Source organism: Cajanus cajan, chromosome 7 (genome assembly GCF_000230855.2).
Source record: "Cajanus cajan strain Asha chromosome 7, NIPB_CcT2T_4, whole genome shotgun sequence".
Classification (NCBI taxonomy): Eukaryota; Viridiplantae; Streptophyta; class Magnoliopsida; order Fabales; family Fabaceae; genus Cajanus; species Cajanus cajan.
This window is the reverse complement of record NC_138523.1, coordinates 43,615,256-43,687,344: the sequence shown is the minus strand read 5'-3', so window position 1 is coordinate 43,687,344 and position 72,089 is coordinate 43,615,256. Positions and strand designations below refer to the sequence as shown.

The following is a 72,089-nucleotide window of genomic DNA, read 5'->3' as shown; positions in this document are numbered from 1 at the left end:
ATGTTGAACTTAAAATATATTTTTTACCTAGTTCTCTCAGGATCAATTTCTGTTAGTCTTAAAATATTATTTGGTTAACTGAAATCACAATTCGTAATTAGTCTTTGATTATTGATTTCAGATAATGTGTATGTTCATAGGAAAAAGAAACATGTTTATTACAAATTTATAAGGAAGTTAAAATGTTATTTGTGAACATTTGTAGCCAATGACAATGGCTTGAAGGGGAAACTTGGGAAGCCTGCTTATCTAGAAGACTGGATTACATCAATCGCACCTTTGACAGCGGGAGAAACAGCATTCAGTGTTACATTTGATTGGGAAGAGGATATAGGAACACCAGGAGCCTTTATAATAAGGAACAATCATCACAGTGAGTTCTACCTCAAAAGCCTGACACTTGAAGATGTTCCAGGCCAAGGTGTCATTCGATTTGTCTGCAACTCTTGGGTATACCCTGCTGATAAATACGAAAAGGATCGCATTTTCTTCTCCAACAAGGTATCATGCATTTACTCTAAATAATATGTGACATTTTTATCAGTGTTTGTTGTAGTTCATAGACTTAGTGGAAGCAGCTTTTAAAGTTACATATTTGATATTTTGTACTGATTGCAGACATATCTTCCGAGTGAAACACCAGAGCCATTGCTTAAGTACAGAGAAGAAGAATTGGAGAACTTAAGAGGTCATGGAAAGGGCCAGCTCCAAGAGTGGGACAGGGTCTATGATTATGCTTACTACAATGATTTGGGAAATCCGGATAAGGGTCCACAACATGCTCGTCCTCTTCTAGGAGGATCTAAGGAATACCCCTACCCTCGTAGGGGAAGAACTGGAAGACCACCTGCAAAAGCAGGTAAGGCTTTTATATTTGTTGTTTTGCTATTCATTTAAGTCTGTTTTTGAATATGTTGGAAAATAGTTTTAAATTCTTCACCATATCTTGTTGATCTGGCAAGATCATTATGTAACATACTAGAGTTGAAATAACATTAAGATGTGGTTGAGATGTTAATGGAACTTAAAGTGTGGCTTTTCAGAATCACTAGAACTCAAGGATTGGGTATAGGACTTAAAATGCATGTTAATAAAAATATAGCTTGTATTTCCATTGCCAATGTTATACAGAGTTGTCAATTTATTTTGTTGTTTTCTTGGCAGATCCTAATTCCGAGAGTAGGTTGGATTTGACCAAGAGCTTAGACATCTATGTACCAAGGGATGAAAGATTTGGTCACTTGAAGCTATCAGATTTTCTTGTCTATGCACTGAGATCCATAGTTCAAGTTCTCAAACCGGAGTTGGAATCTCTATATGATAGCACCCCCAATGAGTTTGACAGTTTTGAAGATGTGTTTAAACTCTATGAAGGTGGGATTGAGGTGCCTGAGGGTTTACTTAAGGAAGTTAGGGACAACATCCCTGCAGAGATGCTTAAGGAAATTTTCCGAACTGATGGCCAAAGGTTCCTTAAATTTCCCGTGCCTCAAGTGATTGCAGGTATAGTTGAAATGGAAGAGTAAATTCAACATGTTCTTTTCATGTAAAAAACAAAGCAAATCATGCATTTTGTAAACCATTCCTATATGATAGTGTCATTCTTAATGATTTGGATTTTGGAGCAGAGGATAAATCTGCATGGCAAACTGATGAAGAATTTGCTAGGGAGATGCTGGCTGGTATAAACCCTGTGGTAATTCGTCGTCTCCAGGTAAGCTCAAGTGTTTCTAATTAATTGCTAATGATTTAATTAAATTAAAAGGATAGAATCAATATCCCAATGAAGAATTGTCTATGATTGCTTTCCCCTCACAATCATCCTAAATAATTGCAGGAGTTCCCACCAGCTAGCAAGCTAGATCCTAAACTCTATGGTAATCACTCAAGTACAATAACCAAAGAACACATCGAAAGCAACCTGGAAGGGCTCACCGTAGATGAGGTGATTTTCAAGATTGATAGGATGATGTTTTTTTTTTTTTTTTTCAGTCTTAAAATTTTGTTAAAGCATCGTAGTCAGAGTCATTTTTTTTAACTTTTAACAAATGTTGAGCTACATGCTAATTATTTGTGTTTGGCTGAATAGGCATTAAAAGAAAGGAGGTTGTTCATTTTAGATCTCCACGATGCACTGATTCCATACATGAGGAGGATAAACTCTACTTCTACGAAGACATATGCCAGCAGAACAATTCTGTTCTTGCAAAATAATGGAACTTTAAAGCCACTAGCCATTGAGTTGAGTTTGCCTCATCCGGATGGAGATCAATTCGGTGCCATTAGTAAAGTTTACGTGCCTGCGGAACAAGGCGTTGACCATTCCCTCTGGCAACTGGCCAAAGCTTATGTAGTGGTAGTGGACTCAGGCTATCATCAACTTATCAGCCACTGGTATAACTCTATCATAGAAACCGAACACAATCTTACTTTGTCTAGTACTGAAATTAACTTGATATGTCATACATGTGTCACAGGTTGCATACTCATGCTGTCATTGAGCCATTCATTATAGCTACAAATAGGCAACTTAGTGTGCTTCACCCTATTCATAAGCTATTGCATCCTCACTTTCGTGACACCATGAATATCAATGCACTTGGAAGGCAGATTCTCATCAATGGAGGTGGTGCTCTTGAGACAACAGTTTGTCCGTCTAAGTATTCTATGGAGCTTTCATCTGTGATTTATAAGGACTGGGTTTTCCTTGAGCAGGCTCTACCTGAAGATCTTCTCAAGAGGTAAATCATCAAGAAAAAGACCATTGCTTACTATTGATTGTTTTAATTTAATTTTCTTAGGGTTTGTTTGGATAAACTTCTCCAAAAAATACTTTTAGAAGAAAAAAATATGAAAGAAACATGAAATAATTTTTTTCACAAGTTAAAATTAATTTTTACATTACCAAAATTTTGTTTTTAACATATGTATAAACTAGTTTTAGTTTACAGAGAAACTTATTTTATTTTTATATTTTTCTTTTAAAAGTGCTTCGTGATAAATTTATCCAAACATGACATTAATATGGTTGAATTCAATAGATCATGTAATATTTTAAATTGTCCTATAACCATATTAAGTTGGATGGCATCTTTTCTTCTTTCAGAGGAGTGGCTGTTAAGGACTCAACTTCTCGTCATGGCATTCGACTATTGATTGAGGATTACCCTTTTGCGGTTGATGGACTAGAGATTTGGTTTGCCATCAAGACATGGGTTCAAGACTACTGCTCCTTTTACTACAAGGAGGATGACACAGTCAAGAAAGACACAGAACTTCAATCTTGGTGGAAGGAAATAAGGGAGGTGGGTCATGGTGACAAGAAACATGAACCTGGGTGGCCAAAGATGCAGACATGTGAAGATCTGATTGAGACTTGCACTATCATTATCTGGATTGCGTCAGCTCTCCATGCTGCAATCAACTTTGGACAATACCCTTATGGAGGCTTCCCACCAAGTCGTCCAGCTATAAGCAGGAGATTCATGCCAGAAAAAGGAACTCCAGAATACGATGAACTAGTGACAAATCCTGAGAAGGCCTATCTGAAAACAGTTAGTTCACACTTTCAGGGTGTTCTTGGCATTTCACTTGTGGAAATCTTGTCCAAACATTCCAGTGATGAGGTCTACCTTGGGCAGAGAGACTCTCCAGATTGGACATCTGATGCAGAGGCATTACTAGCCTTTCAGAAGTTTGGCAACAAACTTGCTGATATTGAGGAAAGGATCATGAAAATGAACAGTGATGAGAGGTTCAGAAACCGCTATGGTCCAGTTAAGATGCCATACACCCTGCTTTATCCTTCAAGCCAAGGTGGACTAACTGGCAAGGGGGTTCCTAATAGTATCACCATTTAAAGAGGGCAATAACTGGGATCTAGTTTTTTGTTGATAAATAATACGGCCTCATGGGACCTAAGTGACTTTGAATTGTGATTTTGTAATGGCCAATAGACTTTTGAGTCCTCTTTTTCATTATAATGTGCAAATCTATAAATTATTTTGCCATTTGCTTTGCCTTAATCAACTTTTGACTAACTTTGGACTAAAGCAAACTGCATTCAGAAAAACAATAAAAAAGACAATCCCTTAAAGAAATGATACTGGACAAATTTTATTTTGTTATATTTTTTATCGATTCAAGGGAAAGACTAGACAACAGAAGGTACTTTATCCCCTCTATCAATCCATTCATTCTCATATTCACCAAACAAACAAAAAAAATTCCATTCATTCTCATTGAAATATGAACCTTTTAACTCTTCTTTTCCCTCCCTTTTCTGTAAACAGAATAGTAGTTGGGTAGTAAGTATAACTAGCTTCACTCTAAAATTCCTAAAGAACGCTATTCAGAATATTACCTTCAAAATGTTCACTTGAAAAAGATTTGTTCATACTGAATTTGCTTATTCCTTGGAATTCGAACCTTTAAAATTTTAATTCAAAGCCCAATTATTCATGTGGCCCTTGAAGGCAAATACGAGTTTAAATCAAGGGAAACTTTGTGACATTTATGAGAGTTAATCTTTCATTGTATCATTAAGAGATGAAAACTGGCTTCTATCACGAAAAGTTAAACAGACTTAACTAATGTAAGCTGCTGCAGTGTAATAAATATGATTATGTCAATAGATTAATATGAACAAGGCCAATAGAAGATTGTAGTTTTCCTTTTCAAGATGGAGAAGAAAAAAAAAGTTCTGGAAGTTATTGAGGATTTTGTCCTCAATGAATAAAAGGAAATAAAATATCCTTAATTAATTAAATCATAACTATGCTTAATTAAATAAAATACTTTGAGCTGGTAATGGTAACCCAGTTAAGACAACAAGTTCTAGTTAAGCTACAAGCTTGCAAACAAGTACACGTGTTGTTCAAATAAAGGATTAATTAAGTTTTGGATCGCTCAAATATTCGATTTATAGTCTTATAATTTTTCAGCCAATTTTAGTCATTCGTTTTTTATTCATAAAAATAAAAAAGAGGACTTATATTTTGCCCTTTAGTTGTCCATTTTTAGTTTACTCAAAGACTAACATTGACGAATAAAGCTAAACAAGAGACTTAAAAATTGACAATTTTTTTTTTATAATGATTAAAAATTTAATTTTGAAGTTATTGAGACGAAAAACTTTGTTAATCCTAAAATATATGTGTTTGTATAAGAGTTTTTTTTAACTTATATTATTGATTAAGGAATTAATAAGCAATGTTTTAGATTAAAGGTGTTTTTTATCCGGTTTTTTCTTTTTTTCTTCTCTCAAATTTTGGCTTTTTCTCCAACTTTTAAAATATTGATAGAAGAGATACTTTGTATCTTTATATATTAGATTAGAAAAATAATAATAATAAAAGTAACTTCTGAAATGAGGTAAGTTCTAAATTTTGATATAAGTAGTGGGAGTAGAAATAACTTATAGTTATAGAGTGAGGTAACTTCTAAATTTTGATCTAAATAGTGAGAGTAGAAATAACTTACAAATATAAAGTATTTTCACATAAGAGAGAGAAAATGATAAAAAAAATAATAGAGAAAAAATAGGAATGCTTATTACATCTATATTACTATAATTTAAGGATATAACAGTCTTGGAATAGTAAAGACCAAAATCAGTTAAGAAAAGTGATATCATGTAGGTATAAATATTTTTCTATATATTTTACAAAGGTTTAAATACATTTTTACTATATTTTTTATTTTATTTTTTTCTTTGTAAAATCATTTTTTTGAAATGGTTTTATACAAAAAAACTATTTGTTTTAATCCTTGTTATTTTATCTTAATTATTATAATATATCTGTTTTTTAATTTTAATTTCAATAATATTTTGCTTATTTTAGGTTAATCCCTTTAAACATTAGTAAAGACTAAAGACAAATTATTCACGTATTAAAAAGAGAAAAAAAAAAGAAAAAAAATTAATATATTACAAGAATTAAAATAAATATAAAATTTCAAAATAAAAAAAAATAGAAGGACCATTTTAAAAAAAATGTAAGGACAAAAAAGGTAAATTACAATCCCAAAAGTATATATTAAGTCTTTGTTTAGATACCCAAGCCTTTTTAAAAATACCTAAATTTTGATAATGTATAAAAATAAAGAGTTGTTTTAAGAACTAAAATTTGGGTATTTTAAAATATATAAAACAAAAACTATTATTTTTAAAAGTTGAAGAAAAGTCAAAATTCAGAAAATCTTCAAGTATTGTGATCCCTTAATTCAAAAAAAATTATCTTAAGAATGATAATATGAAACAGAAAATTTCCCATATTATTGTTATAAATGATAACGGATGATAAGATGAGATAATGCATATATATAAATATATAAATATAATAATATAAAGGTTTAAATATATTTTTAGTCTCTCAAATTTAGGATAAATCTGTTTTAGGTCCTCAAATTTAAATTATTATTTTAATTATTGTAATTTAAAAAAAATTTATTTTAGTTCTTATATTCAAATTTTATTAAAAAATTTATAAAAAATTATTGAATAAAATCTACCTATTTGTGTCCCTATTAGTAAAAACATCACATTAAATTCAGTTGATATTACATAACTGTCTTAATTAGTCACTTTCAAATGTGTTATTAGTGACCTAAATGACTAAAACAAGATTTTTAAAAATTACAGAAATTAAAAATAATAATTTTAAATTTAGGAAACCAAAAATAAATTTACCTTAAACTAAAAACATATTTGAGCTTAATATAAATATTTATTTTTATTTTTCACTAACGAATTCCATTCAAATTTACGGAAGCATGTGCAAGATTCTCTTCCGAAATTTCAAACATAATCATCTAGAGCGAAAAATTTAGGTCCCCAATGAGGCGCATAAGGTGGAGCGTTGATAAGAAGTAGGCACTGACGTGTACGGTGATGGATAGGATAATACAAATCCGTGTTCTCCCTCGTGTACCGTGTTCGTGGTTGATGCGCAGTGCGAAAAATCTCATTGGCTAGTGCCCCTACTTATATTCAAGTTTCGCGGCAATGCGTTTTTCTTTACCTCTCTCTTTCTAAACCCTGCCACTTCTTTTCTTCCTCTTCCTTCACCGGGAATCGGCTAAACCCTACCATCGGTGAGTGCCGCCGAACCACTTCCGCTTCCTGATCTGTAATCTAGGGTTTCAATTCCAAAAGGAAATTGTTCTTTTCTGCTTCACTCTTTTTCATTCTTAATATCGTTGTTTAAACGAGCTGTTTGGTGCCTGTTGTCTGATTCTGGAGTTTGTTGCTGTGGTGCGTTTGAATCGGCGTTCCCTTTCATTGTTTTATTTAATATTTTTGAGGTGGTGAGGGTGAGGGGTTTGCGTTTTATCTGGATGATTTGAATGTTGTGAAGCGCTTAGTCGATTGTTAAATTCGATGTAATGTGAGAAGTTCTGCTTGGAAGATGTGGATCTTCGTTGCTGATTGGTTGTGTTTAGCTTGCAATGGTTTCAATTTGCTGTTTGATTTGAAATGTTTCAGGTGCATTGTGTGAATTTGCCGTTTATCCTATTAGTGGTCGACGATAACTGTAATTTCCTTATTCGTTTTGGATTTATTCACCTCTTCCATCTTAAACAAAAAGAGTAGCACTATGAGAAGCTATCTAAGTATCTACGTATTATGGCATTTGGATTTTTTTGAAAATCCGAATGCCGAATTAAGCTGTTGAACTTCTGGCTTCTAATTGTTTTCATTCCTGAGAAAGGCAGTAAGGGTGATGTTAATTGTTGGACTTTAGAACTTGTTAGGGGAAAGTGGAATAAAGAAGGCCAAAAGAACTTGCACTGACCTTAGCCTCCATATTGATTAAATAATCCATAAGAGAATTTTGTGTTCTGTTTCTATGATTCATTATTGATTGGTTCATAAGCTGTGTTTTAGCTGGGCTAACTTGGTTGATTGTGGCTTTGTTTTTGGGTTCAAAGACACAAGGGTTCAATGGCACCAACAAGGAAATCTAGAAGTGTGAATAAGCGGATTTCAAGTTCAGATGACATTTCTCCTGAGAAAGATGGAGTTAATTCAAATAAAAACAAGCAACGGGTATGTCTTGACCTGATAGCATTTCTATTTTGAAACTGTAAGCTGGAGGGCACATCAAATAAAATAAAATACTGCATACTGCTTGGTTTCATATTTTTGTAATAGTTTTATAAAGAGGTTAAAGTGGCAGTTCTTGGGTTTTACACGAGGTATAATATTTGTGCTAGTATTCGTGCATTTGACTTATGTCTTGTAAACTATGTTGTACATGTACCACCATACCAAAACAAGTATTTGGTAAGACATGATACACAAATATGACGATGTTTTTGAAAAGTTATGATATGAGCACTGCAATATAAAACACATTTATTTATAATAGCCTATCTTGTGTAATAATTTTGAAGAAACACAAGGCTACAAAATTCAGATTATGCTTTGAGGGAGGGAATCAGAGAGAATGGGACTTCAATTTCTATCTTAGATTTTTTGAATAACATGTTTTCAAGGATTGCATGGGTATCGGCAAAACAATCTCACTAAAATAATGTCAATAATACAAATTCAAATGTATCATGTAAGTTTAAGTATAAGTATTTGATATCAGATATAACCAGATTTCAAGCAGCCATGCATTATACATAATAGTTCTTGTCCATCACACTATGTGCACTGAACATCAACAATATTTCATCTATTATTTATGCTTCACATTTTTTAATCCTGGTTAACGGGTGCCCTCTACACAGAAGAAAAAGTTGACTGATAAATTAGGATCTCAATGGAGCAAGGAGGAACTAGAGCGATTTTATGAAGCATATAGGAAGTATGGGAAAGATTGGAAGAAGGTGTGTGTTTGTCATGGTGTTATTCTCTCCCCGTCCTGTTGTTCATTTGGAAAATTGAGGACAATTGGGCTTGTTCTTTCCTTTTCCTATCATTATCATCATTACATTGTAGCTATAATTGTTGTTACTGTTCTCCCTTCTTATTTATATGGATTTCCAGGTGGCTGCTGTTGTACGTAATAGATCTGCTGAAATGGTAGAAGCTCTTTACAATATGAATCGGGTAAATCAATATTGCTGTAGCCTAATTTGTAGTCACATTTCTTATTATGTACATGTACCTTTTGTATAAGTAATTAGGTGTTGTTTAGATGATATTTATCATGAAATATGAACTGAAAAATTAATGTTCAATTTCTGCCTATGGAAACTAAGACTTCTGTTCTTGCTCTTCCTATTCCCCATCTCCCTCTACCTTATTCTTATTTTTATTATTTTCTAATTGAGGCATAATTGGATATCAATCCATGAGTGTCAGTTGGCCAAGTTGTAATTGTTATGCCCCCAGAAATCCACATATTTCTCCATAAGGCTAGTTTGCACATTTAGATCCTCGTGTACAATTTCTTACTTCTAGCTATCACAAATTGCCTTATTAATGTTGTGTAGATTTTTTGTTTCAAGTGTTATTGAAACTACAAATTGTAATTTACAGGCATACCTCTCTCTGCCAGAGGGTACAGCTTCTGTTGTTGGCCTTGTGGCAATGATGACGGATCATTACAATGTGCTGGTAAGGTCAAAGCTAATTCCTATTGGTAGAAACTTTCTTTCCTGGACAAAAGTTGTAAACAGCTTTTTCATGTAATAACCTCTTTTGGAATTTTTTTTTCCCAAAAAGAAGGGTGAAACTGTTCTATCGAAAACTAAATTAAAAATCTGTTCTTGTTTCCCATAACAACTTTTTTTTTATATTATAATATTTCCATATCTTTTTCCACAACTATCATGGCATTACAATTGATGTAATTCATTACATTTGGATTTGCATTTCTCTTTAGGACAAAACTTACACTCTTTATTATAAGTGTTGTTAGTATTGTTCGCCCACTTAAATTGGAGTTTCATTTTAGTAATGTGTGTGATAAATGATTCTATTAAATGTCAACATGGATTACCAAGATAAAACACCACTTCTGATTGGAGAGCAATACCAACAATATTTATGGTACTGTATGTAAGTTTTATCCTTCTCTTTATATTTATTGAGACAAATTGACATTTGTGTTAGTTGTGTTTTTCGTAGTGTTGTACTGTGGTTTTACCTTTTTTTTGCCCCCTTGTGATATTTTATATTTTGATTATGTATTTTTGAGTTTTCATTTTTCGGACTTGAATTTGACAGGAAGGGAGTGACAGTGAAAGGGAAAGCAATGATGCACCAGGATCTCGGAAACCTGTTAAACGAAAGCGTGAAAAAGTTCAGCTTAGTGTCTCTAAAGATCCAGTCCAGTCTCACTCATTTGCTTCCAGTGATGACTGCCTCTCTCTTTTGAAAAAGAGGTGCTTTGATGGTAAAATACCCAATACCTATTCTGGTACCACTCCCTCTTTTTTTCCCTCATCCAGAGAACCATGTTTTAGTTTGCCTTCTAACTTGCTTTTATTCTCCTTGAATGACATAAAATTTTGTGGTTTAAACCCTTTCAACTGAAATGTAGTAGACTACTAGACTAGTAGTTATGTAACATATGGAATCTGGCAAAGTTCACCCATATTACAGAAGAACTATAATAAAGATTCTTATGAAAGATATATTAGGTGTTTGGGCTTTATTTTTTCTGTTGGTAGAAGGCCAACTGTTAGATATAAAATCCATTCATGAGCTTTCACCTAATTGTTTAACTTTTAGGAGAGCTGATCTATTACATGGTATCATAGCCTTTTACAACCAAGTGGTCAAGTGTTCAATCCTTGCAGCTACCATTCATCTAAATAATTGAATTCTAACACAAGGTAAAATGGGTCTGTATTTGTTCACACTTCAAACCTATAGGGCTTTCATGTGAGGAGGATGTTAGATATAAAATAATGCTTGAGCTTTCACAATGAATTAATTAATTATGATAATTCGCTTGAGCTTTTGTAATGGTTGATTCTGAACACCAAACTTATCTAAATTGGAGTAGAGAAATAAATTTATGAATATTTATTATGCAGTATGGTAATTCATGTGTCTGTTATCTTTAAGTCCCCCCTCCCCCTATTAGAATAAATAAAATTATCACCTTCATAAGGTTGTGGTTCAGCTGATGTTAAGTGTTATCATCAAGAGAATTTGGTACAGTGCATTACTTTCTCAATGTACGCTGGTATTTGAGAAACTTCATATATCATCTGCCTTTGTCAGGATCTACTTTCCTATCTGTGAAAATTTCTTGTGGGTTAAATTTTGAAATTAAACAGTAGCTGTGATGAAATTAAACCCTTTTTTAACTGCCCCTCCTTTCCAGTGCACTCCAATTATTATAAATGTGCAGGTAGAATATTATCCTATTTCAACTTCATTAAACTAAAATATTAAAATGAGTAACATTATTGATTATTCTGAATTGTCAGTCTTGCTCATATTCCTTGAAATATATTTTTCATAATATGTAAAATATTAAGCAGTGGATTTTGCAACGTTAATGATTATTCAATTAAACAGGTAAGCTGCCTGTTGGTAAAAGGACTCCTCGTGTCCTAGTTAAGAAAGATGAGACAGAAAATTATGTTTCGCCCTATAGAAGAAGCCTGAAGTCTACTGTAGATGCTAATGATGATGAGGTTGCACATGTTGTAGCGTTGACATTAACTGAGGCTTCACAAAGAGGAGGCTCCCCCCAAGTTTCTCAATCACCATATAGAAGAGTAGAGCAAAATTCCTCTCCTGTCCAGAGCTGGGGAAGAAAGGTATTAACTGTTCACCGGCTCTTTTCTGCCATTATTTTGTATTTGTTTGCTATATTGTTACTTCAAGATGAGTTTATGTTCAGAATGTGAGTAAGCATCAATGCCTAAATAGTTTCTAATGGAAATCTCTGTTAATAATAGGCTTGTGTTTGATACATTGTATTTTTAAAAAAGTGTAATTATTTTACAATTTGTCAACTAGCACAAAATGTCAGGGACAGCTCGTGCCAAGTTTCATGATGTTTCTGCAGATGAAGAGTTCTTAGAATGTAGTGTCAGTGTTGAAAGCAGGGGAGCTGAAAATGGAGAATATGCAAGAGATAATAGTTCATTGATGGATATGGAGGGCATAGGCGCTGTTGAAGTTCATCATAAGGGGGAGAAATTTTACAGAAAGAGAGAGAGAGTGAAAATTGTTGGAAGCCATCAGCTTGATGATGGTGGGGAAGCATGTAGCGGCACTGAAGAAGGACTTAGTTTTAGTTCACAAAAGGAAAAGGTTGATATTGAGGTTACTAATGACAAACTTGAAAAATTCTCTCCAAATGGTCAAAGGAAAAGAAACAAGAAACTCTTCTTTGGAGGTAATTCCATCACTACACATATGTATGCAACTTTTTGTTCCTTTCCTCCTGTTAAATTGACTTTTCCTTTTCTTCTAAATCTCTGAAGTCACAATATTTAACTACTTTATCCAACAGATGAAACCCCTTCCTTGAATGCTTTGCAAACATTGGCAGATCTTTCTCTAATGATGCCAACATCTAAATTAGAATCTGGTAAGTATAAAGCGATGTTTTTGATGGTTTAATTGTAAGAGACTTTTGCATGTGTATGTGTGTAAATGTGATAAATTGCACTTTTAATTTCTAACTTTTAATTCCTTATTTCATATTATTTGAGCTCATTTTCACTTATTCAACTCAAATGCTCAGACTGAAATCTACTTTTTGTTGCCGCTGTTCATGTTTGTTGCTGTAGTCATTAGAGATTTTGCAAAATTTTCTTCTCTTTATCAGACAAGGCTATAGCCTTGTAATTGATTTCTCAATGTTTTCCCCTTGCCCATCTAGAATCATCTATCCAGTTGAAGGGAGAAAGAATGGCTGCTGATAAAGACGAAAAGTCTGCTTTACGTGAAGCAACATCAATCAGCCATAAGAAACATAAACTTAAACACTGTGTGGTCCCTGAAATTGAGGTTTCAACCTCGAAAAAGTCTAAGCTTGGAAAGGAATTGACAAAGACTACAAATGCTCTCTCCGAATCAAAAGAGCAGCTTCCCTTTGCTGATACAATATTGAAAAGAAAGCGGAAGTCTATGGGTTCAAAGGTAAATACATTCTTGTATGCTTTATTGAGTAGATTATAAGTTGAGTCTGTTTTTGTTTTGCTTAATTTTTTCTCCAAAACAGCTCTCTACTCAAGAACACATTTTCTCTTGCAATGAATTGGATTAGTTAATAGAAAAAACTGTTGCACAATTTTTTTATAAACTAAAACAGTTTTTTTTAATAATATCAATTTTAAGCCTTAATTATTATTAGTGTGATAGTTCACGGCAAAAAAAAAAAGAATAGCTAGAATTTTTTTACTGAATTCCTGTTGGTTGTCGGATGGAATCATGGAATAGGGATCTGATGTGGACCACTATTTTTAGCATTACCATATCTCTTTATTTTAACCTTGATTTATTTCAGTTTATTTTGTTTCATCTTTTGCTATCAAAATCCATGATTTCAGATCCTTACAATTATTATTTTCTATTAGGATAATTGTTAGATATGATTATAATATTTGTGGATATATTTTTTTTATTAGGATAATTGCTAGATATGATCCCACTAATTACGGATATCTTGATTTAACAAGCAACACTCAATGCCTTTCTCCATTTTAACCATTCAATTTGTATCCTGTGTATGGCATTCTCATTAGTTTTTCCATCATTTTATAATGTTATCTAAGATATTAAACTCAATAGCTTGTGGTATGACATCTCTCATTTTCACTCGAGTCATTTTTCTTTAGTTTCTAGCTAAAATTGCAAAATCCTTCGATTCCAAAGTCTGACTCCAAAGCTTGAGTTTATAGTTAATCACCCCTTGATTCCTCAATCAAAACTATCATGCAAAAAAAATGCAATATGTTTTTAGAATAAGGGGAAACTAAGCAATAATCTTAGGAAATAATTCTACAATATTCTTAACTTTTTTAAGATTTAATATTGCTATTATGAGATATTTCAGCATTTCCAGTTAAGCTAAAGTTAACTAAGCTTTAAGCTTGGCATAATTATGTAGACATTTTCAAATTGTCATATGAGCTCTCCATCAAACGTATGTGATGATTGATAGTCATGCTGTGATGTGATATATGTTCATAGCTAAGAGGATAATTCTAGATAATTGTGAATCATGTGTTTTTAACAACAATCAGGGCATTCAAGAATTTTGGTTGTGTTAAATTTGTCCTTTTCATTCTATTCTTTATAATGTTTTTTATTTAATAATGGTAGTGTTACCTTATAAGTTATAAGTTTCTGATACTTATTAGAAAAGTCATTTGATTTTGAAGCTTGTTGTATTATATTGAACAATGTCGTATTTTTGTCATCATAATAATTTTCTCAGGACTTCCTCAATTTTCATTCTGATCCAATAAATCCTGTTCTATTCATCTCTGTTGTCCTGTCTTGAATTTGTCAAATCAATGATATTTGCAATGACTCAATTAGTGAATGGAAGCTTTGTTTGGTTGTAGGTTGCGAGTGCAAAGCTTGATTCTTATCCAAGTGGTCCCTTGAAAGATGGGGTATGCGAATCTTTATATTTTTATTTTCCCTGGAATGTGTTTGTGTGGGTGTAAATCTCCTTAGAACTGAAACAAGTTTTATTGTTATTAGAATTTTATTTTTCCCTTTAGAATATATGAAATGCTCTGGTCAAGTGATAGAAGAGTATTGTAAGTAGTATAGATAACCTCATCAATTTTATAAAACAGTTACATGAATTATGCATTCTACCTGTTTTCTACCTGTTGCTGTTCAATTTAGTGTATGTCACAAGATATGATTGTTCCCACAATCTATACGGTATCACCAGATTTTCTCGCCATGTTTATATTGGTAGATATTAGATAAGCACAATTAGGTATTGGAAGAAATTCATTGATAAGTAACAGAACATATGCATGAAATCACATTAATGTGAAGCTAGAAACCAACCATTTTTTTTTACATTATATAGTAAAGTCCAATTATTGTAGAGATTGTTTAATCTTCTCCGCTCCTTAAAGATGCTTGGAATGTATTCATATATTGTACTTATCAAGTTTTTTGTTCATGCCGTGTAGGCTTTAGATGATGAGAATAAACTAGTCGTTAAAGGAAAACACACTGATCAGGTTCTTCCCCTACCAAAGCAATTAAAGATAGTTAAGTCATCAGAGAGTTCTGTGTGTTCTGAACAGAAAGATTTGACAGTATCAGCCGCAGAAGTTCCACTTTTGAATGAAGTTAGTATACCAACTAAACGAAGTAGACGGAAGATTATTTTACAGAGAACATCCTTGCCAAAGGAAAAGTCTTCTGACTACATATTGAAAAGTCAACCTAATAAGTACTATACCCTAAGGGTACAAGCTTTTGTCTTAATTTAAATTAAGATTTGAGGGGATTTAAGCTTTATATTTAAAATATAATAACGTCCTTTATAACTTGCAGGAAAAGCTTTCTAGTTGCTTGTCATCCAATATGGTTCGCAGATGGTTTATTTTTGAATGGTTTTATAGTGCAATTGATTATCCATGGTTTGCCAAAAGGGAATTCATGGAGTACTTAAATCATGTTGGACTAGGGAATATCCCAAGGTTAACTCGTGTTGAGTGGAGTGTCATAAAAAGGTATAAATTCAGTGGTGGTTACTATGAGCTTCTGCTAAACCTAGTGAACGGTAAAGTATGTAATCATGAAGTATGTATTTAAAACACCGTATTGCATTTGCTTTTGCAGTTCCCTTGGCAAACCCCGCAGGTTTTCTGAACACTTTCTACGTGAAGAAAGACAAAAACTTGAACAATATCGGGAATCAGTTAGGAAACATTACACTGAACTGCGGACTGGTGCTAGGGATGGACTTCCAACAGATTTAGCTAGACCATTATATGTTGGACAGCGAGTAATTGCTCTTCATCCAAAAACAAGAGAGATTCATGATGGTAGTGTGCTTACTGTTGACTATGACAAGTGCAGGATTCAGTTTGACCGTCCTGAATTGGGTGTTGAATTTGTAATGGTAATATGATTTCTTATTATCATGCCAACTTTTAAATGTTATAGTGTTTCTTCTAAAGATACTATCAATCAGTACGTTTGGCACATTTGTTTCAGTTAAATTTAGGAGAAAAATTGGCCTTTTCCTTTTCTCAAAAGTTTCTCAGGAAGATGCCTAAAAAAGTGATTATTTCCTCGCAATAAGTTAAACCAAGTATGCATGCTACACGATGTAATGTTTTAATAAACTAAAGAGCTGCTTTGTGCTATAAAGCTCATGCTATGCAGAGTGTCTAGGGAAAGGTTGGACCTATAGAAAGCAACCTTGCATAAGGTTGATTTCAAGAATTGAATCTGTGGCGTCCAGGTCACTTTGTGATAACTCTAATTGAATAAAATTGGTTTGTTATTTGTAAAATATATAAATGATCTTCGTGAATCATGTTCTGTAAATAAAAAATCAAAGGTTTAATATTTCTTTCTCCCAGTTGAATTAATTATCTTGATATATTTTATGTCTGATAATGGTTTTCACATTTTCTTGTTTTTAATTGGTGGTTTTTTTTGGTTCAGGACATTGATTGCATGCCTTTGAATCCATTAGATAATATGCCAGAAGCTCTGAGGAGGCAGGTTGGTGCCAGAAAAGCCTCTTTTATGACTAAAGAGCCACAGATTAATGGAAATTCAAATTTTGGGGGGTGTGAAACACATTCTTCACCTGTGAAGGTACATATCTCAAGTGCTTTTGTAATTTGAAATGTTAGATTGCTAAATTTTAAATTTTAATGTGTTAACATGTGATTTGACTAGTGTTAAAATCATTTAAATCAACAGTACGTCAAAATTAAATTCTTAATTTTTTCATTGCAAGTCAAATATTTTTGTGTTCTTTTATGCTTGCATAAAATAATCTTGAACAGTTAATAGTAGAACTTCATAGTTATTACTTCTAATGGTTGACTAGTGGACAAACCTTCACCATCTCATATCTTACAGATGTAGTAGTGATTCTGTTGTATCTTGCATCATTTTTGCTTGGATTTGCAATCCAAATTTCCACTACCAGTGGAGAAATGTTGATGCTAGAAACACTAAAACATTATGTGCTCTAAAAGTTATTACCTCATAATTCCATTGAAATAATACATGGCAGTGTTAACTTTGTTGTTGCCCAGGAAAAGGTTGCTACAGTCGACAACCTCTGTGCACAAGCAGGTTGTGCTCAATCGTGTAAAATGACACACCATCAAGCTAAGGAAGCTGATATACAGGCACTCTCTGAACTAAAGCGTGCGTTAGATAAAAAGGTTTATACTTTTCATGCACACAAATTAATTATTTTGTGCGGTTCTTTTTGAAACTGATTAACTTATTTTTCATGTTTTCTAAATATTGCATTCATCTATCTCTATATGTAAATTTTCCTTGTTGTTGGTGATCTTGCTCCAACTTTTGGGCCTGCTCTTACAGGAGACATTGTTGATGGAGCTTCAAAGTGCGAACAGTGACATAATTGAAAACCAAAGTGGCATGGAATGCTTAAAAGATTCTGAGGTTTTCAAGAAGCATTACGCCACGGTACTGGTAGAGCTTAAGGAAGCCAGTGGACAGGCATGTGGCTTCCAATGGATTATTTCTTTAATTACAAAATTCTTCATTAATCTTGAACCAACATCTGAGTATTTGTATTTTTCAGGTTTCTGATGCTATGTTACAACTGAGGCAACGAAATACTTACAAAGGAAACTCCTTGCCACCATGGATGAAGCCCCAAGCAAGTTCCAATGTTTATGACGACCTTACCAATATGTTGGATAGTTCTCTGACACAAGAGTTAGGGTCAACTGTTTTTCAAATTATTAAAGGATCCAGGCTAAGGGCACATGCAATGGTAGATGCCGCATTTCAGGTATAAATGGTCTATGGATCTTCTTTGCCCCCCTGCATTATTAATTTATTATGAATTGTATATAAAATGTTTTTTTACTTGATTTTCTCTCCCCACTGTTCTCGATCCAACATTGCATCCCCTCTCTGTATATAAATTAGGATAACTATATTGAAGAACATTTTTATCAGCCATTCTTCATCTAGCATTTTTAGGAATTTATTTGTTGTTGGTTTAGCCACAAATCTTAAAATGGTCATGGTGGATTTAGGTCACATGTAATGGTAGCTCTAGATTGTCGTGAAACATGTTATTTATCAGAGCATCATTTAAGTACTATATCAAGCTCTGACTTTCGTGAAAAACTTTTGACATTTTGATGCTACAATTCAGGCATTGTCTTTGACAAAGGAAGGTGAAGATGTATTCATGAAGATTGGGCAGGCATTGGATTCTATTAATCACCAACAATTGGCCTCTGTGTCTAGATTACCTGTGATCAGATCTCAAGAACAAGTGAATGTGAATGGCAGTTTTTATCATAATAATCATTCAACTTGCTTTGTATCAGAGTCTTTACTTAATGATCCATCTGGTCAAAAACTACATAATTATTCTGACAAATTTGATACTGAAATTCCATCAGAGCTTATCACTTCATGTGTTGCTACATTAATCATGATTCAGGTAACTTCCCCCGGGTTGTAAACGCAGTGAGTTCCTTGTTATATACTCTTTAGTACTAGCCTCATTCTAAATTGCTCATGTCGGTTGTGTTTGCATCATGCCTTTCAACTAATTGATGTTTATAATCGCGTTTTCGTTCCCCTCCACCATCCATACATTGGTTTTCTTTAGCTGGAAACTACATAAAAAAAAAAAACCCGTTCTTGTAAATTGAATTTTGTATGTGTTTATTTATTTGGCCGAGTGTGTTTTTTCAGTAAAAATATTGTCAGATATATCCTCCCATTTTCCACCTCCTAAGATTTTAAGTTTGTTGAATAAATCTTGCTAACCAAAAATTAATGTTGTTTGTAACTTGCAGACATGTACTGAACGGCAATACCCTCCAGCTGATGTGGCTCAGATTTTAGATTCTGCCGTTACGAGTCTGCATCCATGCTGTCCTCGAAACCTTCCTATTTATAGAGAAATTCAAATGTGCATGGGAAGAATCAAGACCCAGATTTTAGCTCTCATCCCTACTTGACTTTACATGTGTAATTCCCTCATGTAGCTCTTCTGTTGTATATGAACTGAACTGAACTAATAGTTCAGATCACATAGGGGCTCCTCGCCCACCTTGTAATGTCTTTTTGTTGAGGGGTACAATCATTTTTTATAGGGTCAAAATGTGGTATTACAAATCATGTAACTCAATACTCAATACCGTGTCTTTTTAATCATTCGTGTCAAATGGTGGCACTTAATAAAAGTTAAATAAAAAATTATTTCATTATATAATTGATAAAAAGCTCCAAATGTTTATTTCGTTAGGCACGTCTTAATCTAGAGAGGGAGAGCGACATTAAAGCTTGGGTTACAGCATGTTCTCAAGTTTTATTTTTTAGGCCAAATTGTACATTGCACTTTTCATTCCTATATTTTTGAAATACAGATATTTAATTATCTTATTTTTTTGTATATATTTCAACTAGTGTCACCAAAAAAAAAAATATCCACGAGGGGTTAATATTTATTTTATGAATAAATTTTATTTGCATGATTTTCTTTTATTTTTTGAATTTCTAGATATTATATCATTAAATATCATATCATTTAAGTATGAAAAAATGTTAAATTTAATGATAAATAAATGTCAATTTAATAGATAATAAAAATTTTGTATTTTTAAAATTAAATAGATGAAATCTTTATTTTAAAAGAGATCAAAATTACGAAAAAAAATGAAAATAAAAGAACTAAAAATGTGATTTAACCTTTTTTTTTATAATATATATAACTTTTGTATAATATGAATGTAACTTTTGTGAGTGAGATGAGATTCAAAATCTGTTAACATCAAGTCTAAAATTTTATGCTTTCAATAATTTTTTTATAATGTAAATTTAAGTGATCAAACCTTTGAATTATGTAATTATATTTATAATCATGTATATCAAATTTTATGATTTGAAATTTTTTTAGATATGTTATTCAATAATGAATATTTACAATATCATATTATACTTTAAAATAAAGTAATGTGATGAAACTATTAAATAATTTTATAATCATATGAAAATTGATTTACATGATATTAAGTATAGTATTACATAATTCAAAGTTAAATTTACATCATTCTAAAAGTTATCAAATGTATAAAATTTTGTGAATTTTTAAATATACAGTTGATATCAACTTACATGTATTCGGTTTTAGTTACCTTGAATTTAATTCACTTCTCATCCAACCTATGCATCGATAAATTTAATCGAATTACCAATCTCCCAAAAGATTGTTGACAGCAAGAATTTACGGACAATCTTCTAGCTGTGATTTGCCCTTTGTATTATTCAAATCAATGATGAAATTAGACTCAATCTAGGTTGAGATTCGCAACCACCGGGAACAACCAAAAATTGATTTCTTTAGTTTTTCAATCATCTTTAATTCAATTCACTTCTCATCCAACCCATGCAACAATAAATTTAATTGAATTTATCTACTTCAAGTTTGAATTATTGTATTTTGAAGATAATAAAAATAAAAATAATAACAACAACAACAAAAACATATGCAATTTTTTCAACTGATTTTTGAAAGCAAAGCTGATTATTATTTTTTAAATAAGCTAATTAAAGAGCCATGAAACAAATCTGTATTCGTTGGACCAAAATGATTTAACCCGTTTAACGCGTGCGTATAAAGTTGATATGACTACGGTCTTAAGATCTAGCTTTAATAATAAACTGATCATATATAAAGAAAAACAAAAAGGCGTACGATGTAATGGCAAGTGTGTGCTAAATATTACAGACAAAGATCAATTCAACTTGGAATCCAAATCTACCGATGTTTAGAATGAGCTTTTTTGAGGGAATATTTTTTATGAAAATGAACTTAGTGAGAAAAGCATGAATTTGAGGAACACAATAAAATTTAAAATAGAACTGTTTTAAATGAACGAGTGACATATCTATCCATTTGAAAATTTATAACAAAAATTGAATATTTACCTAATAATAGTATCGAGTGCAATAACTTAAGAAGTATTAATTGATCATAAATATTATGCTTACGGTCCTACCCATTTGCCAATTGCTAGATTAGGAAAAGACGAATTCATTAAAATGCAAGCAAACCGGTTATGAGAAAAATCTGGAATGATAATTGAACATTTGAACCTGAAGGAAGTACCTTTTACTTGCAAGTTGCAACCAGCCAACGGTGTGCCGCATACGGCTAAATATTTTACTCTTTCCTCCTTGATTTCTGTTAGCACAGGACACAAACATTGCATTTGTGCCGGCCAGCACAAAGGAGAAAATCATCAAACTGTTTAAAGGATGAAACTAATCCCTCAATTTACAGACTTTTCTCTCTACAATTTCTATCCTATAAAAGCAAGCCATGATGGCAATGGCATAACTCAGATAATTAGTTTTCATAGAACAAGTCCTTTCTAGGGCTACCACAGCAAAATGATAGCCAACTAGCTTAACAACAATCTGAACACGTCACCAATGGAAATGATACCTTCCACACGCCTGCTTCCCGCTTCCACAACCACAAGTCGTCCAACATCTGCAAAGTGAAGAAAATTGGAGACCGAACGAAGAAATTATTTATTTCTTTTTCTTTTTCTGCTCCATTACTATTTAAGAAAGGGGAAGGAGATTGATAGTTAAGAAGAAATACCAGGATTTGCCAACCGCTCCATCACTTTGTGCAATGCGTCAGACCTCATACAGATGTGACATCTCTGGCCATTGCGAAGACCGTAAGGGAAGTTTGCATATCGTCCCAAAAGCAATGCCTATAAAGTGCAAAAAATATGTAGATTTAACTTTTGTTGACAAATGAAATCAAACAAAATTGCTGAGAGAGGAATTACCTGATGGATACTAAACCCATCCAGACTTATCCTTGCATACGCATTATGTTTAACCAATGAAATAATATCTCTGAAAAGAAAATACCAATACATATTATATAAGCAGGAGGAACACCTTCTACCCCTTTTAAGTATAAAAATGAGAATCACGCACAGGTGGACACAGGAGAAAGGGAGTTTCTACCTTCTTGAATATATATCAAGTAACGAATCATTATCATCCACAATCAGTATTGAGCTAACTTCAGCTGCAGAAGGACAGCAAACATACGACAGTAAGATAAGACAGAACAGAAGACTTGACCACTTCTTTGAAAGAGAAGAATGATCGCACCTTGAATCATAAGAGACAAAGCATCACCAAGAGAAGCATTTGGCCTTAGCATAGCAAGTGGCTTTTTTTTGGATTCCCCCCTTTTTGACACCCATGTACCTACAGGTACCGAACCAATTGGTAGCTGAAGAATGGGCAAGGAATCAGAAGAGTGCTTAAAATGCCTGCATATACCTGAAAATCAAGTCCATACGTTAGTTTCAAACCATTTATGCTTGACCAATAAATCTAGAAGCTTACATTTTAGTATTCCTGGGAGGGAAGCAAGCTGTAGTAGCTGAGGAAAATAACCATCCTCTGAAGAAGAATGAATAATAGGAACTGTTGCCACCTTATTTTGCAAAATTTTTAAAGCAACATCTTTTAGACACTCCTGGGGCCCAGCCTACAGAATACATATAAACATAGCATGAAATACTGTACAATCATAAAAGATAAACATAACATGAAATCACAATCAGCAGGACCCATAAAGACTCGATATGAAAAAGTTTAAGCTGCCAAAATTGTACATAAACTACTAAGAACCAGATTAGGTAAAAGTATTTTTTCTGCAAGAAAAAAGTTATTTAGATAAACTAAAATCATCGGTAAATATCTGTATGACTACACCTATCTATCTATGAATTTAATAATCATCAATCATGTTGTGGAATCCCTGATTAATTCCGAATTCCCAAATAAATGATCAGAGCATACAACCTTTTAACTTATCTAATAAGTTAACGATATAGCAATATGAAATAGGAAAATTAATTTGTTATGTGAAACTTTTGTCACAACTGCCCAGAAGCACTTACTTGAATAAAACGTCGAGGGTATTTTTTTCCCTGATTAATTCCGAATTCCCAAATAAATGATCAGAGCATACAACCTTTTAACTTATCTAATAATTTAACGATATAGCAATATGAAATAGGAAAATTAATTTGTTATGTGAAACTTTTGTCACAACTGCCCAGAAGCACTTACTTGAATAAAACGTCGAGGGTATTTTTTCCCATTGCTTTCAGTTCCGCATTCTTGTATCTTTGCCTCCCTCCATGCTGCTATAGTGTGTGTCTCAAGTTGTTCTTCAGTCAACTTTGATCCAAGATTCCCCATCTGAAATGAAGCAGGTTAGACGAGCCACAGAATTTACAGAAACAAGTGTCATGTATTTCTCTACAAGAATACCCTACAAATTATAGATGTTAAAACCGATGGTATTCTGGAGAAAATTGCATGAATGGGCCATTCACTTGATCTCTTATTTACAGCTTGATCACAACCAATCAATCAAGAAATTAAGAAGCTAGTTACTAACCTTGTAATTTTTTCAACTTCACAATAATCTAGGCCTCGATGTAAATATACATTTTGGAAATTTCATTTAGTCATTATTTACCAGTTGGTAAGTTCTCATTTTTCATTACTTCTACTGAAAGCTGACACATGATATTTTATTAAATATTTTATTCCCCACAAACCTCTTTTAGTATTAGAATGAAGTCCATTGCACTAAGCATTCCAACAAACTGACACTTGCTAGAATCCCATACAGGAGCGATAGATATTCCCTGAAAGCAGATTAAGTTACAATGTAAATATATATAAAATAAAAATTAGTCATGCAATTGCAGATAAACATACACCACACGAGCATGATGTGAACAGAAAGATAAACACTTGATCATTAATAGTGTAATGAGGGAAAGAAAAAGATAACCTCCTGATGAAGAGCATGGAATGCTTGCTTAACTGGTAAAGTTACATCCAAGGCAATAACCTGAAATTATAATAAATCAAATCAAAAGCATATGAGCTTCACATATGAACAGATAAGCTATTATTGAATGGACAGTTGGACACATTAAGAGAGAGAGAGAGAGAAGTATTCAGACCTTGCCTGATTCAGGAACCAACTCATAAGCAGTATGTGTAGACAAGAATAAAGATATATGGTGTTGAGAGACCTGCAGATCAGACTCTGACATCCTTGGATTTGCTTCCTGAAAAAGTTCAAAGTCAAGGTAGCTTCTTTTGTGTAGCATAAATTCAAGAGAAAAACAATTATGGAATCAAAACTGATTCTGTCACCATTTGAGAAAAGGATACAGAATACAAAGGAAGGTTTTTTAATTTTTTTTCAAAGAAAATGTTTAAAAGATTCAAGAATTTATAGCAAAAAAAAAATTTATTTGTAAATAAAAGAAGAATCATTACTGGAGGATAGAAAGAAAGTATACATGCACACATTAGAGAAGCGGGGGGGGGGGGGGGGGGAGAGATGACATCCTTATAGAAGATAGAAACAAGCAAAAGACAAACAAAATTATCAATAGAATAAGGTGCTGCAATCCTTTGGTACATATGAAGATTCCGTTAGATTATAAACCTTCCACAAAAGAGAGGTTAGAAAACTGACTTTGTCCTATATTTGATCTAGAAGCTGAGAAGAGTTCTTGAACACACAACATATCTCTCAAGTCAAATACACCATAAAGCAGCATAGACAATGGCCTCATTAGTTCTACCAAAGCCTTTGAAGCTAAACAAAAGAAATTGTCCAGCAAAATGGGAAAGGGAATGTCCACAAAAATGCTCCCTCACTAAGAAAATAAAGTCATTAAGGGAATCAGGAAAACACATTTGGCCTTGCAAGTTAGTCAAATAATTCAGTGAGAATCAATTTCTTCTACTGATATCATTTTGCTATGTTGCTTTGGTAAGAGGAACAAGGCAATCAACTATGAATTGTTCAAAAAACTTTATTAGGTGAATGCTCAAGATTGGGTACATAGATTGCAGAATGAAAATCATTACCTAGATTTCCTTAGTCTTAATTTAAACAGTTTCTTACACACACTCCCTTACACAAGAGCCCTTTGGGCTTGAAGTGTTGACAGTGCATCAACCTACTCTACTGTTTGCTGAATTTTCAACTCTTTATTTTGACAATGGGGGAGGCAGGGATTGAAATCCTAACCACTTGTTCATAAGAGGCTTTGATACCATGTCAAATAACAATTATCTTAGAAGCTAATGATAGATGAAGAAGATTGGTTTTATATCTTCATAAAAGGTAAAGAAGTCTCCTTAAAATAAATAGATCTTCATTATTTATTCTAACTAGTTGATGTTTCTCACCTTAAATTCTAACTTCAGTAATTTAATTAAATGGGATTCACTATCACATATATGTTACAGAAAACAAGATTAATATATATGGTTATGCTATGTTATGAGTACATTTAAAATTCCTATCAACTTACAGGTAGGCAGGCAGAATAGGATCTTGCATTGGATTCACAAAAGGTGTCACCAATTTATAATTTTAAATGTTACATTGCGTAAGCACTTCCATGCCTTCCATCAAAGTGAGAAACATCTACTATAGGCAGTTTCGTAGATGACAAAAGTATCCAAGTAGGACTAAAATGCATGCATGCAACTATATTCTCATAGAAGCAAATAAATCCGTACTTTCAGCATAATGATAACTATAACTGTCGTTGATAACAGTTTAGAATACTATCCAAGCAAAACTATATATGCAACAGTACAAGGGGATGAAGATGGGAAGGGAGAAAAAACTTACCACATGCCCAAAGACGTCATTGTCAACCTCCATGTGGGATCGACCAGGGGTTTCAAGACTTAAGATAGGAGGTAAAATATTTAGTTCTCTCACTAAATAAATAGTATTCACTATCCCATAGTCCACCCTTACAAATGGCTGATGCTCATCATGCCGCCACTCACCATCCACATTAAATTTGTACTGTACATGTGAAGAAAAATAGCAACATTAGTAATTATAACAGGTCAGAATGTAAAAAAACATCAACGATAAAATAAATAACAAAATAACAAGAAGTTATCGATTTAATGACGAATCTTGTCATCACATGGAATGGACATCTCGTCAAAAGTTAACATAACAAAATGTATTCATACCAAATATATGGTGATATAAATTTTTAATCCTATTCAATGCCCATTAAAACCAAATCTACTAACTGTCCTTGATAAAATTATAAGGTTTAAGTTATTGAGGGAGAAAATTGGGAGAATAGAGACTTTGAATAAAATTTTCAAATATTGTGATGTGTTCAATAAATACAAAGCAAACAAGCACCAACCCTTATTTATACTAATACTAGATTATAATCATTATCCTAAATAAATAAAGAAACAAATCATGAGCTAATTAGGAAATATGAAAATTAATCCAGAGATTTTATCTAAGATATTCTTAATTCTTCCAAGATAAATCAAGATACTATTGATATTTTTCATATATTGTAGCACTGTCCCTCAAGTTAATGCTTACTAAGCTTAATAATTATTGGATATTTTTCATATACTCAAACATTCTTCCTCAATTTTAAGTTTGTATGCTTTAAGCTTTTCAGTTTTCACAAATAAACCGTTTAAAAATAATATGGCCTCTACCAAACATAGCTGAAATGATCATCATCCTTGAGAGCTAGTTGGAATGTAGCATGACCAGGTGCATGACTCATCACTCAGATAGGAGAAATCACCATCAGAATGATTCACTAGGAGGCTGGTAAGAATCACAGTCAGTTTCATCTCTACATGACTTCTTGGTAAAACTAAGTCATCAAATGATCATCAGTGGAAAGAAAACATCAGACTGTTTGGGGTAGAGACAAGGTGAGACTGTTTGGGACTAAAGACCAGTAGGACAAGAGCTTCCGGGGCTGGAGACTAGCAGGGGCAAACCATGTCCAGAACAAAAACTGAGACCAGATATCATCTGGTACAAAAACTGACGATGGCCAACCATATCTAGGACAAAGATTGAGGCTAGGCTGCATCTGAGACAAGAAAATGGTAAGGAAAAATTGCTAGCCACAGCAGCAAAGGGGGGATTGTCATATGTAAAAACATGGAAATAAAGTAGTCGGATTTTACGGAACTCCATAGTGGAATAGTAACATGATAGGTCAAGGAGGATGTTACCACTCTGATATCATGTTGAAATTATAAGGTTTTAGATGTTGTGGGAGGAAATTGAGAAAATAGATTGTTTGAATAAAATTCTGGTGTTTTGTACTAAATCATAATCTTAACTATATACGGAAACATGAAACTAATCTTAAAAGATAATCAAAGATACTCTAAATTACGCTAGATATAATCAAGATACTATCAGATATTCTTCTTATATTCTACCAGTCCTTAAATCTAAATACAAAAATGTTTACACCAACAATACGGAAATCGGTCCTGATAAAAGAAGGAATATAAATAAAAAGATCATAATATATATTACTGAAAATTTACATAACTAACCAAGAATATGTTGTATATTTGCCCATGTTTAATTCATTGTAGAAAATTTATACCCAACAGGGTTTTCTTTTCTTTAGAAGGGACTGAGTTGAACCTATAAATTCTACCCAAATCACAGTTCGTCCTTGCCACTTGAGTTGGGCCATAGCATCAGTTCCCACCCTAAAATTAATAATCTTGTTTTCTTACATCATTTCATTCACTTGAGATGGACAAGCCAAATTTTTTTTTCAAAAAATCAATATAATTAGAAATTGCTCCTTCAAATATAATAACAAAAAAGGCTTAATTCCCAATGAACTTGTAGCTCAACTGGTCCAATCTATAAGATGGGAATGTAATGAAGATGCAAGTAGTTTGATCCTCCAGTAGACCTCCCAAGTAGTTGTACCTTCATTGAACCATAAAAAAAGAAAGAAAAAAAAAAGGCTTGATTGTATTTGTTGGTTCTTCTTTTTATTGGATGATACACAGTAACAGTAAGAACAAAAATTAAAACGGGCTTTCAATTTTTAGATTTGGGAAAAGATGCAAATCAAAATGAAATGACAAAATAATTTTGTAAATTGGTGGCTAGAGCAATATGTCATTCTCCAGTGTCATATATTAAATATGTAAATAGAAGGTAGTCAATCTGCTATCTCGATTATGCGCAAGACTCAGAGCATTAGATGGTAACATCAATAACACCTTTTAGTCTAACCTACAATATAGATGCCAATGTTGTTTGTAAGAAAACACTCTTGCCTACATTACTTTCTTCGATCTGAATGGTGCAAAATTACCAAAAGTTTTCTTTTTTAAAATTCAACCGTTAACAATTAATTGTGCAATCATATTTACAGCACAAAAAGGGGACTAGACACTCTTGTCCCTCATATGAGTCCATGCCAGATTTTTACCCATAAATACAGTTATAAAGTGATAGAAACACCTAACGAAAGATATAAATCATCATGAAGTTATTTGTTTGTTTCTGCGACTACTCTATCATATCAAAATCTTAATCACACAATGAGGTTTAAATTAATTCATTTTACAAGCAAGCTCCTTCTTTATCCTTTCTATTTTTCCCAGCAAAATGGGCAACCAAACTCGGTGTCAGCAATCTCCTCATCCCCCATTCTGATCATGAAGAAAGAGAGAGAGAGAGAGACGCATTCTGACCTATAGGTCATTCACCATATATAGATTCAAGACATTTTTTTTTTTATATCATAAGTAGTTTATTTACTCAGATTTAGCCAAATTCATAGAGCCTAAACAACCTGATGATATCCTGGCGTTAAGCTGCAAATAACTTGAAATACAGTCGGGCATCCTTCAATCGGTGACATAGGTATAAATGCCGACCACCTGTATATACAAAATATATATATATATATATATATATATATAAATTAATTCCACGTGCAGTTAAAAAAACTACAAAAAGTTAGTAGAAAACAGCCAAAAACGCAATCATGATTCATAGTGACAGCCACTCACGCATATCATGTTCCAAAACGCACGCACGCATTACTAAGATCGAAACGGCTACAACAGAACCAGCGTCGCAATAAACAATTCAATAATCCAAACTGTTACCTCGTGAAAGAGCCACTCAGAAACACCCTTCTCCCTCCATGAGGCCAAACGAAACGCTTCGGAACCACCACCGGTGCCGCAACTCCACCGCTCCCGTGCCCTCTCCCGAACATTTTGCCACACCGAAATTTCACTTCCAACAACTTCACCAAATTCAGAACACTCCCCAACAATCGGAACAATTCACCACAAGAATCCTCCTCCGAAGCAGAACACAGAACCACTCAACACTCACGCATGCAACACCTCCTCCGCGATCAAAAACTCCAAAACTCCACACTCTCAAGTGCTCACCGAACTTCGCGATAGATAATTCAGCACCTGAAATCATCAAAACGCAGTGCCGTCAAACAAGCAACACAAACACAGAGCTCCACCAATGAGCGAATGATCACAAACACAAACACACACACACTACACAGTTCTCACAAAAATAATCAAAGAAAAAATCAATTACCAGTAGCAGGAACTAAAAAGAATTTAAATAATGCAGCAATCAAGAAAACATGCTGAAATGAATTGAGTTTAGGTCAGAACTGAGAAGCAGTTCCTAGAGAGAGAGAACGGGGAAAAGTCGAAGAGCATGGTTGTTGCATTGTGGATTCTGTTGGTTACAGAATCAAATAAGCAAGGAAGGAAGAGAGAAAATAAAAACGTGACGGGGCAAAAATAATATTTAAATAATAAAAACGGGAAAGAAAAAAAAAATTACCGGAGCAGCCACCACAAAACGGGGAGAGAAAAAAGGCATAGAGCGAGAAACAAAGACACAGTGTGCAGTTAAATTGAGCCAACCCAGAGTTCTCAAACGTGAAAACAAAAACGCCTAACCGTCACTCTCTCATTGTTACGTTTCTAATCATTGCAGTTTGTTTCTTCAATCATGATTTCACCATAATTCACACTAATCTCTATTAGTATTATTTTTTTTTAATTTAATTTTGTATACGTTAAGACATGTATATGAAGACGTTGTGTTGGGGTAAGTGCGTTTCTGATGTGACCAACACATTACAGCTTGGCATTCATGCACGAGTCCCCCACACCCACGGAGCTCTGGTGCCAGTTCTTTTCTCGTGACCTCATTGGTGTTTCCTTCACCAGAACTCTAATTTGGTTTTTTATTTGACTAAAACAGCACAATTTTGGTTTTTGTCTTCTCAATTGAATGCTGCTTAATTCTCATAAAAGTTCCCGAAAATTAAAGGATATCTAATTCAGTATCAATTCAAAGACATGTCTTTACTCCTCAAAATTCTTCATAAATTAATGACTTGTCAAATATTGCTGTAATTAGTAAGAATCCAACTTGCAATCTTTTAGGCCACACACTATTTATCGTAATGTTGAGTCATCATTATTGCTAAAAATATTTTTGAGAAAGAAAAAGGAAATTCAAAAGGATGTAACATGATTGAAAAAATCTAAAAACAGATATCAAAATCACATGTAATTGAAAAAATAACTGTAAACTCGTGTAGTTAATCCAATCAATGAAAATAAGATTATATAAATATAAATATTATGTTTAAATACATAAATTATATTTAAAATTTGTATAAATAAATATTTTAAACATATAAATTATAATTTTTAATTTATGTTCAATAATTTATTTTTAAAATATTAAATTTTAATTCATAAATAATTATAATAAATAAAAATCAAATTAAATAAAAAATTGAAAATATTCTTAAAAATTCTCTCGTTGAACAAAAGTACAAACACTCTCGTACAAAGATAAAAATTTGTATTTAATATATAAGAGTTAATGTTATTATTTTATGAAGGTTTTTTTTTTTTTTCAAAATATAGAATTGGTAGAGTTGTTTTTACTTTTTACACCTCCATAAATTATTAATGTGTAAAACACTAAAACTGTATAGATTAGTACATAAAATAGAAGAATATTAGCAATATACTTTCTCACACAATATATTGAAAAAAATGTCACAAAGTGTATTATTAATATTTCTCACTTAAAATATCATAAGTGAATAACTCAAAATATAAAGTGAATGTGAAATTCATATTATTTTTTAACATGTTATTTACTCTTTTTTATATATTGTAATGTTTAATTTGATAATTTAATATTGAATGATTGTTAAATAATATTTATTTGAAACAAAATTAATTAGTTAGTGCAAATGTTTTAAAGTTATATTTGATAAAATAAAATATATTGCAAGATAAATTAATATAAATATACTTTTAAATTTTTTTAATAGCAAAGGTGGTAAACTAGAAAGGCAATCCCAATTAGAGATGTTCAAAAAACTATATTAAATTAAACTATTGTAAAAACTAAACTAAACTAAATTATTAAAAAACTAAACTAATTTTATAAAAACTAAACTAAACTATATTTTAATTTAGTTTTAAGAACTAAACTATTATAAAAAGTAGTTTAATGCACTTTAGTTATAAAAAAAATTTATAATTAGAAAATGTTCTAAATAATTAATTAGAACTAAACTAATAAATAACTAAATTAGATTAAACTAGAAAAAACTAAATTATTTTTATAAAAAATTGAACTATAATAAATTTTATGTTCAGTTTTATAAATCTAAACTATTTTTTAAAGAGTAGTTTGTTAGACCAAACTTTTAATAAAACTGAATTCTCATTATTAATGTCTTTTTCATAACTTTTCAATTTCGCCTATTGTCCACTGTTGAGTCAGTATACTAGTGACTTAGTTATTGTGCACAACTACACATTTTTGTTTTGGTTACAATTTTTTTTTATGGTGGTTTAATTTACAGGATTAAAAGAACAAATTAATTTTCATTAATTGAATAAAAATTTATATATCTTTGGTAATTATTACTCTTTCTATATTTTTAATATAATTATTATAAAAATTAAAAAATGTATTATATATGTATGTACGAACTTATCTCTTTATTATCCAAATAATTTTATTTTTTATGCTAAAAAATATTATTTTAATAAAAAATTATAATATTAATTAGTTGAGTTTAACGATTAAGTTTGTAACATTATAAAAGTAACAATATACATTTTTATAATATTCTTTAAAAGTCATACTATTTTGTAAAAACACATTAACTAAAAAAAATAGTTACATGTAATATTTAGATATTATTGTTAAACTTTTTTATTTAATAATTAATAAGATCAGTAAACTCTTTGAAAATTAGAACCTTTGTTAAGATACTTTGTTTTCGTTCATAGTCTTAATTTGTTCTGTAACATGGAACTAGTTTATGAACTCATCAAAAAATTAAAATACTAAAAAATAGCATAATAATCCATGATTATTATGATAAATTTATTTATTTTTAGCATAAGTTTGACTGTAAATAAATTATAAATTTAAAATTGAAAAGACATTTTTTTAGAATGTATCTGAATTCAATTTATAATAATAATAATAATATGATAATAATAATAATAATAATAATAAGTTAGTTTAGTATAAATTATAGTATAATTCAAACTTAAGAACTATAGTTCACTAAAATATAAAATAGTTTAATTCAATTTTTTTGGAACTATTTTTTAGTTCAATTCAATTTAATCAAACTACAATTTTAATTTAGTTTAGTTCACATATAATTTAATTTAGTTCAACTATTTCAACAGCCTTACTCTCAATAACACAAGCAAGATCCTAATGGCATGCTTGGGCTATCAACAAAAACCCACCTAGAAGGTTATTGTGAGGGGCATATGGAGGTTGGATTGGAGTTGAATTAGAATGAATTCGTTATTTAATTTAGTTAAAATTTAATAAGTTAGGTTTGTGTATTTTTTATTTTTTTTAATAAAATTCAACTAAACTTAAATAGGTTGGATTGTGTTAGATAAATTGAGTCAAATATAATTAAATTTATTTATTTTAAAAAATTAAATTTCATAATAGATGTAAATTATTTAATATCTTGTTTTAAATATAATGATATTAACTCATAAAATAAATAATAATACAAATTAAATTCAAAAATAAATTTATTGATTTGTTACATTGTTATTAGCTCAAATAGTTAACAAGAGACTCACACAAAGAATATAGTAAAGAGGATGATTGGCCATCAGTCTAAAATTAAAAGTTACAGATGAGTTCATTCCCAAGCATAATGAAGACTATATATGATAGTCCAAAATTTCTCTCCCAAGTTAGAGAACCCTTGAGTTTAAAGAATAAAATTTAATCATAATTATTAATTAAAATTAACAGTTGATATTATAATTAATTTTAAATTTTATTATAAAAAAATTATAATATTTTTTTATTGTTCATTTTTTCATCAATAATTTATCTTTTAAAGTGTATCTCCACATTTTTACATCTATTTCTTTTGGATGTATATTTTTTTATACTAATTTCTTAGAATATAATATAATATCTTTTATTTGTTTAATATCATTATACTTAGAAATTATAATTGTAAGACATGGGATGAAAGTAAAATACAACTAAAAAATATATGAAATTAACAACAACACCATTTTCTATTTTTTAACTATGTTATTGATATAAATTATCTACTAACTTCATTGATAACTAATCTTTATCGAAGAACCTTAATAATAAAATTATTGTAATAAAATAATTATATATAAAGAGAGAGGAAAAATCCATTTATTCTATGAGTAAATTTTGATAGATTTATTTCACTTAACAATATAACTATTAAATTAAAAAGTTTTTAATGCATAAATAAAATTTACAAAATTTTAAGAAATTTGAAAACATATAATCCTTCATTATACAAATTTGAATTCGCATATAAAATGTTTTTAAGATTAACCATTCATTTGAATTAATAAAATAAAATATTAAATAATTTGAAATTTCTTAATAATTTGTGAACTTGATATTTACATTAAATTTTTTGATTTAATAATTTAATTATTAAAATTTAAATATAAAATATGAATTATTGAGTAAAATAAATCTACTAAAACTTATTTTTAAAATAAATAATCCTCTTTCTCTATATATAAATGTATTCAACTTAATTAATTGAATTATTATAAATTTTAGTGTTGTTTTCATTTGAATAGATAAAAAAATTATGATATTTAACATAATTGTATTAAGACCGAGACCTTTTTTTATAAAGTAATTAAATTTAATATTATTCCGACGATTGATTTTACTAATTTATTTTAAACTAAACTATTTTTTTATAAAACTTTCATCGGTGTAATGTAATTATTTACAGTAATGATTTGCAAATTAATAAGATTTAATGTATTTTTTATTTATTTTGATATAACGTAAATATATATCAATTAATTTAAATAGTAATACAATTTCTACTGTAAAATTTTCATTTTGTGAAAAATAAATAGGCAAAACACCTAATTTAGTCCCTTATAATAATTAATAGTTTCAATTTCGTTCTTCTATAATTTTTTGTTTTAATTTAGTCCCCAATAATTTAAAAAATGTCAATGTGAGACTTTCCATCCAAATTTTACAAATGATGTTAAATGTGATGACGTGGATGCCACGTAGATGCATAGCTGGCATGTCTCATCACCCCCTTCTTTAATGATCTGGAACGACCCGTTCTGAAACCAGAATGGGCCGTTTCAGATCCAAGGATTGTTCTTGATTTCTTAATTCTCTCCATATTGAAATTTTGATCGGGGCAAATTGTGAATCATGATTGATTTTTTTTAGACTTTTTAATATAGAGTATCATCTCAATTTGGAGGAATTCAATGGTATCTTTGAATTTCAAACCATAGGGAAAAAAAACCAAGATCATTTAATCCATACATATTTTGGGAATTGTAACAGGTCATATACAATGGGAGGCTGGTAAATGCAATTCATCTACATTTTATCACTCTGCCATTAGAATTATGCATAAGTTTATTGCATCTACTGTTTTAGGTCGTGACAGCTCAAACAGTAAAGTATGCTTAACTAATTTATTATTTATATGGGTAATGATGAAAAATAGGGATAAAAAGATCAATTCTTATGTATATTTTAATATTTAAATTTATATTATGTTATGAATTTTTGTTTTCAATTTTTGAACCACATTGTTACATTTTGTTGAAATGTAACACTTAAATTTAAACATCAGTCAATGCTCATTTAATGTAACACTTAAATTTAAATTTAAATATAAATCCTGGTTGGCGTTCTAGAACGTCCCGTCCAATATACAAAATTAACACACAACAAGTAGAATCAGAAAGGGTCGTTTTGACGGTTCGTTCTAGGTGCATTAAAAAAGGAGTATGGGACTTTACTACCTGTGTATCTACGTGACATTTACGTCATCTACATTTAACACCGTTTGTGAAATTTGGACAGAAAGTCTCACGTTGATATTTTTTAAATTATTAAAAATCAAATTAAAAAAAAATTATAAAGAGACGAAATTGAAACTACTAATTATTAGAGATCAAATTAGGTGTTTTGACAAACAAATATTAACACGTAAAATTAAATAAAAATAAACTTTAATGTAAAGGGTTTATCTTGATTTGGTGTATATTGGAAAGAAAGAACCAGGAACTAATTACTCCAAACCATCTAGCAGATGATTAAGACATCACACTCCTCAATCTTACACTCTCCCACTGGTCTTGCACAATCTCCCCAATTCTTCGCTTCCAGGTACATCACCTTCCTCCAAATTTTATTTTTAAATTTTTCTAATTCGAATCTCTCAGTTCATCTTGCGTTTTTCACGATTCTGTTGCTGTATTCACCTCGATTTTCAACTGTCTTTTGCATTTCGATTTTGTCATTTCGTTTCCTCTTTTCCCAGCGCTGAAAAATGTTAGGGCGAAATCCCTATTTGAATTCCAAGAGCTTCGTGTACCCGAAGTGCTGAAAAACGTGACGAGCCGTGAGTCTGTTGTTTTTCACATTTGGCATCTTGGTTAATAAATTGTTATCTCATAATCGTAAGAAAAAATGATTTATATTTCCCCAGGAGATGGGTGGAGAGGGAGAGGCATCTTGTCGTTTGAGAAGAGATTAGATTCTTAGAGAGGGTTGAGAGTCTTTATCTCTTGAATATTCAGGGAAATCATTAATTCTTTTTGTATCATCTACCCTAGGCTAAGTCTGCTACCACATTGTTACAACAATTGGGGTTTAGGGTTCACTGATAAAAATTCATTCTTTACTTTACAATATGAACCAGTTCTATCACGGATTCTTGATATTACAGCCTTACATGTCATGAAACTTGCCTAGAGCCGATTGCTCCAGTTGCATAGTTTCCAGCCATTCCATTGATATAAAGTACGAGATTTGGACACTGCGTGAACTTCCCTTTTGCTTTTGTGTGGTTTGCTGTGGTGCAAGCCTCTGTTTTTCATTCAGACAGAGGAAATGGGAGAGCCTGTGTAGGTGTGCCGGAGAGAGCAACGGTGACAAAGAGGGGGTCCAGTAGTCTTTGTCACCTTATCTTCTTGCTTTTACATTGTTTTGACTTACCCCTAATGCAATTATAAATCTCATAATTGTTGGAAAAATATTTAATAGAGCACAAAAAAAATAAATACTTAGATTTATCAATAAGACCAATATCAACAATACAATGAATACTATAAAATTAAAAATAGAACAATCAGTAACAACTAATTAAATACAAAGAGTAAATTAATATATTAAATAATAAGATTAGAGTAGTCTGGGCTGAAACACGCAGAGCGCTATCCTTAGAGAGAAAATGCCCCCACTGCACTAGTAATTTTGAGTATTATAGTATGCTTCTCTCCTAAGATACGGCAATCTGTTAGACCGTTCGAGTGCAGCGAAAGATCTCCGAATTAAAGAATACCGTTTCAAAAAATATATTTAGTAGTAGAAATAATTTTGAGGGAGAGATAAGTGAACTTGTTGTATCACTTGTATGTATATTTTCTTTTACTTGGGCTCCTATATATAAATGCAGTCAGTCGTAGTTGTTTAGAAAAAGATTTTTTATTTATTTATTTAATCTTGGAGGCCAAGTGAGTGGTGCTCAACTTGCAACACTTTCTTTGGAAAAATTGCAATGTTACTGTGCATGCCATTGGAAGGAATAGAGAATAAAAAGATAAGGATACTTTTTCGGAGGGTGAACGTACATGAGAGAGAATGTGATTTATAAGCCCTATTATATATATATATATATATATATTTAAATATTAAATTAAAAAATACTAATTTCTAGCAATAATCAGTTGAAAACTTTATTTTTTTCTTTGATAGCTTTGGAGTCTTTCATTTTATGTTGTAATGTGTCATTCTTCCACATGGTAGTTTTTATTTATTTATAAATTTTGCCTATGGTTTTTGGTATTCAACAATATGTACTAATTAAAATCCTTATGATTCATAGTTTAATTTCTTTTCAGCACGAGCACTGCTACCTGACTTGCTCTCAGCTTGGAGAACCTTGAGCTTCCAATAAATCAGTGCTTCAACATTTTAATTTGTGGGTCAAATAACAAAAGCATCTCAGTTGAAAAAATTTATTGGCCATGGCTGATTTTCTGACCTCTACCCACCGAGCCAAGTGGATTTTCTCTCCTCAACAGCTGGTACTTGTTTGTTTTTGTCTCTGATATTCATTTAAAATCAAGATTCACAGTCACATTTGTTCTTCCAAAAGAGGCTGATGTAATTTTTTTGTACAAGAGAAAATAGGAAATTCTATTTTCTGTTTTACTACATTACAATTTACTGTTTTTTTGTTTTTCTTGTTCTATTTTTGTTTTAGGATGAGAAATATAGAGCTGCTAATCAGAGAGCCAAACAAGTTCTAGAGAAGGTATGTAGATTGCAGACTTTCCCCCTGCCTTATAAATATCTTCATAAACTACTGACTACTGAGAGATGTAACCAGCAAGCATTAGGACCATAAGCCTTTACATATTTGTTGTTGCATATTTTTTTTGAACGATGTGGTCCTGGGTGTGCCTGCTTTTCCCTTATTGCTTATAATCAATGGGACTGTTTGGGTAAACAACTTAAGTAAATGCTTATTCAGTAAGCACGAGAGCTTATGCTATAAATTTGACAATAGAACTTGTTGGAATAAGGTAGAGTTAAAAAGAGTTTTTTTTTTTTAATAAGATACACCAAAAAATTTATTGAAATAAGCTAAAGAGCCTATGGGGACCGTCAGTGTTGTTAAATAGCTGCTATAATGGCGCTATGGTGCTATTGCGTTGCAGAATTCCTCTGATCAGCAATTGCAACTGTCTGCTATTGCGAACACTATGGGTGTCATGGCTGCAGCCTGTGTCATGCATCCTCGAGTCATCTCTGGTGGTTCTCCGGCCAATTGAATTGAGTTGACATTTCGCAAATTTGTATGCCTTGTAATTTTCTTTGCATACAACTTAATTTTTTATACATATATAATTGAGATATATCATATATTTCAACTGCTATTACTATTTCTGCTATCTGCTGTGATGCTATCCCGCTGATATAGTATAGGCTTTTTGCCTTTATTGATAACTGTAAAGTTATAAGCTATTTTCAGGGTGTCATTTGAAAGTTTATTATCTGGCTGCTGATGACTATTAATTTTTTAAAATAAGTGTGGAGCAACTCTAATGGAAGTCGATGTTGATGGGTCGTTGTCATATCTTGAACCTCAGATGACTGCAAAGGACGGTGGTAATGTTATTACTGTAAATTTGACTCATTGTATTTCTCAATATGTAGATACTACTTACTAGGTAGCATTATGTCTTTTAATTATTTTCAAATTATTTTATTAGGATTTTGTTCCCCCTGATTATCTGTGAATTTCTATTTTCTACTGTTCACAATGGTAGTATTTTATGTCAGCTGAAAAGCATTCTCGGACAAAACCTCTTAGTATTGAAGAAGAACAATGTATAAGGGTATTTTATGAAAACAAGTTACAAGAAGTATGTAACAATTTCCGCTTCCCTCATAAGATCCAGGTATGCAAGCTCTCCTCCATATATTTTAATGTAACTGTGAAGCAGTCTGTGCTAATGAGATGATATGGGCAACACTTTTTTTATATTGTCAATCTTTTGAAATAGTTTATGATATACAGGCAACAGCCCTTATCTATTTTAAAAGATTCTATCTGCAATGGTCGGTGATGGAACATCAACCAAAACATATTATGTAAGATTTGCTTTCTCTAGACTTAGGATGTATCAATCATACTTGCATTTTTGGAAATATTTGGTTGATATTGAAACTTATTGATCATTGTAGTGAAGTCATTACATAATTTATTTGAAGATGTTGAAATTGGTTAGGATTATTGTACATGGTGCACTGCTTGTGAGATGTGGATTAGTCATCAGTTTTCTCTTCTGATTAATCTTTTTTTTCTTTTGAAATAATTACTTGTTTTTTATGATTTAGTTTGATTGAATACCTGTTTAGGGTTGGATTTGAATGATTTATTTATTAACTTGTTATCTTCTCAGTATGTGAGATCAAACTTTTTCACAGGTTGACCTGCATATATGCTGCTTGTAAGATAGAAGAGAATCACGTGTCAGCTGAAGAGCTTGGTAAAGGGATTTCACAGGATCATCAAATGATTCTCAACAATGAGATGATAGTTTATCAGGCATGGATAGGCCTCAAATAACAAAGTGATTTATTTCATTTTTTTTGTTGTTTTTGTTCATCAATGACATGAAACTTGTTTTGCAGAGTTTGGAATTTGATCTTATTGTTTATGCACCATATCGCTCAGTTGAAGGTTTTATAAATGACATGGAGGTTGGTCTGATAGGCCTATGAGTGGAATATTTTTTAAAATGTTAAATTTTAAAAAAATATTTTTTACATCTCAAAATAAAATTTCCTGCTTTCTCTTTCTTTTTTTGGCTTATTAATTATATGTCTGGCTGATATCAACAGTGTTATTTTAATGATTTTATTTTCTGCCAAAAATTGTGCATTGACAGGAATTCTGCAATGCTGGTGATGATCAGCTTCAAATGCTCAAGGTACTAATAATTATATTATCAAACATAATTGTTGTTTGACTGAGCACATTGTTGTGGTTGTGAGCCGATGAAATTCTTTTGGCTTTTTATATTATATCTAGACTGTATATCTGGTAACATCCCCCTTCCCCAAAAAATTGTGACAATTATTGGTTATTGGGCCTGTATGTCACAACTTTTTTTCCACAAAAAGATAACTTAAAAAAAAAACACTTTAAAAGTTTTTATGTGTTTGAGGCCATCTCTCTATACATACACTCGTGGGGTCATATCAAACGAGAGTTGTGAAGAGTTAATCTTGATCATTTAATCTTTTATATGTTTGGTCTACTTTGGCTATTCTCACATCTGACACTTTCCTGATGCACTTCCGGTGTGTAGTGATTGTTTCCTTTATTCCCTTCTCTCGTGGAACAATATTGTTTTATCTGTTCAAGCATCCTCTTTACCTGGACATGTTCACTTACTTGATGTTCAGATAACTTCATCTTATGATAAATTTTCTTCTGATGTATAGACTTTGCAAAACACAGCAAGATCAGAAGTTGATAAAATGATGCTTACAGATGCACCACTTTTATTTCCTCCTGGGCAGGTATTCTCAGAATAATCCGTAAATATCGATAGTCCATTGTAGCACAGGGTTTTTTGTTACAAGCAGCAGCCAAAAAAGTTCCTTTTCCTGCTTTGCCTTTACCAATGATTTAAAATAGAATAATGGACCTTTTCTGATAATTATGTCTGTTAATCAGTTGAAAACAAGAAATCCATGTCACAAGTCACAACCTAGGCTAGTGAAAATAAATAAACCGAATTTCAAAAAGAGTGGTCAACCACTAATCACTTTATGTAAATTAACCCTTTTAATTTTAGTTGATTGTTTCAAAATTGGAAATATGCTTGCCAGGGTTTCTCAAATCATCAGAAAAACAGAAAACCTAGGCTATACTTCTCAATTACTGATTTCCAACTCAACATTCTCTGATCAATCTAGATTCAGTATTCTATTTCAGCTTTGTTTTAAACCATTTTGCTTCAAAATCTCACTCTGTTTGTGTCTTTCGATGCAGTTGGCCTTGGCTGCTTTGCACAAGTCAAATGCACTCCATAAAGTCATTGACTTTGATAGGTACTTATTGCTTCATGTGTTTCTTTGTGATAATTTATTCTGTCCCTCCCCCATTGTTCTTTTCCAATTTGTGATTCGTTATAAAGTTATGCAACAAAATGGCCTGCCTGGGGTTTGATATTGTAGTATATTCTGACCCAAATTTATGTATATCTGCTCAGACATTCACTCTTTACAACTGGCTGTTAATTGCAGTTATCTTGAGAGCATGTTTTCTCGCCAGAATTCCATGCACACAATATCCGAGCTTTCTGAATCACTGCATGGAATTGATTCTTTGGTAATTGATTCTCATTCTAATATTTGTAATTCCAAATCAACATTTTTATTAGACGGGAACTGTGGTTTTCTTCTGTTTTACACGGACCATTGTGTTCTTGGTTTTCTTCTTCAGGTTAGAAAATACAAAGTTCCTTCTGACAAGGAATTGAAGCATATCAACCGAAAACTAAAGTCTTGTTGGGGTCATAGCTCTCATGACGAGTACTTCCTTTTCCTTTACCCTTATGTAGAATTATGTGCTGGTTCTACACATTCACAAAAAAAATGTTTTATTCAGAAAATTTGTGGTATATGATAATAACTTTGGTTTGGTTTGGTTTACAGGGGCAAGAAGAGGGAGAAGAAATCAAAGCACAAGTCCAAAAAGAGTTCAAATGAAGCACAAAATATGTCATCTCTTTTATAGCTAGCTATATATTCATTTTATATGGATGCCAACTTTTTGGTTTCTATTTGGATACGAAGGATGACGTTATTGTCTTTAACCGATAGATAACGTTTTCCTCATCCTAGATGATATAGCGTCAGTGGCCAAGGAACCTTTTGAAAACTCCTTCCGCTGGCTACTTGTTAGTTTCCTTTTGCCCTCAGTTTCCGTTTGTATAACGTGTGTGCCCAAAGGAACTTATTGCCTCAAATTATCCATCTGGTGCTTCAAAATGCTTCAATTCAAATTCCATGCTCGCAGTGTTTTAAATTTTATTTGAACTTTAATGGCTTCTAAATAAGGAGGGTCTCAAGTAAAAAAAAAAAAAAAAAAGGCCAAACAGATAAAATGCTTTGAAATTTGAGTACTGTGTTGGACAATTCTAATTGCACCTTTTTTTTTTTTTTTTTCACTACAACCCGCATTTTTATCTGGATTTTTGAAATTCTTAAAATACTTTTCTCTTCTCTCCCATCTTCATAAGATTCTTCTCACCTTTTTCTTTCTTTCGCATCCCTTGCTTCTCATTGTTGTCACAAGTCTCGTCGTCCTTATCTCTGTCCGTCTCCGTGGTGAGTGTTTTTAAAACTTAATATATCTACTTATTTTATAATAAGTTGATATTTAAATACATTCTAAAAATTAAAACTTGATATATCTTTTCTTTGATAATTTAAAATTTAAATTAGGATGATACATAACTCCATGATATATCTTCTTATTTTTAATATAACACTTCGAAAGTTAGTTTCTCGAAACGGATATTTTTTATTATTAAAATAATAATACAGAAGAGGTTTGAAGAGATAAAATCATTGGTAATGATAATTCTATACGGGTATCCGTAAAAAAATATTTGTAAGATGTAGGATAAATGCCCTTAATAAATATGGAGTTTATATATATTCACTTGTTTTAAGAGTAAGTGTATATTATATTAAATAATTTATATTTTATATTAAATTTTAATAATTTAATTATTTAATTAAAAGTTTTTAATGTATAGATTATGTCTATAATTTTTTTATAAATTTAAAAATTATTTTATACTTTGTTTTATTAATTCAAATCAACATATAAAAAGTTTTTATGAATATTTTTTTAATTTGAATTAATGAAATAGAGTATTAAATAATTTTTAAAATTTTTAAAATTTTGCAAACTTGTTCTATACATTAAAATTTTTTAACTTAATGATTAGATCATTAAAATTTGATATAAAATATAAGTTATCGAATAAACTTATTCTTGAAGCAAGTGAATCTCTCTCTAATCATAATAATTTTTTAAATTATATTTTATTAGTTTATTAATTTTACACTTAAGTGTTGGGGTGGATACAATGAGTTTTAGGTATCTGAGAATATAAAAAAAATTGAATATATTTTCAGTTCTTGATTTTTGGTCAATTTTTATTTTTAGTTCTTGAATAACTTTTTTTACTAATTTTAGTTTTTAAAATTTTCACTTTTAATCTTTGAAGTTTTTCTTCTAATATTTTGGTTCTTAGTGCCCAAATTTATTGTTTATGGTGGCAAATATTAGAAACTAAAATCAAATAAAATTGTTCAGAGACTTAAAAACAAAAATTAACAAAATAAAAAAAGGAATAAAAACATTTTATAAAAAATATTAAAGTTGCTACTCTCGGTAATCATAGATATAAGGGTACGGAGACATATAAAACATTGTTCTTAATAAAAGTTATGTACCCTGTGGTGTTTCAGTTCAAGGCATGAATCGGAGGGCCCAGAGCTATATTGGGCCAACCTAATATGACTGAAAATTGGGCCAGGAAGCCTAATGAGAATGGGTCCTTAGTCCCTTAGCCAATGCTAGTGTTCCCTCAGGGTCCGAATCCGAAGATTGAAGCCTTCAAAATGGCGTGCTTAGTCTCCTCGAGCTTCACCGTTCCTCAGCGCGCTTCACAACTCAACAAGGTACTTTCTTCACTTTCTCTTTCACTCTTTCTATACTTTCTTCAATTCTCTTTCAACAATATCTTTTGCTGCACATCTTGCTTTGTTTACGTGATGCTGCTTTTCTAGTTAGATACAGGAAAAATGTTTCTCTTTGTATATTTATGTTGAATGAATAATTACTACTTTTTATGACTTACCAGCAGGAAGTGTATCAACCTCAATTACATTTTCCTTTGGATACACTTTTAAGCAAAGCAACAATTCGAACAGGTTTTTCTTTCAACCTTTCAATTATCGCGTGCTTCTCCGTTTGAAAACTTTATTTATAGAACTGTTCACTCTTTTTGCATTATAAATGTTTGATAACTTTTATTTGATTAGTTGGTTTTATATACCTGCCACGGTTTCGGATAAGGTCTTAATGTTTTAGTTGTTTAACTCGATAATAATGATCACGGTTGCTTATTAGTTACATTAAGACAATCTCACGGCCAGGATCTTGGATATTTGCCCTAGGAATTGAAGGACTGTGACATTTTAAGATTGGATTATTGATATGTCAAATTTAAACTTGCAACCTATGTAATCTTTTTGCTGGGTCATTTCATGCTGGCTTACTGGAAGTGAAAAATTCGTTGTTAGGGTGGAATTGCTACAGCCATTTAATGGTTAGGTTGGATTAGAGTTTTGAATCTGCATCTTAGTTTTGGCACATGCTTTTAGATGTGAACTGAAAAGAAATGTCTGTGGAAGGTATTGTAAATTTCCAGTTTATGGAGGGAGATCATCTGTGAGGAAGGAGATGAAATGACATAAGAGGGTAAAAAGAAAAGCCAAATCTTGTGAATATAAAGATGAAGTTTACCCTTTTGATTCTCAAAACACAATACGGGAGGGAAGGACATCTTCAATTTTGAAACCTGCGTATTATACATCATTACAATGTTATAAGCTGTATGCTGGGTACAGACTTTTGTTTGTTTAGGGCTATTTTCTGTAGATTTTTTAATTGTGCACTATAGTAATATTGCTCATGCCTTAGACAGGAATTTCTTTTGGATTTCAGAATTATCTTGGGTTTATTTTCGGTGGGGTTAATTTCCCCTTCTAGTTCTAGATATCTGTTGTCAATCTGTGACTCCCAACCACTGGGATTTTATATATATCAGAAAACATGCATATGAGATGCTGTGATGAATATGAGAAATTATGAAGCAAAAATAAAATTGAAATAATTGTATCATGTTGGGTATTGTTGGATACACTACATCCAAATAACCATGTATGTCTATCATATATATCTGTGCTAGCTTCAGCTTCAACTTAGGATTCAAACATAGGCAACTTGTGGAAGTTATGTGGAAATATTTGTTTTGAATAATTGCACCATTTTGTACTTATCCTTTTTAATCAGACAGTATATATTATATATGCAGCTCAAAAGACTCTTGGATCTTGCACTTCAAATAATCACATACTATCTTTGAAAGGAAGCTTGCATCGTTGCTTGATGTCATGCTCAAGATTTCTACATGAAACTTACTCATATAATTTAGATGTAGATTGTTGCCCTGAAATAGTTATATCTGGATATTGGGTGGGACCTGATGCTGATGATGGGTGGGGATTTGTGGAAGCTGTAATTAATCAAATGAATTGATCTCTCTTCTATTTTTAGATAAGGGTTGATGTTGCTTCACTTTTGTCAAAGATTTAAAGTGGCTGTGTGGCTCTCGGTTAGCTGACTACAGTTTCTATTCTCGAAAGTCTCCCAAAACTAACCAATCTTTTGGAAAATTGAGAGTATCATTTATGAAAGAATACTGGAGAAATGGAGAGATGTATATCCATTATTGATGCAGTTATGAAGGCTTGATGGATGGGTTCGGTCCACGTTTTGATCTGTGAATTATTTTAGGTATCTTGTCCGAAACTATATTGACTAAAATTGAACTTTGTGAAAAACAATGACTTGTCTTTCGGATAGGCTGCTGAACTTAAATCTAGGGAAAATTTTATTTATTCTTTGCTATCGGTATCTATGGCCTATGCTTCTTTATCACTGAATTTGCATTAGTCTGAGTTTTCTCATTGAGGTCTCAACCCGAAGATTGTATCGAAATGGAACATTCATTGAGTGTGATTAGTGTAACATGGCCAATGTCAACCGGGGTGATTGATTTGGTTTTGTCAACCGAGTGTGATTACCCTACAAGCAAGAGTTATACCTTGTTACACGTTAAATTTACAATCCCGTACATTTTTAACTGTTGGAAATCATTTTTTTAATATTTTAGCATAGAGATCGTTGAAATGAGTTTTGTTTCTTCTCTTAACAAAATCATCTTTTTATGCACAACTAGAAATTTCAGATAATCATACTTTTGTTAACATGTTTAAAAAATTTAATTGTCTATGGACTATGTTGGACCCTGGTTACAATTTCATACATGACAATGTTAAAGTCCGACCTACTTAAAGTTGTGTGCAATGCACAAAATGTAATGTGTTGAGCACTGGGTATCGTTAATAGTTTGATGATGATTTAATCCGTAATATTATATATTTTAAAGAGTATATCAACTTAATATTTTTTTTTTTGGTAACCCAAAGCTAAGAAAACAAAACAATAAAAGGAAGATTATAATCTATGGAACACCGTTCTAGCTGCATCTGCTATCACAAATAAATGTAAATCTTTAGGCATTGTCCAAAACTACTATGTCAACATCACAATTTGGCCTTAATTTTGACATAAAATATGCACTCTAGTTTCCTTCTAAAAAAGAATGACAAATATAAACACTCCAAAATTGTTGCAATAACTCCTTGAGGTGAGTAAAGATAGGAACATACTTAGAGCACCTCCAGCAGCGGGTGCTTAGTGTGTTGCTTATTGTTAAGCAACGGTGCTTGTTAGAAATTCCCATTGGAGTGATCCTACATGGCACATGAGTTCCTTTAAAAAAATTTTGTGTTGCTTGTACAAGGCACGGTGCTTAGTACTGAGACTCCAAATTTGATTGGCTAAAATGCATCTACGTGGAATATGAATCAGATTTATGAAAATAAAAAAAAAACCAAAAAAAACATGTTCACCTCATCTTCGTCTCCTCTGCGCGACACCCTCTGCACGACGGACCACCGTATGACCAGAACGGCCGGCTGGCGCGCGGACCCCTCCGCCACCCGCGCGGCTCCATATAGCCAGACCCGCCGCCCGCGCGGGAACCACCTTTGGCCCGCGAGCACCAGAACCACCAAGTCGTACCCCTCCGCCGCGTGCGACCACCTCCGCCAGAACCCCCGCGACCCCTCCGCCCTTGACTCCTCCGCGCGCGACCCCTCTGCATGCGACCACCTCCGCCAACAAACCCCCCCAACCCCTCCGCCCTTGACCCCTCCGCATGCGACCACCGCCGCCAGAACCCCCCGCATGAATAGAGTGAAGGGAGAGTGAAGGGAGTGAACCGAGAGTGAAAAGAGAGTGTAGAGAGAGTGAGACGTGAATTTTTGGTATTTTTTTTTATTATGTAATTTTTTTTATTATGTAATTTTTTTTATTATGAAATTTTTTTTATTATTGTAATTTTTGGTTTTTCTTTTTATTAATAAATTTATTTTTGTTATTGTAATTTTTGGTATTTTTTTATTATGTAATTTTTTATTATTAAAGTTTTTTATATTTTTTTTATTATTGAAATTTTTTAATTATGTAATTTGTTTTAATTATTAGTTATTCATATTTATATATTATTCATAATAATTAATTTTATAAAAATTTATCATAAAATATAATGTTAGGTGTCAAAAAGTGTAGTATGAGTTGTAAAAAAGTTGAGGTGCTTATAAGAAATTTCTATTGGAGCAAAAGTTGTAAAAATATAGTATGAGTTGCTTATGAGTGATGTGGCACAGTGGGACCTATTTAAAGTGGTTGAGAGTTGCTTATAAGCAACTCCTATTGTAGATGCTCTTATGAAACACATCCAATGTCCCAACAACAATTTGACCGCTAGTAATGAATCGGAAACACAGTATATTGCAAAAGTTAGCTTTCCACACCAACTTCATATCATGTAGGATAGCTAATAACTCTGCTTTGAGATTGTCTTCAACTCCAGGATCCCCATAAAAACCCATAAGCCAACGACCAAAACTGTCTCTACACAAATTTTCATAACCCATGGGACCTGGGCTATTCAACTTAATATAAAGTTATAAGAAATGAAATTTGTAAAATAATTTCTGATGTGTTTTGCAAGATAATTTAATAGCGAGACTAAATACTAGCAATGAAAGAGAACTTTTGCATCTTATTTAACTTCGAAGTAAGCTGAGTGATGAAAAATTATCGCAATCTCTCTTCTATCTGGCTTCCACCTAAAATGGGGATTAGGTCTTTGTTACCATCTTTATAAAACTTCTCTTCTATCTTCTATCTCACTTTCCCCTAAAATGGGGTGGATGAATATGGGTTCTCGTTAACAAAGGATGTCAATTTGCGTTTGCAATGGAAATATTTTTTCTTACTAAAGGGTTCCTTTAGGGTGATCATATTGGAACAAGGAAGTTGTGTGCGTAGGCTTGGTCTGCTTGTTTGCCCTAAAAAATGTGCGTGGCCTAGGAATCAGAACAATGAGGGATTAAATGTCGTTTTTCAGCCAATTTATCAAATCAAATTTCATTTTGATTATATTGAACGTAAAAATAACTATTTTGATTATATTGAATGTAAACGTAATTGATTATTCATATAATTAATTATTAAAACAATATAGTTTTAAGAGTTCTTTTAAACACACCGTAAATGGAAAATTAGTGATGGGAGCAAGATACACTTAGAGACGGATGATTGGTGGATGACGTGGGGAAGCTGCAGAGTTTGCTTAGAAAGAATAGTTGTAGTTTTTGGTCGGCCATTTGGGCCCGTCTATTAAAAAAAGTGAACAAGTGTTGGAACAAGGTGTCATGGAGGGGGTGTTACTGCCAATGCCAAATGTAAGATGTACCCAGAATTAAAACATACTATTCATGGGATTCTACAAACTACAAAGCAGATAATTCAGTACCATCTTTTGCACCTCTAGCTACGTACTGAATATTCTTTTTAAGGAGAAAAAAGTCACGTGGGTATTAATTTCTTGGTGTTGGATCATAGTGCTGATAAATAAATGATATTCTTTTTTTATATGGAGAAAGGTAAAGTTAATGAGTTGCCATTGAGGACAAGAAATTCGTCAATGCCAAAAATTATGATACTGTGTAACTTGAAAATGTGTTGGGGTTTTAGGAGTCACTCTAAGCATTGATTTTGTATGTATTTTGGAAAAGATGTATGTGGACGTACGGAAACATTTCTATGGGGTTATATAAAGGGTTTAGCATATGGTGTGTAGAGTAAAATTTGGTATTTTTAGAGTGTGTACTAAATATTTTATAATAAGCTTTCTTTATTTGGTAAATTTGTTTATTTTTAGTTTTAAAAAAATAGAAAAAAGATATAAAGAAGGAGATTATATCTATTTTAAGGAAAGTAATATGAAATTCCAGGGGATTGATGAAATTTCAGTTTGAACCATTAGTGCAATGTACTGCTGCTACTAGCTGATTTGTCTATTTCCTCGAGTATTTTTTTTTTTTGAGTCCCTAAAATTTGAATTTGTACTAATTAAATTTTTACAATGTACCATATCTTATGTCCGCATACAATTTTCAATTCAAGTGATTGAATACACAATAGGATGGATAAAATTGAATATGTATTTTTTAATTCCAGAAAAATGACGCTTTTCCAAAATATATAATTCTAAAAAAAAATTGAAAAAAATCTTATACATAAAACTATAAAAGTGTCCATGGACCCTTGTATATATGGCAAGCATTGCTACGAGAATAGAAGCAAGTGATTGGTGCACTCGTTACAATCGTTTATGACATTCATACCATAATTACGATGCAAATCTAAAATTGTCACCCTATAAACTTACAGCATCCAAAATCAAACCCCATCATCAAAACATTTGTTAACTATCTGTATAAATATACAAAGTCAGAACATCTGTTAATTTAAAAATAAATTCATCAGTGAAAATTGTAAATCTTTAAAGGAAAAAAGTTTTGTGATAAATTAAAATCAGTCATTGCAATTAATCTTAAGGGGATGGTATTATTTGCTCTATTGTCAGTGACAGGTGAATATGAGGGTTTGGAACTCATCATGAATAAACAATGTACTCATCTGAAATCTTTGTTTTTTTTTTTTTTTGGTTTGCAATTTTATCTATTTCGATTTCACAGTTTCGTCATTGCTCAATACCCTTTGCGGCTTTGCGTAATTTCTTTAACAAATCTAACTGAGATGATTTGAGAGAGTGGAAGTGAATCTAAGATTTTATATAATTTGAATTCTATTATTTCTTGACAGAGATATTCTATTATGGGTGGCCTTTGATTTTATTTGTACTTTACTTGGTATGTCTTTTTAGAATTAATACAAATACGAACACAAAATAGTTACTTCGGCATATTCCAGGGTCAGAGTAGAACTTTGGAGTTAAGTTTAATGATTTGCGTGATAAAATTTTCTTCATCTACCTTTCTGCATTTATATTCATATATGAACTTCTTTTGGAAATTATTTTCTTTCTTTTTTTCTTTCAATCTGATTGAACCAGCAGATTTTGTGAGTAACATAGCTATTAATTATTACTGTTAACTTTGATTGCTTTCAAGATTTAGTTTGCTTTCTTCGAAAAGGTCACGCAAGTTTACTTATGTCATACACACAATGGGCAGATATAGTGTCAAGATTGTGGGTTGAGATCCTGTGGAGCGACATTTTCACTGCACATAATCTTAGCCATTAAAATAAATTAAATTATTTTATAAAAACATTATAAATTTTGTATTAATTTAAATAGTACGAATGGATAAGATGAAAACACTTTACTCTTTCATGTTACATTTCAACTGAAAGAATCCATTCCCCAAGATTATGCATGCCTACCGAAAGATAATGATTTTTTCTTTTGTAGTCATATGATTCAAAACAAACACAAACAACAATATATTGGGGTAACTTAATTATCTATCCCTTCGCCAGATTCTCTTTATATATAACTATAATCCAAAAAATCAAAGCTCATGATATAAAAGTTAAGTTTTGTATCATCTCATCAGTTTGACCAAAACTTGCTATTTAAAGTTATGACCAACTTATTAACTGAATTAAATACTGCGCCAAAACATATAATCATAAAATTAAACATACACTCGGTGACAATGACCACATTTCTATCTCCAAAAAGGATGACGGGAAAAACTACTATATATATGCAAGACACGAATAATGAATTTCATCGCGGCTTCATATATATAGCTAGCCTGTTCTACGAACAAAGAATAAATTACTTCATAAAAAAAAAAAAAAAAAAATCAGCAAAGATGAACAATATATCATATAACGTGAATTATAGACTCGTCAAATTCGTTTTTTCATAGATGGGAGTCGCAAATGGAAGGGAAGGAACATTCAGAACCATGCTTGAAATACCATGCATATTGGGGACAACAATATTGACAGCTCATTGACCTCTTCTTAACTATAGAAAAACATATATAACTCAGACTTTAGAGAAACTTTCAGCTTGAAATGTTGGTTTAGAGCTAGTTAATAGGTGTTGAAGCAACCATAATTAAGAGTTCATTATAACTCATTGATATATTTATTGTAAAGTTTTAACAATCTAATTTTCAGAGTTCCTGCAAGGAACAGTGCTACCCTAGCCACAATGTGTTCTAACCCAGCTCTTTGCCTCCTCAATTCTAATACTTAATTTTGAGGGGCCTTGCAAATGCCATGTCATGGATAGGAACTACTTTGTGTTAATGGTTATGATGGCTGGTTTTTTTACACAGGGCTGGTGGGTTAGGATTTCCTAGAGAGATGATTTATATCTATTACTTTACTCCTTTGTAATTGTTCCTCTCTTGTAAACAGTATCCCTTGTACTTCTGTTCTTCTTTCTTAATATATACCTTCTTTGCTGTTAAAAAAACCCTAGCCACATACATTTACTAAATTCCATGAAATATTAATATTTTGATATATATGGAGAATAATTATTGCTATGTATAATAAGTAGTGTAGTACATTAAAGACGTTTATCCCACAAAAGTCTCTCAATGATTAAGTCTCTTATTTATATTAATTAGAATTTAAGATTGAACTTGATTTCTTTTATATTTTATATATTATTTCATACGGATTTGTATTGAAAATGAGGTAGACATTCTTAATTAATTCCACTAATTTTTTTTTTAAAAAGATTAATGATTAACTCTAATATGTATGAGTGGTGTTTTGTCTTAATTTAAATTTTAAATGTCCAAAAAAATCATCAAGAACGACTAATTCAATTGGCTAAGTAGGTGGGTTAGTTAAGTTTTTTGTTGTGTTGAGGTTCTGCAACTTATATGGACTAGAACCCCCATGATCCTGAAAAAAAGGCACATCTGACGCTGTTTGCCATATTGGTTGATAATTGTCAGTCCCCACTCCCTCAAAAGGAATGCTGTGCAGCAACAGCAAGGTTATGAATCTCGATGCCGCAATTTCGTTGTCGGAGTCAATGGGAACACTGTTCATTTCAAATGTGCTAATCATCCCGTGATTTATAATCGCTTACAAATTTTAAATGTACGCGCTTATTCAATCAAGAAATCAAACCATATCTTAGTGCTGCAATACTGGTGGTATTGGCATATATACCTAGTCTTGTCACGGTTTACTGTTTTCAAAGTAACATGGTCAACTGCATCATTGCATTCGTATGGATAGTCCAAAAAGTTTTGCGATTTCTGGACCTTCATAATATTAATTCTAAATTGATGTAATAATCTCTTTGATTTTGAGGGTTTTATTTTTACCCCTTGATGTAAAAGTTAACATCACGATCTCCCTCTATTATAGTTCTGCTTCTGCCTCTCACAGATGGGAAACATGTATATATCTCTCAGTTAGTGGTGAAGCTTATTATGTGTCTGTGTGTGTGTTTCAGAGAGGAGATAGATAGAGAGAGTATATATAACCCATTAAGGTAATAGTTGAGAAGTGGTCCCAAGGGCTTGTGTGAAATTTTTAGGTCATCGCTGAAACCCTAATTCTGACACAGGTTCAAATTGAGAAGGAATTTCCTGTCAACTTTAATGGGACAATGTCCTAATAGCTCATTTGAAATATAGTAGAATTCAGGCATGCCTGAGATATATTCGATTTTCACGGTTAATTATGCAAATGTAAAGCAACGAGATAGTGGTCCCCGGTTCTAGGGTTAGAAAATCAAAACCTAGTACATTATGTGCCAGTTTATTTTATAGTTTTTTTTACTATTACCGGCTAAAAATTTACTCGCATTTGGGTTACAAACTTATGGTTCTCCTGTGGTTGAACTCTCATTGTGGCAAGACTATCAACTTCATGATGTTTGATATCGATCAGTAGTTAAGGAGAAGTTGGGGTATCAGCATAGCAGATCTAATTGAATTGATCAACTTTTTTTCATTCCCTTCATAATAGACGTGAAATGGAGGAAATTAAATGCTTGACCATGGGGATTTTGGGTAGGGAAAATTTTAAGAACTGCTCAATACTAAACTACTAAATATATTCTGCATTTACAGTTTAGCGAATGTTAAGTGATTAACTTAATTATGATATATACATGTAAGTAGCAATTGATATGGATTGATCAGGCATCATAAATTAATTAATAAAGCAGATAGGGCAGTTTTTCAGTTGCAAAATACAATAAATCATAAAAAAAAATATAAACTAAAAAAAGATGAGAAGAATTTCATTTATGAATTGACTTGTCCTTTCAATCCATAGTTCAAAACTCTGTAAGCTGGTATAGAATGCATATGTTAGCTGTTGGTTACTACTTAATTGCTTGTTAGTTATCTGATACTAGTTTCCATTATTGGTTTGTTAGATTTAGTTAGTCTAAGTGTCTAACTAATTCTTGTGTATATATATATATATATATATCTCTTGTAAGAAAATCCATTTTCAAATGAATGAAAGTTTTAACTGGTAAGTAACAGCTAACAATATATATAAGCTGGATCTAGCTAGAAACTAAAGTCATCAACCCAATATATATAAGTTTGAACATGACAATCTTGTTTTGATAAGGATCTTAGAAATCTGCAGTTCCATAATCTTCACAATAACCTCATGCGGACTAATAATCAGCCCAAGAGGCAAGATTTCATTTCGAAGCAAACACCTTCCATAAACTGACCATGCCCAGATGAATCAGATCATTTTTATTAATGATTATCGTTGAAAATTCAGAGACACTATTCTCAATACTCATATAATATACAACATTACAGAAGCTGAATACAGTGGTGATATGGATAGTGATACACTATTTAAAAGAAGATAGAAGGGGAAGTTCCCTTTTTTGACCAGATGTATAGTTGCAAAATTACCTCACAATCATATCCAAGAAAATTAGAAGTGTAGTTCTTCTTGTCATCACCTTGTTCAATCTTCAGAAAGACACAAGAGCTATGTATTCATCCAGATTGATTTGTAGTAAGAGGGTTTTCAACCTTGTCAGTAACCCTAGATTGGTTATCAGTTTTTGAGGCTGATTCATCATAGTTTTGTAATTTGGTGGTATTTGGTTGAAGCTTGTGCTGATTGATTTTCTCCCTTTCAGCTTGCCTGTATTTATGCAAGTACCTTCCTATGGCCTCAGCATAGTTGTCAAACCCTAATGAACTTAGAGCCCAACAGATGTCATCCCCATTTACGGTCTTGCGATTCTCCTTGTGACACTTGTCAGATGCCTCACTTGTCACAAAACTTATGAACTCTGTCACACACTCTTGCATTAGTTGTTTCCCTTCTTTGGAGATCTTTGCACTAGGAGGAAGAATTTGCTTCATGATTCGACCCACATTTGCAATAGGCAAAGCTCTATCTTGCTCCTCCTGATCCATTACACGAAACTATTTTCTTACACACCCCTTTGATTTGTTGTATCAACAAACTTAAATGTTTTAAATAGATTATCTGATTACACTTGTGTGTGTATGTGAAGGCAATATTTTGTGAAACACGATACGAATGTCACATGTGAAAATGCTGGTATGTTTATGGTAACGCAACATGTTAATGTATGGGTTTGATTAGGTCTTTTCATAAAAGTATGAAAAATAGATTGTGTTAAGAGAGAAAAAAAAAATAACCTTAATCGATTCAAGATGAATAAATTTCACATAAGTAATGATGAGTTTTTTGATTTGACAATAAAGTTTGTCTGTTCTGTTAGGTTATGTTCGACAAAAGTAGTATGAGAAGGTAGGTTAGAAGTTATAAAATTATAAATGTTTAATAAAATTTTCGGTTGAAGTAACTTATAATATAAAATAACATAAATAAATATATTTATATGATATTTTTACATGAATTTTAATTTTATTTTATAGATAAAATATTTTTTTGGTAATTACAATTTTAGTGTTTTTAATTAATTTTGAATGCTTAATTGTAACTTTTTTTTATTTAAACAGCAACTAATTTAAATACAATTTTTAACTTTAATTTTTCATGTTGTTCATTCTATTATTAATGTTATAATATTATATCTTAAACTATTATCCACCAAATTTAAAATAAAATAAAATAAATAATAAAATTTTATCTTATGTACAAATAAATAATAAAATCCTTTTTTATATAAGTACAAAAAGTAAAAAAGTCAAATTAATAATTTTTTTATAGATAAGAAATTAATGAATAAAATATATGAAGCTAATTAAAAACTACAAGTTAAAACATTACTTAAAGTAGCATTTTGGAAAACGCTCCAAGCTAGCTAATTACATAGTTTTGTTTATTAAACATTAGAAATAACTTTTCGTACTGATAAAAAAAACTAGAAATTTGTTGCCAACATACACTCAGAACATGAGACCTTTATTTATGTTAAATAAAACGTTAAATTATAGTTTTAAGTCCTTTTATCTTATTTTTTATATTTATTTTAATTTTTTTATCTATTAAAATATTTATTTTAATTTTTTATATTTAGATTAATTGATTCTTTTAAAATAATAATTATTTTTAATTTTATAATATAATTTTGAATCAATTTTTAACTAATTTAAGACATAAAACTTATGACATTATATTCTAACTATATAAAAACTATAAATTTAATTCACGTACAAATCCAAAAGATCTATATACATTAAAAAATCGTGTGAAAGATATGTTTTATAAATAACTAGAAAATAGTATGAAATTATATTTTAAAAAATTTTCAATTGTCTTTTATGAACTCATTTTTATATAATTTTTACTATGTTTGTAACTCTTTTTTATTTGAATTTCAGTTATGTTCAATTATTTGCATATAAGTATATCTAAAAAGATAAGTTTGAAGTTTTGAATTAATAAAAAATATCTAAAATTATGTTTCAAAATTGAAAATAATCATTATTTTAAAAGGATTAAATTAGTTTAAATTTAATAAATAAAGAACTAAAATGAATAATTTAAATAAAAAAAATTAAAATAAATTTTATAAATAAGATAAAAGATTAAAAGTATAATTTAATATAAATAAACTGAGTTTATCTATTTATAATATTAATTATAGTTGAAGGATAACATTAACCTAATTTCTACATTATTTTAAGGAAAAAATGTCTCTCTTTCTTTAAATATACAAGTACAAAACGTATTTTAAAAAAAATAGATATATCATATACAATGCGTTATATATTAGGTATTTGTATTATGCTATTTTCTGTCTATGAAATAATAAATATTGATCATTAAATGTTATTCAAATGATAAAATTACAAAATAAAGATAATTTTTTTAAAACTCAGAATATAGTATTATAAAGTCAAAAGATGTGAAAAATGATTTAAAATAATTTCGTTCAAAGATGTTAGAAGATATAAGGGGAAAAAAATAATGAGTTAAAACAGTAGTTAAACATCATGTGGTTGTGAGACCGATCTATTTAATATATAATATATCAAGTTTAGATTTATCGTGTACGACAAAAAAGAATTAACTAACGATAATTACAGTACTTTGAATGAAATTAATTAGTCTTTTATTCAAAAAAATAAATGAGAAAAAACAATTTGTTAACAAAATCCATGATAATTCATGAATTAATTAGCTTATATATATATATATAGCTTATATATATATATATATATATATATATATATATATATATATATATATATATATATATATATATATATGTCTGTGACTGTGAGTGCAGTTTTGTTTGGAAGGGGAAATGTGCTTAAAAATATGGAAATGGGGCATTTGCTTTCTATTTTGGGTGGGAATAATTTAGCTGAGTGGCAGTCTGAACGTGACAAGTGTTATACTAATCAAAAATTTCAGTTTTAGAATCAAAGGTTTATTTGTTTTGGTACAATTGGTCCCCACTGCCATATTTTATATCCTTACAATACTCTAATGCCCTTAATTTAATTATTAGAGAATAACATAATCTTATTATTCGTACTGCTCTCATAAGTGGAGCACATTTGTGCATTTTCATGTTCTGGGACAGATCCGACCTAAACATACCTAAAAAGAATCCTTTATACATACCATAATGTTTTATCATAGCTCTCACTTTAGGTTAAATTATGTTTTTGTGGCAATAGCATTTCTTCTTTATAAATTCGAATTCCTTAGGTTTTCATTCTTTATCAAATTCTAGAACTCTCCTATCCTATTGGATATTATCAAAACCTTATTTATGCTTAGATTCTCAACATTATGATACATATATGAAAAGCTTCTATTACATTTCATCATTTTAATAGTAAATTAAGAGTAAAATGTTATATACTTTTGACTGTATTATTATTATTATTATTTTTGAATAATAAGATATTTGTATTCGTAAATATTTGTAATTTAAAAATATTAAAAATATTTTTAATTATATATAAAGTAATTTAGTTTAATTTTTTACACTACAACAAAATAGATTTTTAGTGGCATTTAATATGATTTTCAATGGTAATAAAAATTGCTACAAAATTTTTTAGCGACATTTCCACAATAGTCATTGAATGCAATGTCGCTAAAATATTTAGCAGCAATTATTTTGAATGCTGGTAAAAATCCTTTTAATGATCGGAAAAAGTGTATAACTTTTTGTGACATATTTTACTTTTTACTTGATATGGGACTTGTAAGATGAGGATTGTCTTTTAATATTTTACTTTCTACTTGATATGGGACTTGTAAGATGAGGATTGTCTTTTATTTATTATTTTATCAATAGTCAATGTGAGATTTTGATTTTTTCTAATACACCTCCTCAAGTTTAGGAACTATTGAGTTTGATAATGATGAGTAATCTGATACCAATTTAGAATAATAAGTTATAGGTCTAATGTAACCTTATAAAACAAACTTGTAAGGTGAGAGTTATCATCTATTTATATACTCTTTAGTTATTTTATTTCTAGTCGATGTGGGACTTAAGTTTTTCCAAATAAATAATTATCGCTTATAGTAAATTTTGGTGTAATATAAATATATTTTTAGTGACCATTATATATTAGTCATCAATATTTTTATTAAATAATAAAATAAATACAATTAATATATTGCCACTAAATAATTGTCGGTAATAATTAATTTTATTGTAGTGTTACTATATATATCACAATTATTTATTTTTAGTTCAAATATATGTCATAAAATTATTTATTAATATAAACGTATGTTTTAAGTTATTTATTTTTTTGTTTTGTTTTATTTTATTTATGCATTTTTATTTGAAAATTTATATGTTAACAAATATTGATGGATATCTATAAATACTCTCTTTCCCCTCCCACCCACATATATATAAAGTTGATAAATACTTCTTAAATGGATGTCAACACTAAATGTGACAGGTAAAGAAGCTACGCTACCCGTTTCATCCTATTGTTATTATATGTTAATTTGAATTTATGTAATAAAAAATGAAATTACTTTCAAGTTTTATAAAAATTTGTAAATTTAATTTATTAAATATTAATTTTTAATCAAACAGTTGGGTCATTGAAAAAATTCAATATATATCATGAGTTATTGATTCTCTCACCCATATATATAAGGAGCATATTTAATAAAAACATGTCTTATTATGAGTATGAGACATAAAATGGTTAAATAATAAACTTTAAATTATAGATAATAGTAATTGATAGTTGAAATTAAAACTTAATGATAAATACTTTTTCATAAGAATCATTAGAAGTCATTTTTATGACTATTATCATCATTGTTGTTATTGTCATCGCTACCACCATTGTCATAAAAAAAATTTATTTTGCGCTCTCATTTCTCATTAATTATATGGATACACACAAAATAATCACGAAGATTGTTAGCATAATTTGCAAAGTAAAAGAAAAAGTTTTATCAACTTAATTATCTCTCAAGCAATATAATTAAGCTTAAGCAGCTTACAAATTGTTTCGATATACTTAGAAGTCTCACATTGCTTAAAAATCAAAATTTAATACTACAAGAAATGTTACATATACTGACATACAAAAAATATCACTATAGGTACAATATATGTTTGACATATAGTTACATATAATTTTAGTGTTGATTTTGAATGAGATTTAACAACATATTTTATGTGTCACTATAGCCTATACCTACATTTTTTAACAATATACCAACATATATTATATTTATTATATAGATAAAAGTAATTTTTAATGACACATATTGTGTTACTATAAACTATAAAGTATGTGTCACTATATGACAATTTTCTTATAGTCATTAAGAATAATTTATAAACACCCCTCTTTTAACTTATTGCTTTTCAAGAACAAAATCATAACAATTCAACAAATACTAAAGCAAACAATACCTTAAATACAATAAATCTAACGATATCAATAAACTTATAATCCAAACATTAACATTGATTTTTCTTGTAACTTAAACATCAAATTGTTAGGTGTCTTATCACCATACACTATCAAGATTTCGGTAATTATCAATTGAAATTGAGTAAAAGAAGTACTCACTCAACCCAACATAAGGATATACAGGAACATGACACACTAGTGCATGACAATGTATCCATCCCCGTGAGAACAATTGATTTTTTATAATAGAACCAAAGAATTGGCAAAAGAAAAAGAATCCGAAAACAAAAAATGAGCGTGATTTGTTTGTTTCTTTTGGCACCCATCCTGCTGTTCTTTAACTTAGACAATCATGCAGTCATGCACATTACCCAAAATTTCATGTTACAACGCACTATAAATAGTAAATACGTTTTGCCATTTTGTGCACGAGAAATTTCGATTTGGATTATAGCATGTACTTCATATTCGATCGGTCCTGATTCTCCTGAATATGAATTATAGTATATGTACTTCATATTGGATTTGGATTATAGTATATTATAAGTCCCTTGATTCTTTTCCGTTTCATACGTGTGTTCCAAGCCAGGTTTCATAAATCGGTCTCTATTTTTTGTCGGCTAGCTAGGCTTAGTTTCTTCTGTTGTAGTTACTACTTACTAGTTAATTAGTACTGTAATTCATTCTCACTAATTTCTCATGTATTTATTATGATGAATAAAGCGCTATCTTTCAGCTTTCATATATGATTCAGATTCTTCATTTGGTTGAGCTTCAGTTGTGTTTAGAATCACCCACACTTGATTTTCCAGTAGGATATAAGACATCTACCGTGCAAGGTTTTTCACTTCGAAGTTTTCAACACTAATTATTATGTACCACATTAGTATTAAGTAATGGTAATGACAATAATAGTAATGATATAATGGTGGTGATAATGATAATGATTATAATAATAATCATAATCATAATTGTTAAAATTGAATTGATTGATTTGACCGGTTGAATCGAGAATCGATCTAATAACTGATATAATAACTAATAAGAATTAATGTATTTTAAAACTTTGACCTACTAATTAAGAATCGGCATAAAAAAATTAATTTGAACCAGTCTTAATTTAAATATATCTAATTTCTTAAAAAAATTATAATTTATATATTTTTAATAAAAATTATAAATTAAAATAAATTATTTTATAATTATTTTTAATATTTTTCTTTAAAAAATATAATTTAATATTCATTTATATTAATTTTTTTATTTTATTTTTTTTATAATTTATATTATATTAATTTGACAAAAAAATTTCGACATAAACTTATCATTATTAATAGAAATTGTTATACTTTATTAAATACTGAACTTAAATATTTATTATATTTAGTTTAAAGTTTTACATATTAATTGAATATTAAGAACTCATAAATAATATTTTATTTTGATTTTTAGTATTATAAATTTATAATATTATATTTATTTAATATTAATTTTATATTATTAATTATTATTATTTTATTAATTATGATTTGATCATAATTCAACTATGACTAAACCATCAAATCTTTAATTAGTGTCTAAATTGATTTAGTGACCGATATAATTTTAAAAATATTAGTGACAACAATTACATGACAATAGTGATAACATTAATAACAATAGAAACAACTACAATATGTCTTCTATACAATTTGGATTTAGTTTAACTAATAAGTATCAATCCAAGTCATGAACGCTCCTAATTAACTATTGTCTCCAATTATAAAACCGATTTAATTACATACTTTAAGAAAGTTAGTTAACTTATTTAAAAATATTAAATTTCTCAATAATTTAAATTACTTTTCTAGAATTAATCTTTTATTTTTTTACTTAATAATTTCTCCTTTAATTAATTAATGTTTGAAGGAGAGAGATATTTATGTGTTTATTTATTCTTCAATCCTAATAAGAGAGAGAATTTTTATCCAATTAATTTTAAATATTTATTAATTTTTGTCTAAAAAAATTATTTATTAAATAAGAGTTCTTTAGAAAAGAATAATATATGCGACTGATAATTAAATAAGGTCCTAAAAAGTGACAAATTAAAAGGTGAAATAAAAAAAGGTCTTATGTATATAAAAAGAGAGGTAGTAATTAAAATCACACATCACGATTATTTAAATTTAAATAATCATCGATAAAAGCACGTAAAATAAATTTAAAACTTTTAAATTTTGTTTAGTTAATCTAAATTTAATATACTTCAGTAACGAACCTTTGAAATGTCAATATCTATGACAAATTTGATTTATAATTAGTAATTGACACTCATCTTACCTAAAAATCCAAATAATATAAAAATTTAAATATTATAATTCTCTTCAATACCTAAATGCATATTTTAAATCATTACGATACTCTTGCCGGAATACATTTTTAAAAGAAACCATACATAATTTAATTTAAAATAATAATAATAATAATAATAATAATACGTACGCAACTATGTTAAATTCAATAGTCCAGAACACAATTCACATTATTCCAGCCAATTAAAGCGATGTTGAAATAAGCCATATAGTATCTTTAACTTGCAACAGTACAATTTATGTATATATTCCTATAGCTACTTGATATATATTTATCTCGTCAATTTTGTTTTTTCTATTTCCCTCTTAGCTTAAATATATAATTAAGAAAAATACCTATCATCCATACGTTAATTTTAATAATTTTTTTCTAATTTATTTGTCTGAAGTTTGAAACTCTCTAAACACCGATAATTCTAAGCAGTAACTTTCGATCATGCAACCATTTTGAACTTATGTAAGCGATTAAATTCAAATTAGAAGATATGACTTGGTACATGAAAAAAAAATTATAATGATAAAAAAAAAATATAGAGAAACAAAAAGTAAAATTTAACTACATTTCAATAGGGGGAAAAAACCAATTTTATTTTACCTTAACATAGTTGATAATTGACATGGTGATATTGGATTCGACAAGATCTGTTGGGTTAAAAGATGACAAATCACAAAAACAATACCAACAGACAGAATTTAACATTTTTTAAAACCAAATTTAGTTCATCAATTTCGACATAACACTTTATCTATACTATAACTTCTTATGTTTATCCTATAATTATAATACAAGAGTTTTCTGTGACTATTCGTTTTTTTTTTTTAAATATTAATTAGCTTATAAATAAGCCCAATACTTAGAGACAGACCTGTGTTGGGCTCCATTGCGTCTTTAAGGCCCATAATAGTAAATGCATAGATGAAGATTGAAAAGGCTTGAGGTTCTGACTTGAATGCTTTTTTCTTCTTTTTTTGATAAGAGAAAGAATACAATGCTACGAACACAAATATAAAACAAAAATATAATTTATCTGGGAAAAAATATATATATATATATATATATATTAACAAGATTATTTATATCATAATTTTTTTTAAAAAATTTGTTGAATTTGATAAATTAACTCATATATATTAAATACAAACAGAATATTTTTAAAAGTTTTTCTTCCACAAGAAATTTTTTTAACTCTTTATATTATTTAATTTTTATTTATTATCAATATTTATAATTAAATTTTAATATTTTAAAATAAATTATCAATAAAAAAATTATTTATCATAAATTTAAATATAATTTACATGTTTAAAAATTACTAGTTATACAAATTTTAAATATAATTTATACATTCACACATAGTATTTTATTCATACATATTATTTATTATAATTTTATTTATATATAATCAACATTTAACTAGTGCATTGTAAAGTTAAAATATTAGTTAATATTTTTTATCTGTCTCTTTCTATTACATCAATTATTTTATCTCAGAGTATTTCTTTCTTTCTTTTTATTGTACTTTTTACAAAAACACTCTCTATATTTAAATTAAAATAACTATCTTAAATAATTGTATTTGTAAAAATTATTTTTAACCAGAATATTTTTAATCATTTTCTTTCTATAAGAACGTTTTAAAGATTTTTTTTCTTAACTTTTTAATATTTTCTAGAATAAAGTTTTAAAAAGAGGGATCAATTTATCATTCTTCATTGTTTATATATCATTACTCAAAAAGGAGGGATCAATTATTCAAATAGTTTAAGAAAAGTTTAATACATCTTTTGTATTCAATTAGTTCCGTAAACTAAAATATAAAAAAAAAAATTGTAATTAGATTTTTCATATTTTTTTAAAATTTAGTTTTTGATTTTAGAAATTCATTTATAATCTATTAAATTTTGTAAAATATTTTTTATATTCTCATACTTGATAATTAACTCAGATTATTATTTTATGTCATCATTTATATAGATCAGGTTTTGATACTTTTTCATAAAAATGTTTATTATTTCAAAATTCTCAATTTTTATTTATTGATCTAATATCATAATTTTAAAAAAGGAAATAAATCTCTAAAATAAGTACAAATTTTTAATTGTAAACAATATCCTAAAAACAGACAATATCATTATATATCTTAATAATATTTTAAAATTTTGAAATTAAAATTTTGAATTATATTTTCAGTAATTCATTATTTAATTAAAATCATAGATTTTTGTTACAATCACCAAACTGTACAAATTAGAAATTTTGATTCAAGTTATACACATATTTGTTTTTAGTTATCATAAAAAAATTTCATATTAATAAAATAGTATTCATAAAATTTCATATTAATAAAATAGTATTCATATGTGCTTACAAACTCATATTTATTTTCTTATTATAATGATACCAGACTTTATTTATATCTATAGCAAGAATAATGTAAGGATGATGAGTAAGAAGCAGCCGAAACATGTATATATCCAAGGTTACCATAAAACCTCAATATTTCTAACAATTTAGATGAAATATTCACTTACTAATGCAGATATCAATGTATACAAATAAACACCAAGTAGTAATTATCTGGACACACCAGTAAAATTGTAAAATAATAATAAGTAATATTTAAAATATTAATTGGTCCACTGGTCAACTTGGTAACCTACGAACCCAGCCAGTTTAATTTGTAGATTAAATATACTGAGCTGGATAAACTTGTTTAAATAGATCAACATTTTAATTGACCATAATTAACCCACTTACTCTAAAGTTAAACAAGCCATAGTCTATATACCCACCTTTAATCCATAGTAACGTTGTCGATGACTAAATGCACATTATTGACAACTTATTATTACACTCCAAATTAAAAATCCTCAAGTATGAACAACCCATTTATTGATTAATATCCACAACTAAAACATTGATAATGAGCATTCATTTTCCAATCACTAACTATTGTTGCCATAACCTTCAATAATACTACAAGAAAATAAAATTAAAATGACTACTAATTCAACAGTCATCTTACCAAAGACGTGACCATTCATAACTTTGCCCTTTGTTGTCAGTGCTGAGGTCATGGTAAAATACAATTAGTATTATATTTTATTGTAATTTTCAATAATATTTAATTTTTAATTTGTTAACTAGTATAACAAGACTCCAAACTCAAAGTTAAAAAATTATAATTTAAAAGTAAAACTATTTAATACTTTCATAAATTTAAAAATTTAGAATTACTTTTAAATTATATATATTTTTGCTTAAATAACTTTTGTAGTTTAATTTTTTCTTTTATTTTTTTTCTTGTTTTGATATATATATATATATATATATATATATATATATATATATATATATATATGAAGGTTCAAACGATATCGATGTAATTTTTACTGAGTATTACACTACTCAATAATTTTATATTAAATGTGAATTTTATAAATTTAACCGTTAAATTAGAAGTCTTTTATTCTTAGATCATATATACAAAATTTTATATTAATCTAAGATGATTTGATACTTCATTCCTATAAAATAAAATTGACATAATATATATATTTTAAAATATAATAAAATATGAACACTTTAATTACCTTCAAGTTGTTGTTCAATTTTAACAAATTTTGATATAAACATATAAAGTGATATGAAGTTATAATTCAATGATTGAATTTACAAAATTTATATTTAATATAAATTTATTGAATTATATTTATATTAAATGTGAATTTTGTAAATCCAGCCATTGAATTATAATTTCATATCGCTTTATATGTTTTATATCAAATTTTGTTAAAATTGAATAATAATTTGAAGATAATCAAAATATTCATATTTTATTATATTTTGAAATATATATTACATTAATTTTTTTTATAAGAATAAAGTATCAAATCATCTTAAATTAATATAAAATTTTGTATATATGATCTAAGAGTAAAAGACTTTCAATATAACAGTTGGATTAATAAAATTCACATTTAATATAAAATTATTGAACAGTGTAATTTTTAGTAAAAATTACAACAATGTTGTTTGAACCCTCCTTTTATATATATATACTTTGTCATTGTTAACTAATCACTGACAAAAATTATAGAATATTAATAAGCATGATGTTTCTTAAATAATATAGATTAAAATAAAAATATTCAAATATAAGAAAATTTATAAAAAAAATACAAATATTATAAGAAACTGAAATATTACAAAGATAAAAAAATTAAGTCCATACTTTCAAATTTTGAGATTTAAAATAAAAAACTAAAATAAATTTAATTACTCTTAAAACTTTTTTTAAAAAAATCATTTATTATTTTTTTTAATGATATGTGAACCCAATTCTCTTTCTAAGAAGAGGGCCACATATGACTTGTTTCTAATATGGTCAACTCAACTAAACACAGCGCCAATTTGACGAACTCGGGCGAGTCACTCGTCTAACGTAACTCGTCGCGTTTTAAAACTGGAGTGTATCATATATTTTCTTCGTTCTCTCATTCTCGTTCTCACACTCTCATGTCATGGCCTGCGAATTCCCCCTTTGAACCCCCCATTTTATCATCAGGTTCTCTCTTCTTCCTTCACGTCTTTCTCTTAACACCTTCATTGTGCATCACAAAACTTAAATTTTGTAACACGTGTGTGTATATATATTTATATATGTATGTGTGTGCAAATCATCTCAAAATATAACAACGCATCTTCTTGTATATATATGCACACATGTTTCTATGCTTTTCACGTTTCCAACACTTCCATTGAGGTTAACAAATGCTCATCCATCTTTGTTATCCATCATCATCATCATCTTGTTCCAATGTGTGTGTATATATATGTGCAGCTATGTGTGTAATAGTATCATAATTCATAGGATACCAAGAAAGAACCTTTTAAATATTTCTGTTAATTGGTGGAAATATATGGTTGTAATCTCGTGTGGGGTTGTGCTCAATCTTTGTGTCGTTGTACTTGTTATTTTTCTGGTTTCTATGAGTTTTCATATGCTTTTCCTTAGTTATGCACGTCTGAGTCTGTTTGTTTTATATTTAATTGTTTAATCTGCTAGCGTACTCGTTTGCTTTGATTGTGAACTTAGGTGTAGGGGGATCTGGGGTTTGTTATCTTATAGTTGGTTGGTGATCCAAAATTTTTCGCGTTGACAGCATTTTTCACAAAGGGTATTTTTACCCCATGCTAAGATCGCATACACATTATATGGTGTAATTGTATTTTAAGCTGTTTCAACCTGTGGAGAATGTTGTATTGGAGAAGGAATAGGGTAGGCAATTTGGCTTTGCTTTTCCGGCAAAGAGAATTGATAGGGTTTTATGTGAGTGCTTTTGGTAGCCATTGTTCAGAATTCTGTTGCTTTATCACAGTAGCAATTGATGGTTTTAATTTTAGCTAGCTTATAATTGCCTTGGCACAGAAAAAAAAAAAAAGTTTTGGAATTACTGATCAATGAAGAGTTCCTTCCCCAAAAGTTGTTCCTTTATTACATGTATTCTAACCCTGTCCAATACATTGACCTCTAAAAGCATCAGTGGGCAACAAACCAACTACAGATTGGGGTTTTAACTATACAACATACATGAATGGTTAAGATTGTTTTATCAGTTCTAATTTTAACCATCCATTTTAATTATAAGGTTGAAATTCACTCCTTTCACACTCTCATCTCTCACTTGATATTTGATAAGCTTACTATTTATATTCATATTTTTACACTTGACCAGTTTGAACTGATTCAGCAAAGTGCTAACACTCTGATCTTTTGTGCTGCCTTTCAAATCTGCCAGTTTGTTGTTACAGATTTACAGATTTATGATTTCTTAATACTCAAATAAATTGTCCATAGAGTTAATGGATAGTGCTTGAGTTTTAGAGAATTTAATAATGGTGACAAATTAAAGGTGAATGCATCGTGATATCTAATATTTTGTTAGATAGCTAAATATGCATGCATATATGGGGTTGAAAATTTAAAAAGCAAAGGAAAAGATTGGCAAAATTGCTTCTATTCCACGCATGCTAGTGGTTATCAATTCTGAATGTTGCTTTGCATAAGTGCTGGCGAGGAAAATATGAAATGGCAGGTCTGAAGCATGTTTTTGTGCATGTTATGTAATTTACAATTTCTTTATAATATTACAAGTGTTGATTGAAGTAATGAGTTTACCAGCCTATGCTACTTGGCAGATGGAATCAATTGGCCCGGATTGTGACAATATTATGGAGCATACATCTAATGGGAAGCTAATTCCTCCAAGTTCTCCAGATATAAACAACATAGTTGGAGCCCCAAAGTTCAATCCTCGAATTGGTCATGAATACCAGGTGGAAGTTCCATCCATGATAAAAGATTCAGAACTGCTTCAACTTCTAATAAATCGCACTGATTCAGAACTTGTACACAATGAAGTGGAGGATAATGAACACGAAGGGTGGAAATATCTTGGAGACAACAATGGTGCAGTCGATGTAACTGTACCTGCAGCAGCAGCAGCTAATTTGAAAAACAATGTAATATCGGATAATGGAAAAGAATTGAGACCAACCATTTCTCAATCTGTGATGACAGGAGCTCAACTCAATGAAACAAAAAATTGTCCAATGGCCTGTGGCACATTGAATGACTCATGGAGTGATGCTGATGTACAAAGTTTTCTTCTTGGTTTGTTTATCTTTGGGAAGAATTTTATTCAGATAAAAAGATTTTTAGAGAACAAAGGGATGGGAGAAATACTGTTGTTTTACTATGGGAAGTTTTATAAGTCTGATGAATATCGTAGATGGTCAGCCTGCAAGAAAATGAAAGGGAGAAAATGTATATCAGGACGCAAACTTTTTTCTGGTCGGAAGCAACGTGAACTATTGTCTCGCTTAATTCTCCGTGTTTCAGAAGAATTCAAAGATGCTTTGCAACAGGTATTCAACCATGCTTTCACTGAGAGTCCCTTGTCTTCAGTGTTGTTGATTAACTACAATGTGTACGTTTCAGTTACCTGATTATTAGCTTAGCTTGTGTCAATGCATTCTATGATGTTAATATTCTTTTATTCTCCTGTATTAATTTTCTGATTTATTCCTTGGTAAATTAAAATTTGGATGGATTTATTCCCTTATAATTTTAAAGATAACATTCTTTTAGTTCCCTTCTTTGTGTTATGTATTTTTTTTTGTGATTGAATAATTTTGTTAAGGTTAATATGGTTTATACGGTGCATTGTGTGTGTCGCTCATGTATATTGACCATGCAGTACTTGTTCATTAGGTAGACTTTACAAAAGAACAGTATATAGAGGGATATCCTGGCCCATTTCCACGACTTGATCAGGAAAAATTTAAGTTTTTAACCTCATAATGTGCATTAGGCATCAAATCAGTCCTTTTAATCACATTTTCCTTATCAGATTAATTATTAGAACTTAGGACTTCACCACGTTACCAAGGATTTTATTTACTTAATGTTGCATGCTTTGCATGTTAGATAGTGGTTATTAAAGCACAATATCTTATTTACCACTTTTTTTTTTCTGCTAATGATAGACTAATGATATTATTTAGACCTTTATTGTAAATGGACTCTTATTCCCTTTCGATCCTCACTTTGCTCATGTCTATAATTAGGTTTCCAAGTCATATTCAGAGGGGAGAACTTCCCTAGAAGAATATGTCTCTTCTTTGAAATCTATCGTTGGACTTGGTGCTCTTGTGGAAGCTGTAGGTATTGGTAAGGGAAAGGAAGATCTTACCAGCCCTGCTGTGGAACATGGGAAGAAAACCCCGGTGTTTTCAATACCAGCTAGCAAAGCTTGGTCTGCTCTTGGTCCCAATGATATAATTAAACATTTGGCTGGAGGAAATCGACTGAGCAAAGCCAAAAGTAATGATCTCTTCAGGGAAGCTGTTTGGCCTCGCTTACTGGCAAGAGGTTGGCACTCAGAGAAACTAGAGAATCAAGGCTCCTCCAAAAAATTTGTGGTCTTTCTTATCCCTGGTATTAAGAAGTTTTCAAGGAGAAAACTTGTGAAAGGTGATCATTACTTTGATTCTGTCAGTGATGTCTTGAGCAAAGTGATAGCTGATCCAAATCTTCTTAAGCTTGAAGATGAAGCAACTAAAGTTGGTGGCTGCAATGAGGAAGAAGCAGAAAAGGAATCCAACGGGGATGTTCAACCTGATAACCATCACCATTGTTTCCTCAAACACCAAGCTTCTACCAGAAATTCAGACCATAGGAAGTGTACAGTTGTTGATACCAGTTTGATGCCCAGGGGGAAGTCATCTGATTTAAGGGAATTGAAATCTTTACCTGATAAATCGGAAGGTAAAGTTGAGGTAGATGCTGATGATTTAGCATACAATAAAGGGAACAAACATGTTAGTAAAACAAACCACAGGAAATGTAAGCTTGATGGCATTTCACCAAGTGGGACAGAAGCTGCTATAATACACAGCAAAAAAAATAGTAGCAATGCTGATTGCAAACACAATGGAAATGCTACTGGCCGAAAAGAAGTGAACGTTAACCCTGATAATAATGATGCAAACAAGATGGCAGAAAACCGTGAAAATCAGAAGACCATTGTGTCTGATGGTAATCAAGCAAAGATAACCATAATGCATCAATGTAGTCAAAAAGCAAGATCACGTAGTCGAAAAGCAAGATCAGGCCATTCAGATCTTGCAGTTCCTCCCTTCAAACGAAGGAGACTCACTGCTTGTGCTAAGGCTGAGTCCAGCCGCATTCTTGAGGATTCCTCAGGAGGGTTAGGATCAGAAAAACCGGGACTCTCTCGGTCATCTTGCTTTCCAGATGCCAATGAGAAAGCCAGTAGTCCACTCAGTCATCAGCAGAATGTGACTTTAACTTCTTCAGCTGAAGGAAGTGTGGAATTGAAAAACAAAGGTAGAATTTTGGATGGAGTCTGTCTTGACAAGGGTATTTCTTGTGACAAAGTAGAGAATTGTGAATCACAACATTCCAAATCCACCAACTTCAATGCATCTCAGGTTCCACTGAAGTCTGAAGATGATGAGTTGATGGCAACGGCGGAGGAAGATGGGCAAGGCCTAAAGCCAAATGATATAATTCCAAGGAGGAAGAGCACAAGAAATAGACCATTGACAGTTAGAGCATTGGAATCTTTGGCAAATGAATTCTTGCATGCACAAAAGAAACCAAAAAGAAAAGACACCCTGATACTTGCAGACTCATTCAGTACATGCTGCCGCAGGGCTCGCACCAAAGGTCTAAAGAATGTTGCATATTCATAGCACAGCTCAAGGGACTCCAGACTCAATAGAAGTACAGCATTTGAATGGAGATTCTAGAGTCATTGATAGTATTAGCAAGCCTTTAGATTATATTAAATCGTAGTGGTCTTTTTTACTAGGAGTTTCCGAAGCTACCTGTCATATAATGAGGTTTTGAGTTTTGGAAACTATTGCTTTTTTTGTCTGACTTTATTTCATTCTGAAGTTAACCAATGCTCATGTACAGATTTTTACCAAATAGGAAATTTGATGAGATTAAAGGTTATTTTGTTTTCTGGTAATTGTAAGTTTCATGAAACGTGCTCAGAGGTACACAACTATCATAATTTAAAAGAACAAGACTTGTTAACTTACATGATAAAGGATTCAACAGATTCTCCCGCGCTGGTTAGCACTTTTATGTAACTTTTACTGATCATATATCAAATTAGAGGCCTGTCGGAAATGGCTTTTGAAAACATCTTCAAGCTCAAATGTTGTACACTCTTTTTGTGGATCATATACCACACTTTCCTTTTTTCGTTATTTTTTTTCTAACAATGTTATTGGTGCAAAAATATTTATCAGCTTTGTCGATCATAGTATTCGTCACAAAACTTGATC

The 72,089-nt window shown here is 30.5% G+C and overlaps 6 protein-coding genes across 20 annotated transcripts in view; 4 read left to right on the top strand and 2 right to left on the bottom strand.

Moving 5' to 3' along the window:
• Positions 1–4,010, top strand: part of LOC109795363 (putative linoleate 9S-lipoxygenase 5) — a 6,136-nt gene extending 2,126 nt beyond the window's left edge. The window contains exons 2-9 of the mRNA XM_020354836.3: positions 206–501; positions 619–859; positions 1,165–1,503; positions 1,629–1,714; positions 1,838–1,945; positions 2,090–2,394; positions 2,478–2,741; positions 3,107–4,010. Coding sequence (XP_020210425.1) covers positions 206–501; positions 619–859; positions 1,165–1,503; positions 1,629–1,714; positions 1,838–1,945; positions 2,090–2,394; positions 2,478–2,741; positions 3,107–3,860 — 2,393 coding nt within the window. The 3' untranslated portion in view covers positions 3,861–4,010. The remainder of the gene's footprint in view (positions 1–205; positions 502–618; positions 860–1,164; positions 1,504–1,628; positions 1,715–1,837; positions 1,946–2,089; positions 2,395–2,477; positions 2,742–3,106) is intronic.
• Positions 4,011–6,912: 2,902 nt separating this feature from the next.
• On the top strand, positions 6,913–19,374 carry LOC109812074 (protein ALWAYS EARLY 2). Of its 3 annotated transcripts, none has more exons than XM_083059761.1 (20): positions 6,913–7,095; positions 7,933–8,050; positions 8,740–8,838; positions 8,999–9,061; positions 9,494–9,571; positions 10,184–10,376; positions 11,489–11,733; positions 11,936–12,317; positions 12,435–12,512; positions 12,807–13,066; positions 14,497–14,547; positions 15,088–15,369; positions 15,458–15,636; positions 15,746–16,028; positions 16,580–16,735; positions 17,185–17,316; positions 17,480–17,587; positions 17,706–17,918; positions 18,291–18,584; positions 18,946–19,374. In XM_083059761.1, the coding sequence occupies exons 2-20, from the start codon at positions 7,946–7,948 to the stop codon at positions 19,108–19,110; spliced, it is 3,366 nt and encodes a 1,121-aa protein (XP_082915887.1). In that variant the 5' UTR covers positions 6,913–7,095; positions 7,933–7,945; the 3' UTR covers positions 19,111–19,374. The 3 variants fall into 3 exon arrangements, with proteins under 3 accessions (XP_082915887.1, XP_082915885.1, XP_082915886.1); XM_083059759.1 differs by having other exon boundaries at positions 6,914–7,095; positions 17,480–17,620; XM_083059760.1 differs by having other exon boundaries at positions 6,916–7,095; positions 10,184–10,352; positions 17,480–17,620.
• Positions 19,375–20,744: 1,370 nt separating this feature from the next.
• Positions 20,745–30,308, bottom strand: LOC109789336 (sucrose nonfermenting 4-like protein). 4 transcript variants are annotated; one of them, XM_083059763.1, is made up of 15 exons: positions 29,895–30,308; positions 29,183–29,503; positions 28,864–28,951; positions 25,872–26,054; positions 24,175–24,282; positions 24,000–24,059; positions 23,761–23,850; positions 23,264–23,395; positions 22,532–22,676; positions 22,292–22,465; positions 22,142–22,205; positions 21,958–22,027; positions 21,762–21,879; positions 21,600–21,647; positions 20,748–21,335 (listed from the first exon to the last, which is right to left on the bottom strand). In XM_083059763.1, exons 2-15 carry the CDS (start codon positions 29,293–29,295, stop codon positions 21,139–21,141), a joined length of 1,590 nt encoding a protein of 529 aa, XP_082915889.1. In that variant the 5' UTR covers positions 29,296–29,503; positions 29,895–30,308; the 3' UTR covers positions 20,748–21,138. The 4 variants fall into 4 exon arrangements, with proteins under 4 accessions (XP_082915891.1, XP_082915889.1, XP_082915888.1 ...); XM_083059762.1 differs by lacking the exon at positions 29,895–30,308 and adding an exon at positions 29,640–29,825; XM_083059765.1 differs by lacking the exons at positions 28,864–28,951; positions 29,895–30,308 and adding an exon at positions 29,640–29,825 and having other exon boundaries at positions 20,745–21,335.
• A 5,341-nt stretch (positions 30,309–35,649) lies between these two features.
• On the top strand, positions 35,650–45,936 carry CYCH;1 (cyclin H;1). Of its 10 annotated transcripts, none has more exons than XM_083059757.1 (18): positions 35,650–35,801; positions 35,956–36,036; positions 37,538–37,723; positions 37,903–37,953; positions 38,360–38,497; positions 38,732–38,810; positions 38,985–39,103; positions 39,223–39,296; positions 39,633–39,753; positions 39,840–39,908; positions 40,097–40,138; positions 40,656–40,733; positions 41,209–41,267; positions 41,463–41,547; positions 41,662–41,750; positions 41,874–43,916; positions 44,102–44,168; positions 45,335–45,936. In XM_083059757.1, the coding sequence occupies exons 6-16, from the start codon at positions 38,747–38,749 to the stop codon at positions 41,953–41,955; spliced, it is 882 nt and encodes a 293-aa protein (XP_082915883.1). In that variant the 5' UTR covers positions 35,650–35,801; positions 35,956–36,036; positions 37,538–37,723; positions 37,903–37,953; positions 38,360–38,497; positions 38,732–38,746; the 3' UTR covers positions 41,956–43,916; positions 44,102–44,168; positions 45,335–45,936. The 10 variants fall into 10 exon arrangements, with proteins under 10 accessions (XP_082915883.1, XP_020208361.1, XP_020208342.1 ...); XM_020352772.3 differs by having other exon boundaries at positions 38,360–38,506; XM_020352753.3 differs by lacking the exon at positions 38,360–38,497 and having other exon boundaries at positions 35,651–35,801; positions 45,577–45,936.
• An 8,055-nt stretch (positions 45,937–53,991) lies between these two features.
• On the bottom strand, positions 53,992–55,067 carry NF-YB4 (nuclear factor Y, subunit B4). Its single transcript, XM_020375930.3, has one exon. It carries the CDS (start codon positions 54,912–54,914, stop codon positions 54,486–54,488), a length of 429 nt encoding a protein of 142 aa, XP_020231519.1. The 5' UTR covers positions 54,915–55,067; the 3' UTR covers positions 53,992–54,485.
• An 11,646-nt stretch (positions 55,068–66,713) lies between these two features.
• Positions 66,714–71,749, top strand: LOC109812049 (uncharacterized). The gene is made up of 3 exons (XM_020375917.3): positions 66,714–66,771; positions 68,406–69,134; positions 69,837–71,749. Exons 2-3 carry the CDS (start codon positions 68,406–68,408, stop codon positions 71,484–71,486), a joined length of 2,379 nt encoding a protein of 792 aa, XP_020231506.1. The 5' UTR covers positions 66,714–66,771; the 3' UTR covers positions 71,487–71,749.
• The last annotated feature ends 340 nt before the right edge of the window (positions 71,750–72,089 follow it).

Excerpts from the sequence above, each read along its gene's own strand:
- LOC109812074 (XM_083059759.1), top strand. The coding sequence starts at position 7,946 with ATGGCACCAACAAGGAAATCTAGAAGTGTGAATAAGCGGATTTCAAGT. Across the intron at positions 8,051-8,739 it reads CAAATAAAAACAAGCAACGG|AAGAAAAAGTTGACTGATAA; the intron begins GTATGTCTTGAC and ends CCCTCTACACAG. Across the intron at positions 15,637-15,745 it reads GAGTGGAGTGTCATAAAAAG|TTCCCTTGGCAAACCCCGCA; the intron begins GTATAAATTCAG and ends TTGCTTTTGCAG.
- LOC109789336 (XM_083059763.1), bottom strand. The coding sequence starts at position 29,295 with ATGTTCGGGAGAGGGCACGGGAGCGGTGGAGTTGCGGCACCGGTGGTG. Across the intron at positions 23,851-23,999 it reads TCCATGCTCTTCATCAGGAG|GGAATATCTATCGCTCCTGT; the intron begins GTTATCTTTTTC and ends ATCTGCTTTCAG. Across the intron at positions 21,336-21,599 it reads GGGAAGCAGGCGTGTGGAAG|AAATCAAGGAGGAAAGAGTA; the intron begins GTATCATTTCCA and ends CTGTGCTAACAG.
- NF-YB4 (XM_020375930.3), bottom strand. The coding sequence starts at position 54,914 with ATGGATCAGGAGGAGCAAGATAGAGCTTTGCCTATTGCAAATGTGGGT.
- LOC109812049 (XM_020375917.3), top strand. The coding sequence starts at position 68,406 with ATGGAATCAATTGGCCCGGATTGTGACAATATTATGGAGCATACATCT. Across the intron at positions 69,135-69,836 it reads TCAAAGATGCTTTGCAACAG|GTTTCCAAGTCATATTCAGA; the intron begins GTATTCAACCAT and ends GTCTATAATTAG.